This window comes from Sminthopsis crassicaudata, chromosome 2, assembly GCF_048593235.1.
Source record: "Sminthopsis crassicaudata isolate SCR6 chromosome 2, ASM4859323v1, whole genome shotgun sequence".
Classification (NCBI taxonomy): Eukaryota; Metazoa; Chordata; class Mammalia; order Dasyuromorphia; family Dasyuridae; genus Sminthopsis; species Sminthopsis crassicaudata.
This window is the reverse complement of record NC_133618.1, coordinates 432,832,496-432,904,584: the sequence shown is the minus strand read 5'-3', so window position 1 is coordinate 432,904,584 and position 72,089 is coordinate 432,832,496. Positions and strand designations below refer to the sequence as shown.

At 35.3% G+C, this 72,089-nt stretch overlaps 1 protein-coding gene across 1 annotated transcript; it reads right to left on the bottom strand.

The window, feature by feature from the left end:
• Window positions 1–26,309: 26,309 nt before the first annotated feature.
• Window positions 26,310–41,886, bottom strand: SPINK1 (serine peptidase inhibitor Kazal type 1). Its single transcript, XM_074292159.1, has 4 exons — window positions 41,649–41,886; window positions 32,912–32,940; window positions 30,599–30,705; window positions 26,310–26,489 (listed from the first exon to the last, which is right to left on the bottom strand). The coding sequence occupies exons 1-4, from the start codon at window positions 41,707–41,709 to the stop codon at window positions 26,444–26,446; spliced, it is 243 nt and encodes an 80-aa protein (XP_074148260.1). The 5' UTR covers window positions 41,710–41,886; the 3' UTR covers window positions 26,310–26,443.
• Window positions 41,887–72,089: the final 30,203 nt, after the last annotated feature.

Below are 72,089 nucleotides of genomic sequence, written 5' to 3'. Positions count from 1 at the left end.
TGATTAATTCACTTCAATAGACACACTAATAGAATGTGGAGCTGTGAACCAGTCCAACCATTATACTAAAAAAATATAAAAGAATTATGTGAGAAAAGTCACTTATCTACTTATACCCTTACACTCAATGATTTTATGACTGAACCTATATTCCAAAGAAACAGAATGGTCACAAATAAAATAAAATATTCACAACAGCATTCTTTGTGATAATGAAAGGACCAAGTTCGTGCCCTTTCTTTTGAGGGAATGAACAAAATGTAGTATATGAATGTAATGAAATATTACTGTGGCTTAAAAAGTGAGACATATGGAGAATTCAAAGAAATGTGGAAATATATGGGAACTGATGCAGCATGAAGAAAACAGAATCAAAGGAAGCATATAAACAAAATGAACTATAAAAGTCTAAGTGAAAACACTACTCAAAGGCATCTAAATTAAGAGGAATGCAATTAACAATTTTGGTTCTAGAACACACCTCTCTTCTCAAGAGAGAAATGAAAAACAGCATGTGTGTGTATGTGTCTCTGTGTGTGTGTGTGTGTGTGTGTGTGTGTGTGTTTGTGTGACATATACTATTAAGACTTGATTGCTTTGTTAATTTGTTTTGTTTTTCTTCATTTAAAGAAGGATTCAGTGATGGTAGTGGGGAAGGTACACTGCAAAATGTTTGTGATCTTGAAAAAAGAAAAGGCACACAAAAATAAAGAAAAGTTATCAGATCTCAGATTGGGAGACCTGGATTTGAATCTCACTTGCTTGCTGTGTAACTTAGGGAAAACTCCCTGAGCCTCAGTTTACTCATCTATAATATGGAGATACCCAGGAATAATGTGAGGAAAATGCTTAGTAAATATTAAAGTGCTGTAGAATTGGGAGCTATTATAGTACTACATACATGTGTCATTTTTATGTAGCATATTTCTATAACTATGATGCTAAATAACTATGGATTATTATTATTGCATGCTACATTTTAATAACGACTCTTTAAAGTAGATAGTATAAGTATTATTCCCATTTTACAGATGTGCAATATTCTCAGAGAGGTGAAGTGACTTGCCTAATATCACACAACTAAGAAAGATGTGGCAGAACTAGGACTCAAAATTAGGTATCCTCAATCCCATCCAGGGTGCCTTTCTGCTTTACATATTTCTGGAAGAAACAGGACCAGAATATGATAGGGTCTCACATAATTAGAGTAAAAAACAGGATATCCAAAGGATGTAAGCTAGAGAAACAGAATGAATATCAAAGCTGATGTGTGTAAAAAGTAGATGTTAGAATAAAATTTAGGGAAATTGAGTTGAAAGAGATCTTAGAATTTAGAACATCAAAATCTCTTTCATGAAAGAATTGATTTTTCTGTTCCCCCAAAGGCCCTCAGAAAAATATGGAAAATTAATTTCCAATCCTTTTGCATGGACATAACAAGGAGACAGTCACTTTGTGCTGGTCCTTGCTGCTCTTGAGACTATTGTTTGGGGAAAATATTGAGGGCCCAGGCCTAACAGGAACAGCAAGTCTGGAAAAACAACTCCAGTGTCCAGCTGATAAAACTTGACAAACATTGTCACAGTTTGTGCTGAAAAGTAAGGACAGGTTGCCCTTGAGTTAGCTTGTTCCTCTCTTTCTCCCTGTATCTCTTGCTCTCTCTGTACTTCTTTGTGCCAGCTTCATAAAAAATTCTTATGCTGAGTTTGAACTCTGGAAGGAGTCAGAAGTCCTTGTGCCAGCAGCCATTGGTAGGTATCTAGAACAGGAAAGACAAACATTTGGTGGGCTCAGCCTGATTCTTATAAACAGGGCTCTAGTCCAGATGACAGAAGAGCTAAGTTTGTATCCTATTTCTTCACCAAAGAGCTATGGCTTTTCTCAAGTCAGAGACAGATAAACGTGTTAGAGCTGGGGGGGACTTCACAACATGGAACATGTCGTGGCAGGGACCACAGAACTCAGCACTGGAATGGGCTTTAAACAGAATGTAAAATATCAGAACTCATAAAGGACTTTGGAATAGTGAGGACAGACTAATAGAACTGGAAAGGACCTTAGAACATAGGACATAGAACATTATAGCTGGAAGGACCTTAGAACACGGATTATAGAGTGTTGAAAGAAATTTTAGGACATAGAGTGTATATTGCTGCAGCTGGAAGGGACCTTAAGACATATAAAATCAGTCCGAGACATCACAACATAGAATATAGAATGTTAGAACTGGAAAGGACAATAGAATATTGGAGATTGACTAACAGAGCTGAGAGGGACCATAGAACACAGAACATAGAATGCTTGATCTTAGAGCATGAATTATAGAATGTTGGATCTGGAAGGAATCTTAAATCATAGAACATAGTATACTGAAGCTGAAAAGGGACCTTCAGATATAGAAAATCAGTGGAGAAAGGCAATCTCAATAAACTTTGGATAGAAAATGCCATCTGCATCCAGAAAGAGAAGTATAGAATTTGAATGTAAATCAATACTTTCTATGTTCACTTTTTTCTTATTTTTTTTCTCTCCCATGGTTTTTCCCTTTGTTCTGATTTTTTCTCAACATGGTTCATAAAAATGTATATTAGAAAAAGTTAACATGCATGTATAAGCAGAAAAAATAAGACAACAAAGAAACAAAAAGAAGATCAGTGGAAAGACCTGAGAACATAGATTATAAAATGCCAGAACTAGAATTTAGAATGTGAAAGAAAGACTATCAGAACTAAAAGAGGCCTTAAAGCATAAATCTCATTCTGCTTTTGCCTTTATATCCTCAGAACACTGTAAGTGAGTTTGTAGTGTGCACTGGCCAGCTCTTACTCCAATCCTCAAAAAGACTCAATATTTAATTAGGTGAAATCAGGAAAACAAAATTGAAGAAAATAAAAGGTAAAAACAAAGTAATAAAATAGAAGAAGTGGGGGAGGAGGTTAAAAAAACCAAGGTCACGAAGTAGGGGAAAGTAGAAAACACAACAGTGGATATGTACATATATTCTGATAATTATCTGAGTGACCCACAAGCTTACAAAATATCCAGCTTTGGGGTACAAAATAAATGGGAGAGAATAGAGGGCAGGGAAAGCCAGGGAAAAGATCTCTAGACTGTGAGTATTATTAGGTCTAATTTTGTATCATGTTACCTTGATCCTGAATTTGACTACTACATTTTCATAAGCTAAATTTGTGGACAGTCATTTATGCCACCCTGATTTAAACTTGACTTGCAATGATAATTTTAAATAATAATAGTTAATATTTACAGCACTTTAAGATTTGCAGATTATTATTATATTAGTTATTTCACTTGATCTTCAAAACAACCCATGAGATGGAGATGCTGTTATTATTATTTTTTTTAGATGAGTAAATTGAGATTGGGAGAAGTTCAAAAGGTTTTTCTGGGATCATACAGCAATAAGTAAGTGGGATTTGAACTTAGGTATTCCTGAGTAGAAATCCAAAGCTCTATCCACTGTACTACTTAAGCTAAGTCATAAGTGCTTCAGAAATGTTTGTTAAATTGCTCTTTTAAATTAAAAAAAATTTTAATTTAATCTAATTTTTTATCATAAGGCTGGAGAAATTAGAAAATAAATGGCATTATGCTTTTGTTGGCATGCTAATTGGAGTAAAATTGACTGATTTCAGTTCCCAGTTTGAAGGTCTAACATTCTATGTTCTAACATTTTAAGAGTCCTTCAAAACAATTCAACAAAATAATTGAAAAATTACATTAAAGTTTTAGCTGTCATATGAGTAATTAAATCAATGTAGAACATAAAATGTTAGAATTAGAAGGCACATATAGAACATATAGAACACATAGAATGTTAGTTGTTAAAGAGACCTTAGAACATAGAACACCAAATGTCAAGCTTGTAAGGGATCTTAGAGTCTAGAATCTAAAATGTTAAAGCTAGACAGGAGATTAGAGGCCATCTAATTCAAATACTTCAAATTTTTTAAGAGGGAGAAACTAAGTTTAGGAAGGGGAATTGTTAAATGAATCAATGATACATATTCATCTAAGGGGAATCACCTTTATTTACTGGAAACATTTTATTTTACTCTAATGACATACTTTTGTCAAGTGCAAATTGGAATAAGAATTAGCAAAACGTCTGCAGGGAATAAACTGTTTCATCACACAGAGATTATATAAATACAAGAGAAGACTGTACAAACAGCTAAGTAAACAGGTTTAATGAAGATACCCAAAATAATATGATCAATCATATCACACATTGGATCCAGAGACATGAGCAAAAAGTCATATAAAAACTGAAAAGGAAAAAAGAAATCTGCCATCAATTTTGTAAGTAATTTTCCTTCTCTAGACCACATTTTTCCTATCTGTGAAATGAGGGAGTTGGTCTCTTAAATTCTCTTTTAGTTCTGTCATTTTATTTTCTAAGTTATGAGGTCTATTTCAAGTCTAACCTACTTTTTCTGCTTTATTGTACATTACTGACAATCACATGCTATTATCGTCAATTCAGACTGTCATACATTCTGTCATACATACATTCTCACCTCCTTTGAATTTTTGTTTCCTTCAAGTTTGAACTGGAGCATCATTTTATATATGCAGACTTTCCTGTCTTCAGCTTTCAGTTATCCCCATTTCCTAGCATAGAGTGTGTACTCAGTTGATTGTTTATTGATTAATAACATTAGATGTTTTATTTAATAATTATTTGAGGAAAGAGAAGAAAAACCCAAGCATTTCTAACAAATACTCATTGTCAAACAAGACAAATTCCCATATGGGTCATAATGTAACATGTGTATAATTCTGCATATTTAATATTTAAGGATCCTTTCAGAGCTCAGACTTGAGGAGTCTAAAGAGTCATGACCAAACTGGTAACTGTAGTTAGCTTCATCTTCCAGAAAACAACTTAAGCTCAGAAAGGAGAATTTGATTTAACTGTGGTCACAGAGTGAGTCAGTGGTAGACACAGAATTAGAGTTTCCACTCCCTTTTCTTCATGATGAGAGTTTTTCACCTAATACCATCTTCATTTGATTTGGTTAATTTCCTTGACTTTGGGGATAAATGAATTGGAGTTTTCTCTATGCCCCTATGGTGGTGGGTGCTTGACCCTGGAGGTCACTAAGTTTTTATTTCTAGAAAACACATAATTGCTTTTTGTATTTACAAATCTAGGAACTTAAGCTTTATTATGGGAAATGGTTTGTCTAGGAAAAGAATAAATCATTAAATGAAGGAAATTCTGGGAGGGAAGAGGGAAGAAGTAATTATCTCAATGAAAAATGCCATATTAGAAGTTTATTGATATAATGAATTACTCTTTACATGATACACAAAGTTTAGCAGCTTATAAAAACAGTTGGTGGTACAGTGGATAGAGTGTTAGACATGAAGTTAGGAAAAACTAAGTTAAAATTCTGTTTCAGACATTAGCTATGTGATTCTGAGCAAGTTATTTAGCCTCTATTTTGTCTCAGTTTTCTCCTATGTAAAATCAGAATAAGAATGTCACCCATCTTTTAGAGTTATTTTGAGAATAAAATGAGAAATTGTAATACTAAATATTATCACAACCACTACTTCCATCACCACTAAGATATAAACTGCTATGACTACAACAGCAGCATTAACAACAACAACAACTACTACTACTACTACTACTACTACTACTACTACTACTACTACTACTACTACTACTACTGCTGCTGCTGCTGCTGCTGCTGCTGCTGCTGCTGCTGCTGCTGCTGCTGCTGCTGCTGCTGCTACTACTACTACTATTACTACTGATGAGGTCTTCAATGTTAACTGTGGTTAGTAGAGGAATTGTTTAAAATTAAGTTCTGAGGCAGACAGAGAGAAGACACTGATAGAGATCTGAAAGAAGACCAATATCCTTGGAGCACAGAACATACTGAGAGGAGTAAAGTTTAATTTTAGTTTAAAATAAAGTTTATTGACTGAAGACAATAGGGAGCCATGGGAATTTTGATTGGATGAGTGATTAGATCAGGCCTAAGTTTTGCTAAGATCAATAATTAGATCAATACTGATTCATAATTAAAGCATTCATATCTTTAATCTGTTTCAGAGATATTCATGGCCTGTCCAGTTTGGACATTTGCATTGAAGCATTTTCTAGCAGGTGGGATAATAATAGTCTCATCATTCTGTGATTCTAAAGAACCACAGGGCCCCTGGAAATTTCTTTTTTTTCCCCTTTTATCAACTCAAATCCCATCTTTTGTTTATTTTTTATTATAGCTTTTTATTTTCAAAACATATGCAACATTCACCCTGGCAAAACCTTGTGTTTCAAATTTTTCCCCTTATTTCTTCCCACCTTCCCCTAGATGGCAATTAATCCAATTATGTTAAACACATGGAATATTTCCACAATTATCGTGCAGCACAAGAAAAATCTGGTAAAAAAGGAAAAAAAAAGTGAGAAAGAAAACAAAATGTAAGAAAACAATAATAAAATTGAAAATACTATATTGTGATCCATGCTAATTCCCACAGCCCTCTTTCTGGGTATGTAGAACTCTCTTCATCACAAGATCATTAGAATTGACCTGAATCACCTCATATACAATGATCTCCTAGTTCTGCTCATTTCACTCAGCATCAGTTCATGTAAGTCTCTCCAGGCCTTTCTGAAATCATCCTGCTGGTCATTTCTTACAGAACAATAATATTCCATAACATTCACTTATCATAATTTATTCAGACATTCTCCAATTGATGAGCATCCACTCAGTTTCCACTTTCTATCCACTACAAAGAGGGCTGCCACAAACATTTTGCACATGTGAGTCCCTTTCCCTCCTTTATGATCTCTTTGGGACATAGTCCTAGTAGAGATATTGCTAAATCAAAGAGCATGCAAGTTTGGTAATTCTTTGGGCATAGTTCCAAATTGGAAAAGAATGGTTGAATCAGTTCACAACTCCACCAACAATGTATCAGTGTCCCAGTTTTGCCACATGCCTTCCAAAATTCTTCATTATCTTTTCTTGTCATTTTAGCCAATCTGAGAGTGTGAGGTGATACCTCAGAATGGTCTTAATTTGCATTTCTCTTATCAATAGTGATTTATAATATTTTTCATATGACTAGAAATAATTTAACTTTCTTCATCTGAAAAATATTTGTTCATATTTTGCCATTTATCAACTGGGGAATGTCCTGAATTCTCATAAGTTTGAATTCTCTATATATTTTAAAAATGAGACCTTTATCAGAACCCTTGAATGTAAAAATTTCCTCCCAGTTTATTGCTCCCCTTCTACTACTCTACATTGGTTTTGTTGGTACAAAATTTTTTTTAACTTGACATAATAAAAAATTACCCATTTTGCATTCCATAATGTACTCTAGTTCTTCTTTGGGCACAAATTCCTTTCTCCTCCACAGATTTGAGATTAGACTATCCTTTGTTCTTCTAATTTGCTTATAGTATCATTCTTTATATCTAAATCATAAACCTATTTTGACTTTATCTTAGAATAGGATATAAGGTGTGGGTCAATGCCTACTTTCTGTCATACTAATTTCCAATTTTCTTGCAATTTTTATCAAATAGTGAGTTTTTATCCCAGAAACTGGGGTCCTTGGGTATATCAACCACTAGATTACGATAGTTATTGATCACTGTGTCTTGTGAACCTAACCTATTCCACTGATACACTACTCTATTTCTTAGCCATTACCAATGGTTTGGATGACTGCAGCTTTATAATATATTTTTAGGTCTGGTACAGCTAGGTCACTCTCATTTGCATTTTTTTTTCATTAATTCCCTTGAAATTCTTGACCTTTTGTTTCCCCTGGAAAATTCTTAAAGAATATGTATATGTGGTGAATGTAAGGCCAGGAGGGCAAAATATTAGAAACAGTCAGTCTACTGACATGGAACAAATTCCCACAGTGCTCTGCTTCCAAGAGTATTTTATTTGGAGTCAGAAAACATAGGATCAAGTCTTGATCTGAAACCTAAAAGCTTTAAGATCTCAGGCAAGTCCCTCCATTTCCTTGAGTTCAGTTTTTTCAATTGTTACATTAGGAATATTAATCCTTGAGCTCCATCCTTCCATCATGGTTTAATGGGGAAATAAAATTTTTAAACTAAAAAATTATAGAAAAGTAAGTTCACATTATTGTGTGAATAACAGCAATTCGAGAAGGAATAATCATAACAGAGAGCTGGTAAAGCACATAAGGCTATCTTTTGGGGAAAGTCTATATATTTCAGGGAAAGAAGACAACCAAAAGGAAGGAACCCTGGTTTCTTGTTCTAGTTTTGCAGCAACTATATCACTTTAGATAAATCCTATCTCCTTCATCAGGCTCAATTTCTTCATCTGTAAAATGATAGTTAAAGTCCTCCTACCTAGATTATGTACTGGAGACAGCTGGAGTGGGTTCAAGTGAGCTGCTTGTTAAGTTTTCAGTTTGAACATTTGTTGTTGCTTAGTTATTTTTCAATTGTATCTAATTCTCTGCAACCTCTTTTGGGATGTGGACAGCAAAGATACTGATAGTTGTCATTTCCTTCTCCAGATCATTTTACACATGAGGAAGCTGAGGCACACAGGGTTAAGTGATTTGCCCAAGTTCACACAGCTAGTTACTATCTGAAATTGTATAGAACTCAGATCTTTCTGACTCCAAGACCTGCTACTGTATCCACTGCACCTGTTGGCTTCCATTCACAAAATGGGCAAATATTACAATACAGGTCTTGATTTATTATTTTATTTATTTTCTATTCTTAAGAAAGTGATGGAGAAAGGAGAAAATGTTAAGTTGATGCCACAGATCTTGCCTAGGGTATCTGGGCACTGGAAGGGAGCTTGTGAATTGAAAAATGAATGTCTCTAAGAAAAATTAATGATGGTAGAGGTATAAGTAAACTATAAAAATGCTAGCTATTATTATTATCATGATTATTGTTATTATTAATTAGTCTTCTAATGAATAGGCAATAGTCTTTGCCTATAATATATCCTCTCCTCCAATGTGGTCGTCTAGTCTCCACTTGAAGATTTATAATTTGGGGTGAATTCATTCCTCTCTGGGACAACCCATTTCACTGAGGGACAGCTCTGGCTAGTGGGCAGTTTGCCTTTATATTGACCCTAAATCTGCTTTTCTACAGATCTGGAGTCCATTTGTATTCTGCATCCTAAGCCTGTGATGGAGGAGCATGTCCTGAATTTAATACCCCACATATTTCTTAGGCAGCTGTGTGTGGGTCAGGGAAGAGGTTTCCATTTTTAAAAGGGTGTCATAGAGAATGTCACAGATGAATTTTTGAGCAAATTTCTTTCCAGTTCACAAGGACTCCATTATGAAATACATTTAGGTATTCCTTAGGAATGAATGCTATTTCAGAGGTAGATTCTTCTTTTATAGAGAAAGAAAATCGGACTGAGAGAGGAAATAAACATGTCCAAGGTCACACAGTCAGCTAGTATCAGGAATATATCTCCAAATTTAACCTTTAGCTCTCTCTGACTGCCTTTTCATATCACTACCCTGGTGAAGGCATTTGCTCAAGGTCAAGAGCCCCAAGGATCCAGGCAAGCCCCAAACAAAACCCCATGACCCAGAGCTAAGATTCCTGACTCCCAGCCTGTGAAAGGTAGACCAGACTCAAAGTCAAGAGAGAACTCAGTTGATATTCCAGGTCTTATTACCTATGGTTTTGAAACCCCAAGTCTTAGTCTTACTAGATATGTAGTCTTGGGCAAGTGACTTCATCTAATTAAGATTCAGTTTCCCCATATGTGAAATGGGGATAATAATACATGTCACATCAGTCTTTTAGGTTCACTAAAATCTGAACAAATCTTTGTAGCTACAGAAATGAGAACTGTTTTATATATATATATATATATATATATATATATATATATATATATATATATATATATATATATATATATATATATATATATATAGAGAGAGAGAGAGAGAGAGAGAGAGAGAGAGAGAGAGAGAGATGCCCCAGTGAGATAGCCTGGTCTCCTTTATCTATTTTCCAGATAAATTGTTTTCCTAATTATAGTTCATATTTTCTTCAATTTTTTTACTTGGCTTTATTTTATTGTTTCTTGATATTTCATAGTTTCCACTTAATTCAATTCTTAAGGAATTTTTTCAGTGAATTTTTGTGTTTTTTTCATCTGTCCAATTTTGTTTTTTTAAAGATGCTATTTTCTTCAGTATATTTTTTGAGTATGTATCTCCTTTACTATGCTGTTGACTTTTTCCGCTTGATTTTCTTGCATCGATCTCATTCCTTCCTTAATTTTTACTTTGCTTCTTTTATTTAATTTTAAAAATCATTTTTGAGCTCTTCTAGGAATTCTTTTTTGGACCTGAGATCAATTCACATTTTCTTTGGGGGGCTTAGTTTATATTTTGACTTTGTTTTCTTCTAAGTTTATGTCTTGGTCTCTCCTTCCAACTAATGAATCACTTTTTTATAGTCAAATACTTTGTAATAGTTGTTGCTCACTTTTTCAGCCTGCTTTTTTAATTTGAATTTTGTGTTAATGTGGGTTTCTGGTCAGAGGCACTCTTAAGTGTCAGACTTTTTAATGTTGCCATTTTCAGTACTAGTTCTGGGGAATCTGCAAGTTTTTGGTACTTCCAAGGTAGTGGGAGCCTGGAAGAAGTATGACCATTGTTCTCCTGATTTGCGGTATAGTATTTCTGTGGGATAAATCTCTCTTTATCTGTAGCTAGAAGCTCTAGCATTCTCTCTTTGCTCTGGAACTGTGACCAGGGCTCCTATTCCCTTGTGAACAACCCTCAGCACTCCTTTCCAAACTGATACTGTGACTAATTAGTGCAAGTGGGTGATAGAGCTGGCAGTCAGCGTCAGCTGTATACAAATGCCAGCAAAGGGTTCCCTGTAATGTCTTTCTGACCACTTGTCCTACTGTTTTACTGTTTCTGGGTTGAGAGCTATTGAAGCTATTGATTTAGCAATTGTTGCTGCTACCAATTGTGTGGGCCTAGGTTCCTCCTTCCCCTCCTCCCCTCCCACTGTGTCAAACTTTTGCTGTCCTCTAACTTTTCTTAAGTCCTGAAAACTAAGTTTTCTTAGTCCTGAAAAATGACTCACTCTAACTTTTTGTTGGCTTTGATACTTCAAAATCAGATTTGATGAATTATTTTAAGATTGTTTGGAGAGGAATGTTGAGAAAGTTCAGCTGCATTGCCTCTAATTCCCCATCTTTTGGGCTGATACCTTTTCAAATTTCCACTTTACCTTGAAACAGTGTGCTATGCTTTGTGGGGAGATAATTGAAGATTCCTGCCCAAAGCTTCTTTATTTTATGTGTATTGCATTCCAATTTTGCTGATAATTTTTCTTGTTCTTGTGAGAAGTCTGCTTTGATTTGGATTTATTACTCCTTAGTGGATCATTTCTGTCACCTGGCATCTTGAGATAATTTTTCTCATTCTTTGTAATGTTGGATTTTAAAAATAATATATTTTAGGAATATTAAATCTTTCAATTTTTTCTTTTGGATCCTCCAGATTCTTTATATTTGTGTATTATAATTTGTTTCTGCTAGACCAAGTATGCTTTCTTTGCTTTTTAACTCTTTGGTTTTTATAAAATTTCTGAGAGATCAGAAATTCTGAAATTAATGCATTCAAACTCATTTATTTCTCTGTTTTCTAATTCTTGGTATGATTCAGTAATTTTTTTTAGCACTTTTATCTTTCTCCAGTTGATCTGTTTTGTCTGGAAATCTATTTACTGCTATCATAAGATGATATATCATTGGTTAGGTATTTTTTTTAAGTGTTTTTAATTCTTGTTTCTTTTTATTCATGATTTCTTCCATATTTAAAATATCTTTTATACCTAGCTTGATTTTCTTATGTAATTTTCTTTTTTGCTGTCTTCAATATAATTTTAAAAAATTTTTCTTAACTGTATTAATTTTCTTTTTTGCTGAGGCAAGTGGGGTTAAGTGACTTGCCCATGGTCACATAGCTAGGAAGTGTTAAGTGTCTGAGATCAAATTTAAAGTCAGGTCCTCCTGACTTCAGGGCTGGTTCTCAATCTATTGTACCACTCAGCTGCCCACTTGTATTAATTCTTACTTAATATCACTTGATAATGTATATATTTTTTCCATCTGTATTTCTTCTGGTACTCTAAGACAATGAGTTGTGACTGGAACATTTAGGAACAAGTACTCACAGTTGAGCTGGTGCCTTGCATCATCCTGCTCAGTGACAGCACCCTTTCCCATGGGAACACATTTCCTCATATTTTCTTCATGTTAGCAGTATCTAGTCTATCTAGAAACCTTTGCAGTGATATTAACCTAGGAAATCCTGGGGCTTTCACAGGACCCACTACAAAGTGGGTCCACTATCTCAATTAACTTGGAATTCGATGGATGTACACTGATCCTTTAATACTTTTTTTTTCCCCCAGAGACAATTAGAATTAAATGACTTTCTTAGGTCATTCAACTAGGAAGTGTCTGAGGTTGGATTTGAACTCAGGTCCCCCTGATTCCAAGGCTCCACCCACTGTGCCATCTAACTGCATCCTTTTATGCTATTTTGATTGTTATAAATGGCACTCCTAATACCTACTATTGCCAATACTCTCTATCCTCACATATGACATAGGAGACTGGCATAGGACTGCCTAACATCAGAGAAGGTACTGTGCTCATGAGCAAAGCAGAATTCAGTTAGCCCCAAAGAAACATGAGATGCACAAAATTAGAGAATCCATCCCCAAAGTTCATAGGGACTATTTGTGTCCAATCTGTGGCAGAGCATTCGAGCTCATACTGATCTGATCAGCCTCAGTCAGGTACACTGAAACTCGACTCTAATGTTGTGATGTCATTTTGATCCTCATTGAGAACAAAGGACAAAAACCAACCAACTAATCCTCCTGCTGCCTTTGTCACCCCCTTCTCTCTCCTGATCAGAAGATCTTGCCTAATATTTCACTAGATAGATTGAGACTCTGCCAATAACTTTCATTCTCTCTTCTCCAATTTCTTTTACTGAACATAAAGTATTCATCTCCTTGCTAATGGCAACTCTTCTTGGTAACAAATATTTGTTAGTTAACAAGTTTTTTTTTTTTTCCTGAGGCAATTAGGGTTAAGTGTTAAGTGTCTGAGACTAGATTTGAACTCAGGTTCTCCTGACTTCAGGGCTGATGCTCTATCAGCTGTACCACCTAGTTGCCCCTGTCAACTAAAATAATCAACACTTTTTTATTTTTCAATTGTTGGTACTGGAGCCTGGAAGTCTCCAATCCAATCTTAGACACTTACTAACCTTGTGATCTTGGGAAAATCATTTAATCTCTGTTTGCCTTAATCTTTTGGAGAAGGAGATGGCAAACCAGTCCAGTATCTTTACCAAGAAAACCCTATGAACAATAGTGATGGCTGTGGCCCATGGGGTCGTGAAGAGTCAGGTAGGATTGATAACTGAACAACAAATATTCCAAGCACTGCTCTAAGCACTAGAGATACGAAAAAGGTGGAAATACTACTCCCTCAAAAATCTTATAGTTTAGTGAGGGAAACAATTTATAAAATGATTGGCTCTATGCAAGATATATACACAGTAGTTGGAAGGTAAGAGAAGGGGACCCACTGGTAGCCAGGGGAAGGGGAATGACCAGGAAACACCTCTTAAAAAGTTGGGACTCAAATTGAGTTGTAAAGGAAGCTAGACACATCAAGAGGCAGCAGTGGGGAGACAATATTCTGGTCATGGGATGGTACAATATGAATGGGGGAAATAAAGTGTCATTTTGAGGAAGGATAAGTATAGTGGATTATGGAATGTGTGATAGGAAGTAAGGGCTAAAGGAAAGATATAAAGGAGGCTGATTGTTACTATTCAGACATTTTCAGTTATAACTCCATTTAGGGTTTTCTTGGCATAAATACTGGAGTAGTTTGCCATTTCTTTCTCTAGCTTATTTTATAGATGAAGAAACTGAGGCAAATAGGGTTAAGTGACTTGCCCAGTTTCCCTAAGTGTCAGAGGTCAAATTTAAAGTCAGGAAGGTGAATCTTCCTGACTCCAGGCCCTGTGTCCTCCTCCCTGCATTATCTAGTTGTTTCTAAGAAAGGCCCTGGTTAGGAAGAAATTTTAATTGAAACAGAAGAATTTATATTTGATCCTGAGACTGATAGAAACACATTGAGGCTCATCAAGCTCTATTTGTTCTCTTAATCCTATCCCCTTCTTTCTTTTCTGAGTTTGTTTTTTTCATCATACTTATTTCTTTCCCTAATTTTCAGCCTCCATCGACTGGTTTTTCCCTATTTCATATATACATTTTAAAATGATTTTATATTTTCACTTAATAAATTTGATCGAATGGATTTGGCTCTTTTTAATAATAAGGCGATTCAAGGCAATTCTAATACATTTGTGATGGAAAATGTCATCCACATCCAGAGAGAGAACTATGGAGACTGAATGTAGATCAAAACATAGTATTTTCACCTTTGTTGTTTTATTTGCTTGTTTTTTCTCTTTCTTCTGTTTTTTTTCACTTTCAATATGATTTTTCTTGCACAGTATGATGAATGTGGAAACATATTTAGAAGAACTGCACATGTTTAACCTATATAGGATTGCTTGCAGTCTTGGGAAGGGAAAAAGGGAAAGAAAGTGAGAAAAATTAGGAACATAAAGTTTTGCAAAGCTGAATGTTGAAAACTATCTTTGCATGTATTTAAAAAATAAATATTATAATAAAAATAAATTTTTACATTTAAAAAGTGAACTAAAATCTAGCCTGCTCTTTTAAGCTGGCAATATTTTAATTTTTTTTCAAGTTTTTTCATTCAACCTCTTCTGTGATGTAATAAATTAATGATCATGAAATGATTTAATACATGTAAAATAACATTGCAAGCATATTGTTATATATATTGTTAAACATCTCTGATTCCTTTTAGTCCCTGTCTCCGTGGCTTCTATGGAACCATTTAGAAAAGCCTGTTAGGTTTTTAGCTATCTTTGTTTCCTGATACTAAATACATAGATATCCCTTTTTATTTCCATTTGGGAGAAAGGATCAGACTCAATCTGTCCCAAATTGAGGAGTCTAATTCCCTTAAGAAAGGCATGTCTTTTTGTGGGCACTTGTATTATTGATGAACACTTTAACATAGTTTAACTATAAAAATAAAATAGTCATGAAATGTTTTTGTTGTTGTTATTAGGTGCATATTCCCATGCTAGATGTCAGAAAGAATTTTCTAGCCCATATTCACTCCTTAAAATCAGATCTAGGACATTAATGCCCAAATGAATGAGGGCACTGAATCAATCATCTGGCTCATTCAGACCCTATTTTCAACATTTTAAATGATTTCTAGGGGGCAGATACAGTTCATCAGTGAAGGATGTGAAAAATGTGCTTGAAAAGGTAATTACTTTGCTGAGTTATAGGAATGGGATAGGGAATAGGATGAGCTTCCAATTACATTCGTTTGAGACTTATTCAATACATATATCCATGGAATCTCAGAGCTGAAAGGGACTGAGAAAGTTATCCAATTAGACCCACATTAAATAAGAAACCCTTCTGTGACATTCCTGAAAAGCACTCATGCAGTATTCCTTTGAAATTTTCCAGGGACAGAGATTTTATAGTATTATGGAATAGAACTATTTCTCCTTTGGAATAGCTTTGTTAGGAAGATTTTCCTTTTATCAAACTAACATATACATTTTTTTTTTTGCAATTCTCACTCAGTTTCTTCCATGGATCTTCCTGTGGTATGACTTAACTACTCTTCACTTACATTGGTAGTTTCCAAACTTTATGTAGTACTACTCTTTTTTAACCAAAAATTGCACTCCTCACTTTTAGTAAAACAATCTATACAAATATTTTTCTTAATTCATGTTTTCTTCACATGAAACTGATACTTCAGTATATTTTATTACACTATAGATCTTAAATATACAATTAAATATTGTATATCAATGTAAATAATCACTGTACTGAATTCACTATCAAATGATCATAGATTTAGAATTGGAAATCCAAACTTTCACATTTTATAAGAATTGAGACTTGGAGAAGTTAATTGAATTTCTCAAGATTATAGGGATGGGTGAATAGGCAAAACCAGGATCTGAAATCAGGTCATTTGACCTCACGTCTCATGATCTTTCCACTAAACTCTATACTATCTCAGAAAGGCAAAGTAGAAAATACAAAGATGTCAGGAAGTCCCCTGACTGCCAAATTTTTGTGGACAAGGAACATGAGTCTAGGATTTGAAGAAAGTTGTTGAGATATTTGCTTATTCTCAAATAATGGGTACCCATCCTCCTGATTGTTCCAGAGAACCTAATAAATCTATGAGTTAATAAGAGATTTGAACTAACACTAAGTGGATCAGTAAGGTAATGTCACCCTGGCACTTCTATAGGTACCCTGTCCAAAGGTAATAGAATAACTCCAGTCTTGTCTACTACTGGGTGGAGATGGGAGAAGGATATCAAATTCCTTTATGTATACACCACTGCTCTGTGTCCAGACTGATCTTCCAGTAAATGGATCTAGTTTTTTTTCCTACCTGCTGTTAATGTCTTTGCCTAAAGCAGGAAGAGAATATCGGTGCCCAGGAGATAGGTATCAGTGAGGGAATGTCAGAGATTCATCTTTCTATTGACCATAACCTGATGGTGGCTCTCCTCTGTTCTGCCATCTTCCCATCAGTTGGAGCAAATTCACCATTTTAATGTTGCTTTTGTTGACTTTGATTTGAACTTTGTTTACATTTTTAAACAGTGGGTACCTTTGCCTAGGAATTATATTAAAAATATCCCATAACCTTGGCCATTGATTAGTTTTTACACCTTTACTTCCTTAACCATCTCCACTGCAAACCCAGTGGATGCCGGTCCATACGTTGTAAAGTTTGTACTTACTGTTTTTCCTCAATTACTCTTTTTCATCAGAGTGACATCAAAAACTAATTGGGGTTCAATTGGGGTATGACAAAGTCTGTTGCTCTCATTATAATTATATTAAGCTGTTGGTAGCTTTTGTCAACTCAACAAATTATTTACTAAGTGCCTGCTCTAACTAAAACATAATTCTGGGGAAAATGAAAAATTTCCATGAGGCATAATGATCATTTGTCAATTATTCCTCAGGCATTCAAATGCCCCCAAATTCTGGCTAAGACCATAGAATTTCAGAATGTTTGATTTGGAAGAGACCTCAATAACCATCTAACTCTAAGGCTACTTCAATAAAGATTCTTCACTATAATATACTTGACAAATAGCTAGTCTTTCCTCAAAGATCTCAATAAGAGATAAACCGCTATCTCCTCAAGAAACCCATTCCATTTGTGAACAGTTCTGATTTTAGGATATCAAGCCTAAATTAGCATCTTTATAGCTTCTACTCTTGGATCTGTTCTTGGAATCAAATATATCAAGTCTGATCACTCTTCCTCATGATATATTAAAAAAAAAAAAAAACTTAAGGGCTTTCCTAGTCTAAACATCTTCTGTTTCTTCAACCTATCTGTGTATATAACATAGTCTCAAGACCTGACAAGCATCCTGGTTGTCCTTCTCTGGATACTCTCCAACTTATCAATGTGTTTCATAGATCATGGCACCCAGGACTGTTCACGATATTCCACAAGTGATCTGACTAGGGCAGAAATAGTTCAAGTGAGTGCTTATGATGTCCTAAACTAAGGTAGAGGTGGAATCAGAAAGATGTGACATCTTATTGGATAGAAGGAACATGGGAGAATGAGGAATCAGGGATGACTTTGAGGTTTCACACTTGAGTAACTGAAGTTATCTTGATGTCCAAGAGAAGAGAAGTGTGTGTGGTAGAGAGTGCTGGAAAGATAATGATTTCTGTTTTGGATATGTTAAAATTGAACTGTCTCTATGTTTTTTTAAATACATCTATTTATGGACATGTTTTCCTATTAGAATGTAAATTCCTTTTGGGCAGAGATAGTTTTTTTTCCCCTTTTCCTTATAACCTAGTACATTGCCTAATACATCGTAAGTACTTAATCAATGCTTTTTGATTAACTGACATGCATATGTGGTAATCATTTGTATAGAGATGAATATTGGACTTATGAGAATTGATGTGATTTACAGAAAGCATTTAGAGAAAGAAGAAAAGTTGGGGTCCAGGAAAGAGTTTTGGAATACAACTTTGTTTAGATGGTGGTTCAAGAATGATGATCCTGCATATGAAGCTGAGGAGGCAGCCAAATAAGTAGAGTTAAAAGAAGTTAATATCACAAAAATCTAAATAAGAATTTCCAAGGGGAGAAAGTAGTTTGCATCATTAGATACTGCAGAGTTCCAAAAAGATGAATGTCTGACAGGACTATACCTTTCTCAGCCATCTCTAAAATGGGTGTCTCAAAAGTCAGTGCAGCTTTAAATTATTAAAGTTTCAAATTGTACTAAGACTTTTAGGACACCTTGCACCACCTAAATTTGGCTGACTTCCTTTTCCCTGATTATGCCCCAATGCTTTCCTTCTGTGACTTCCCTCTTCCTTCTGTGGCTTCTTCTCTAGCACAAGTGTGAGAATTAGCAAAAACAGAGCCATTCAAAGGAATGGATCTTGGACATAAAAATGGGATAGAGCATAAGGTTCTGCTTGTAGCCAGGCCTGCAACAGGTTCATTTTATGATTCTTGCAATGACAAACTCTTCCCTCCACACAATGGTTTCATGGGATTGTTTCTCCTTCCTGAACTGACCTTGTGATATCTAAACTCTCAGTTTCCACCTTATGAAGAGCTTTGAATGCTAGGGTGAAAGACTAGCACAGCCAGAGAATCATTAAATAGTTTTTAAATAGGGAAGTGCAATAGGCTTGCCATGTTGGATGAAATTCTTTTGGGACAGAAGCATGGACCTGAGTCCATACTCCATAGGGAGTACCTGATGGGTGCTGTATTTCCTGGCTTGTGGAATCTTACCTTTCATTTGTCCTGAATCATAGTCAAAAAACTGGCTGAGAGACCTTGGTACTGCTTTTTCATCCAATTCTGCCTTGATTGAGTCATGGAGCAGTCAGATTACAGCCATGCAGTCTCCCACTGCCTACATTCCTGCCTTGTCCAAGTGTTTGTCACCTAAACCAGAAACTGTGACCTGTGGCTTTTTTTTATTCTTTTATCTCTGAAGCTTTGGCTCCAGTGCAGTGGTCTGTCCCAATTGTGGTAAGATCATCACTGCAAATAAACAAGATATAGGAATGAGGAGACATAAAAAATGGACCTTTCAAGGACTCTGTCCCAGTGATCCTGTCCCGAGTTTTCCCTCCTTCTGAAGGAAACTAAGTTAAAGCTTAGTTTTTGTTGTTTTTCCCCCAAATAACTAAATTGCAAATGCTAAGCTTCACCAAGAACATAACCATCCATCTTTTAGTTCTGAATTTTATTTATCTATTTATTTATTTATTGACTATCTTATGGGCCTCCGCATTTCAGACTGGCCATAAAGAGATGTAATCTCCCAAACTGCTCACCTACCAGATCTGGAAGCACAATCAAATTAATTCTGCTATTGTTTTTGGAAAGGATATACCAAGCCACTTTCCTATAGACATTCTTGTACCTTGCCAGACCACAGTATCCTTCCCTGGTCACCATTCTCCTATTTGTTTTAGTCTCTCTCTCTCTCTCTCTCTCTCTCTCTCTCTCTCTCTCTCTCTCTCTCTCTCTCTCTTCTCTCTCTCTCTCTACCCGTCTTTCTCTTTCTGTCTATTTTTCTCTTCAGTCTTTTTCTTTTTCCCCTTTTCTTCTGCCTTCTCTCCTTTCCATTTGGAAAAGTTAAGTGTTAGTCAGGCAACAGTTTATAGGGTGGTTTGGAGATGGATAGATTAAAGGCAAGCAGAGTAGTGAGGTGCAATAGAAGGAATATGGGGTTTGCAACCAGGGGATCTGAGTTTGAATTTGGACTTTGCTAATACATATAGAATATTCTTCAAGTCACTTCACTCTATATCTCATTTTTTTATCTATAAAATGAAGTTGTTCTAATTCTAAATCAATATTCTATCATCTATCCTGTATGTTCTGTATTCCTGAGACTCCTCCCAGCTAAGATATTCCATTCTTTGTGGTCCTTCCCACTGTTACAATTCGTGTTCTTTGTCCTGAGATCCACTGAGCTCTGGCATACTATATTCTGTGCATTAAGATCTGACATTTAATGTTTTTTTCAAGTGTTTTGATTTTTCTTCCAATTTGGACATTGCATGACTTGGCAGATCTAATTTTAACCACATGCTCATGCAGTATTTGGGTACATCCCTCCCTGGCAACCATGATACCTTATGCCTACTTCAGATCTGGGTGCAGCTAGCTAAACTTGGTGAGTAGGGAAGGTCAGAAAATGGAACCACATCACCCCCCAGTGGACACATTAAAATCTCAGGACCATTTTGTTCCCATGGCATTTCAAGATCTCCCTCCAATCATTATTTGGGAAACATAAGCAAGGTGGTAGAGAGGGAAAGGATTTTTAATCAATGATCTTTATTCAGAGAATTTAACTGGTTCACACATCACCCAGCACGAAAGATATAAATGGAAAAGGCTAAGCCAAATCAGAGCAAAAACTACGCCCAAATTTTCTGGGTTCCCCCTAGAGGACCTGACTAGATTATGATACCCAGAACTGAGTTGAACTTAAATGTACTTGAACTTAAATGGACATTCCCCAAACTCCCCAGCAGGTGATTCTATAATTTATGTTTAAAGATTTCCAGGAATGGTTACCTACTACATACATTTCAACGTCTTCTTTTGGACAGATCTTAATATTAGGAGGCTTTTCTTTATAATCTTCCTAAATGTACCTTCCAATGACTGACCCATGCTCTTGTTTCTATACCTTGTGGCCAGCAGATCAAATTATTTTCCACAACAATTCCTCAGATACTGGAGAATAACTATTTATTATATCTCATACAAGTATTCTCTTGATCAGAGTTCTATGAACTGTTAGAAATGACATAGTTTCTTGGGCTCTCATTGCTCTGATTTTTGTTCTTTGCCTTACTCCTGTTGTTACTAATTTCACTCTAGAATTGAACACAAGTTTTTTCTACTATATTTGACTGTTCTGCCTGCCTTCCAGTCTGAAGATATGTTTGACCACAACAGACTGCAGCAGGATTAGTTACTTCTTTATTTGAGATATATTATTTCTCTTAATGTAATCTAAGATTGCCTCTCACAACTAAACTACAACTCAATCTCTGGAATTCCCTCTCTTCCTGATCAATAGCCTTCCCAACCCTGAAAAATCTCCTCTCTGAGATTCTTTCCCTCCACTTTCCAGCTCCCTTTTAGTTATTATCTGGCTGCATTAGACTATAAGCTCCTTTAAGGTATTGTTGTCAAGTTAGCTTATATGCATATGTGTTTCTAGTGCTTTGCAAAATGTTTAGCAATAGTAAGCACTTAATAAATGCTTTATATCTATCTTAGCTTTTTATATGCCATGTTTTACTAGAGACATATATTGAGCTTGTAGTACATTAAAAGTTCCAGTTTTTTTCTTCCACAGAATTATTTTCTACCTTTGATTCCTGTACCTTGAACTGACACAGTTGATTTCTGAACCCAAGTGGAGGACCTTAAAGCAATCTCTATAAAAATCATTTCACTGACTTTGGTCTATTGGTATTGTCATCCAATTAATTAACTATCCTTAGATTTTCATCACCTGCTAATCTGATAAGCATGCCATCTATGACTTCAAATAATTGGTTTTTTTTTAAATGATTTATTGTACTGGTGTATCAAGCTCACCATACATAAGGATCTTTGCAGCTTCATAGTAACTTAAAAAGGATATCACCTCTGTTCTATTGTGCTTTTACTTATTTTGTTAAATGTTCCAAAACGATATTTTAATTTGGCCCTTGCTCCTAAGTATTTGGCTCCTCTGGCATACTGCATAGACTGAGATCTAGGGCATTTCACCTGAAACCTCCCTACTTTTTGGCACTGACTTCATTTGAGTTCATTCAACGCTTACTGAGTTCAGCTAAATGTATTTTCTTCTAGCTCTCAACTCTTTTTCTTGCCTACATGTATGGAATAAAATGTTTTGCTAAAATCCAAATGCCCTATATCTGTGGCATTCCCATGATCTACCAGTCTAGTAACCTTGTCATAAAAACAGAACAGTTAAGTATGTTGTTGTTCAGTCATTTCAGTCCTGTCCAATTCTTTGTGATCCCTTTTGAGGATTTCTCGGCAAAGATACTGGAGTGGTTTGCCATTTCCTTTTCCAGGTCATGCTTCAGGTGGGGAAACTGAGGCAAATAGGGTTAAATGATTTGCCCATAGTCTCATAGCTAGTAAGTGTCTGAGGCCAGATTTGAACTGAGGAAAATGAACATTCCTGACTGCATGGCTAGCCCTTTTGTCTACTGCATCACCTAGCTGCCCCATTACATTCTAATAAGGGAAGACAACACATAAAAAGGAGCAGAAGAAGATAATCCTGGGAAGGAGAGGGAATTCACCTAGGGGAGCAACCGACTGCAGAGATAGAGAGATGTCCTGGAGTGAGAAATTAGCCATGTATGGAATGTGTGCCCTGACTTCATCACCAGTCAGAAAGCAAGTAGCACATTCCATCATTGGTCCTCTGGAATCATGGTAGGTCATTGTATTGATTGAAAATCTGAAGACTTTAAAAATTATTCAATTTTAATATGATATTCTAGTAGTAGCAATTAGGTGATATCATAGCGTACAAAATACTGAATCAGGAGTGAGGAAAACCCGAGTCCAAATGTGATCTCAAAGCCTTACTAGTTATGTGAACCTGGGTAAGTTGCTGAATTGATGTTGGTCTCAGTTTTCTCAACTGGAAAATGGGCATAATAATAGCATTTACCTCTAAAGGTTGTTATGAGGAAAAGATGAAATAGTTTTTGTAACAGGTATTTAGCATAGGATGTATAAAAACATTTCTTTCCTTTCCTTCTTCCCATTTCTTACGCATAACAATATTCCATTATATTTACATACCATAATTTGTTCACCGATCCCTAATTAATGGGTACCTCCTCAATTTCCATTTCTTTGCCACTCACAAAGCTTTGCTAAGGTTTTAAGTTAAGCTTATTAGCCTATAGCTTGAAAATTTAAAACTCCTCCTCTCCCCATGCCTTTTTCTTTTTTAAACTTCAGGAAATTAGCCCACTACAAATATACAGTTTTTCACCCACTTTGAGATATCACTGACAGCACCTCAGCTACTCCATCTGCCAAGTTCTTTTTACTAAAGTAGAGATTACTTATCTAGGCAGTGATATGTACTCAGTGAGGGGAGCTAGGTCCTATTTTACCATTCCCTCCATGATCCTGTTACTTATTTTTTTCCAACCCTCAGTTCTGAGATAATTTTTAATAGGAAAAGAGGAGCAAAATAACAGTTGAGAAGATACAGCTCCTTTCCATTATCCTTGTCCCTTTCTCTCCAGCAGGAGCCTTGTTATTTCTTAGATCTTTTTTTCGATCCTAGCTAGTTAAAAAACCAACAACTCCAAAACCCCAAACCCAAAACCAACCACTCCTCTTTTTGGCTATCTTTGTCACCCTTCCTCAGCGTCAGCTTATTCTGAATTTTAGGGATCCTAGTATTCTTCTTATTATAAAACTGTAATTTTTATATTGATCTTAAATAGTGCACTTGCTTCTGTCTTTTGCACCTATCTAGCTGTGTGACCTTGTATAAGGCATTTTTACCTCTGTTTGTCTCAGTTCCCTCACATAAAGTAGAGATCATAATAGTATCTTCTTCTGAAAGTTGTTTTGAAGATTAAATGAAAAACTATTTGGAAAATACTTAGTACAAAACCTCGCAGAGAATGGAGCTCATCATTGCTAACTAGCATTATTATTATTAATATTATGTCTTTTAAAGTTTTAAAAAATTTGAATTGTTCAATAAGTTCTTTAACCACTTACACTATTTTAAATACTATATACTTTAATTACACAATCTTAAGCAGTCACATTATTCTCTTTAAACAACTATTTCCTTTTCTTCTTCATTAGAATAGATGGGGTTTGTCTTTAGAATTGGAGTCTTGAAAACTTTCCATCCATCTCCCTTACGGTAACTTCTCACACAGAATTTTAGGCCATAGAAATCTACATATTCTTTCTCTGACTCCTCTAAAATCTTTATTGTTGTTGTTGCTGAATCATTTTTATTTTGTCAGACTCTTTGTGACCCATTTGGTGTTTTCTTGTTAGAGATACTAGAATGGTTTGCCATTCCCTTTTCAAGCTCATTTTATAAATTAGGAAACTGAAGCAAACAGGGGTAAGTGACTTATTAGAGTCATACAGCTAGTAAGTAACTGGGGCCAAATTTGAACTCTGAGGCAACTGACATCTGCTATCCCTAATACTAGAGTATGCATCAAATTATATTCATATTCTCTCTCCTCAATCACAAATTCTATGATGGAGCCATAACTTACTCCGAAGGTTTCTATTTTTTCACCTTCAGTAATTGATGTCTCCATACTTCAGTACCAGGCCTAGGATGGATATTCCTTTCATTGCTTCTTCCTCTGAGCCAGTTTAGTCACATTTGGTCCTTCTTCCCAGGAGAAGAGGAGGAGAACTGGTTGATCAAAACAGCCAGAATCACTGTGGATAAAGTGTTAGTAGTAAGCCCTGAAGACATTAGATCTACTTCTGTGTGCCCTTTTGCTGATAACTTCTCATTCTGATTGTTAAGATTTGTAATGATAGTTTTTGCATATTAGTAGATTTGTAAAATGCCTCTGAATAGTTTCATTGGTGGCAAGACATCAGACAGCAACTACTTGTGGGCAGTTAGCTATCAATAAGTCCTGACTAAGCTAGCCAGCTCCTGGCTAAACTTCATGTCTGTTATTACAACACGGCAGAATGAGGAGATAGGCCTGGATTTGGGAGGCTTCACAAGAGACTGGCATGTGCCTTGCATTATGGTCTTTGTTTATGTTCTTAATTAACTTCAGTGAAGCAAGTTCCTATCATCGTGAGCTGAATTTTTCTCTGCTTGAGCTTAGAAATGGGGCTTTGAGAGAATGAAATAATTATTAAAGGCAAATCAGGAATGTATCAGGTGTTCTGATGTGGGCTAAAAAGGAGCTCCTGGGGGCACTCAGAAAATCCAATGAAGCCTTCATTTAGCATTATAGTATATGTCCATGCTATATTTGGGTTTTGTTTCCTTTTATTATCTTCTGGCCATGTTTCCTTTGATTCATCCATGGCATTGTCTCATTTGTGTGTGTGTGTGTGTGTGTGTGTGTGTGTGTGTGTGTGTTTCCTTCATTACCTCCATCATATTTTCTCTCTTTTGTGCCTGGATTTCCTCTGATTATTATTATTATTTTTTAATATGCAATGCAACTTTCATGGGAGAAATAGAGGAGAAATCATCTATTTCCTTTAATCATAGTGTCTTTATTGACAGGATGGCATAATGAAAACATCAATGGATTTGGAGACAGATAAGCAGGATTTGAATCTCATCTCTATTTACTAGGTGTGTAATCTTGGGCAAATCATTGAATCTGTCTCATCTTCCAATTATAAAATGGTCAGTTAACATAAAATGAGAAGATTTGAATAAATGGTCTATAAGGTTTCTTTCAATTCTAAGCTACTAGGATCCTGTGATCTTCCCATCCTGTAGGCCATGATGGCTTTGAGAGAGAACATAATGAAATATAAAGAGCCTTGGACTGGCAATCACAAGAACTGTATTCTAATCCTGAATCTCTCATTACCTGGATGTAGGATTCTGAGAAAGTCCCTTCTCCTTTTTGACCCTTAGAATTCCTAAAATATAGGCTGATATATTTATGGGAATTTTCTATTATGTAGAGGGTTGCAGTGAGCACTGAAAGGCATAAAATACTGCAAATGTCTATATAATTATAAAGCCCTATAAAATATAAATAATTACATTGATCCTAGCTCTTGTTCCTAACCATTCCTCCAGAACTTCTTCATTCTTTTTTTTTCCTTCTTTAAATCAGAGCTATGTATTTTATCATTATACATAACTTCTGGTGAGTAGCTCTCTTTCCTATAGCAAGTAATCACTCTCTGTATTTTATAATAGAGAATTGTCTGGAGGGAGCCACAAAGGTCAGGGGAAGGATTTGAACCCACACTGCCAGTAGGGGTCAGGGCAGGGCTTGAAATGACACAGAGACCAGCCTATTCACAATGCCACAGTTGATTTTATTCAACACGATTTTCTTAAGGAATCATATAAACAGCAAGAGTCAGTCTCATTCATTTATCAAAGAATCAGGCTGACCAATCATGGTCCTGCTCCAGGATGTTTTGATTCCTTAGCATCTCCCCTGTTTTTTAATCTGGATAAAAACATTTCTTTTCCTATAGAAGAAATAAAAAGAGCACTGTGAGTGACCATCATTACAAAAATCGAGACCTTGAGGCAGGAAAGAAAACTCTTCCTGGAAAGTCATTAGAACAAGGACAAAATAGGATATTAGAGTAGGGAGTATCCTTAAAATACAGAATGTAAAATTTGGAATGAACCTTAGATAAAAGGTATCATAATGTCAGCTAATTCATAGATGGCCATATCTTTTTTGGTCAAAAACTTCTTGTTTTGAACCAAAATTTGAGGCTTGGCAATTTCTGCTCATTGCTTCCTGTTTCTTCCTTTTGGAACTAAGCAAAACAAAGCATATTCTTACTAACTCAACAATCCTTCTCATATTTAAAGTCAATGATTAATATCTCCTCCCCTAAGGTTTTCTCTTCACCTCTTTCATTTTCTGTTCCCTGAGTTAAACACAACCAGAGCTTTCAAACAGCATCATAATTGGTTGATCTTTTTCCTCTGAATAAAATTAAATATAGCTTGGAATTACAATAGATAAGAAGGAGGAACCTGGGATTTGAAAGACCCTGAATTCAAGTCCAATTTCAGACACTCACTAGCTATATGACCTTACACAAGTCACTTAATCTGTTCACCTCAGTTTCCTCATCTTCAAAATGAATAATCATAGCATCTTTCTCCCAAGGTTGTTGTATCATATGAAGTAATAATTGTAAAGTGCTTAGCACATTACTTGACACATTGAAGGTGCTATATAAATGTAGGCTACTATTAGTTTTAAGTGTCTCAGAGTCCAGCCATTCTTCCTGTTTTATCTTCCCCCAGAACTCCTAATTCCCATATGAATGAAATCCACTGCTATGCTAGGAATCTTGGCTTCTTCAGTTTAATTACCTTAATTATTGCTTCTGCTATATATTATCAACTCTATTTTTTACACAAAGAAAAATGGTACATTTTACACTTAACATTGAATATCAATACAACCAAATTTGTTCAAGGACTATAAATTACTTACTTTTAATGCATAACAAATCATCACATTTCCATGACCCTGAATTTGGACAATCAGACTAATCAGGAAAAGTCTAGCAAAGAATTCTTAACTTGGAAGTCTGTGAACTTTTTTTCTTCATGTTTTGTTGACTATTTCCATTTCCTTTGTAATCCTATATTTTTTGTTTTATGCCTTTAAAAACGTGATTCTGGGAAAGTGCCACCAGATTGCCAAAGGGATTTATTACACAAAAGAAATTAAGAACCCTTGATTTAAAACTTTATTCAAAGCTTCTCTAGAAGTTCTGGTCAATTGGAAAACATATATTTAAGATAGAGGCACATTTTAAACTCTGCATTCTAAGGGCATTTACAGCTCTGACATTTTATGTTCTGAATTGCTGATTTTTACCTTGGAACCTGGTGTATTTCTAAAATTCAAGGTCATCTCATTTTTGTTTGTTCCTCCCTACTGCTGATAAAGATGTAAGTTTGTTTCAACAACTTAGCCAGACCGTGGGAAAATTACCAAATGATTCAAAATTCACCTTAGCAAGATATGTAAATTGAAATAATACACTTGGAACAGTTTAAGATACCAAGTCAGGCCCAGGAAATTGGAATTCTTCCTAATCCTTCACGTTGAGGAACACAAGTCTGGGATTAGCACAATATTAAATTTAGATAGTTCCAAAATCTCCCCAGTCCCCAAGAAGGAGCTGATATGGGACAAAACTAGGGTACAGTTTTAGGATAATTTGGAAATGTGTCCTATTCAAGGAAATATTTAAATCTTAATTCTCAACTTCATTCTTAGACCTCAGCTTCAATAGTTTCACTAAACACAGCCCTCCCTTTCATTAAATTGTTCCTTTGGTATAGAAGATCTTCCCCTTTCCTCAAGTTGGTCCAAACTGTATTCATCCTTCAAGTCTCACTTTTTCCATCCCCTCTTCTTCCTTTACAACTCACTGATATCTCCTTCCTTTGAACTCCTTTGTTGCTATTGTCCTTTAGTTATTTCTGTCACATCTAATTTTTCATGATCCCATTTTCCTGGCAAATATACTGGTCTTCTTAGAGAATGAAGGATGAATGACAATTGGAGGGATGTGCCATTTCCTTCTCCAGCTCATTTTATTGATCATAAAACTGAAGTAAAGAGGATTAAATGACTTAGGCAGAAATACATAGCTAGTAAGTGGTCAAGGGTAGTTTTGGTAGCCTTTAGAAAAGAGCAGTAAACAACAAATCTGATTTGCATTATAGTTCTTTTGTTCATGATCTGTGTGATCTTGAGCAAATAAATTATATTCCCCTGAATTTAGTTTCTTCTTTTTAAAAACTACAGTAGTTGTTCTGCATATTCCATAAAATCTCTTTCAGAGCTGAAGATTCTTTTTGAAGAGACTTTTCAGATTTGATTTAATTCAATTCAATAAGCATGTATTATACTTTTCCTATGTGCTGGATAAAAAAGATACAGATAAAAGAGAACCCCAGAATAAAACAACCCTTGTCTTAAAGGAGTTTAATCTTTGAACAAAATACAAAATGTATATTCAGCAAACCCAAAATAATTGGTTGAGGGAACAGGGAGAATGGTTCAACCACTCAGAGGATTGGGAAAAATCACTTACTTCGTGCAATAAGTGATAATTGAAAAAAAGCCTTGATGGAACTAGGTGTCCAAGAAGTAGACCTATGGAGGGATGGATGGCATTCTAGGCTTAGGGTATATCCCATGGAAAGCCACAAAGGGAGAAGATGGAGTTTCAAGTAATAATGAATCTATGAGTATACATTTTTTTAACCCTCCTGATTCTTTTATGTATATGTGTCTAGTGCCTCCAGCTAGAATGTTGAGAATCCTTAAGGAAAAAGAATATACCAAATCTTGGCCAGCTACTTATAGAGGTCCTGGTCTATATCTAGCCACTATGGCTCTGGATGGCTCTGGAGGAGAAATGAGGCTGGTGACTTTGCACAGTCCTGCCTCACTTAAATCCAATTCACTTGCATATCATGGCATCATCTCCCTGATGTCTTGATCTTCTTTGAGAGGGCAAACAACAGAGAGGAATCAGAGTTTAAAACCATGACTTAAAGGCCATGCTTAATCCTTATGCTCTTAACCTGAGCATAAATGCAACATTTATTGAGCTATTGATGAAAGATTACAGTACACAAAACTTTAGCTCTAGATAGGAATTCTAGAAAGAGCACTTAAAGACCCTCTAGTCTACACCCTCCATTTGACAGAAGAGAAAACTTAAGTTTATAGAAGGAAAGTAATCTACTCAAAATCATGAAGCAAGTTGGAAACTGAGTTAGTACTAAATCCCAAGTTTCTTGACTCTAAGTCAAGGGTTGTTCCCCTTCCCTGCCATGTTGTACATGTGGAACTCTTATGAAACCTCCTCATTGTTCACTGTATTTTTCCTTGACATCACTGTAGTGGTAATCCAATTGATATAATTTCTTAGTGTCCATTTGTCCCAGCTAATTGTGTGGAGTTTGTTCATGTCTGGACAGATATTAGTAATTAGAGGCATCATTGTATAGTAGAAAGAACACTGGATTATGTGCTAGCAAACATGGGGTTAAATCCTATTTCTGTACCTTATTATCTGGGAGGCCTTGGCAAATCAGCACTTCCTCCCTCATGGTCCCTGTCACATGAAAATTTTGAAATAGATCAAGGTTTTGTTTTGTCTTGTTTTAAAATTGTGTGTGTGTGTGTGTGTGTGTGTGTGTGTGTGCATGAAAGAGAGAAACAGAGAGAGAGAGAGAGAGAGAGAGAGAGAGAGAGAGAGAGAGAGAGAGAGAGAGAGAGAAAGTTTGATGAAGCCTGTGGACTCCTTTTCATTTTGTTGCCTACTTTTATAATTGAATGAAATAAGAAATTTCTGTTTGAGGTTAGTAAAAATAAAGACATTTTTTCCCCATCCAAACTTATGATCCTTACACAGTCTTCTCAACTGACCCATTATTGGGGACCAACTTGGAGACCCAAGGTTAAGAATTACTGTACTAGATGATCTTGAAGGTCTTCTCAAGTCCCCATGTCTAGGAAATAAACACATTGAGCTTTTAAAGGTTAAAGGTTAAACCTAAAGAAAGTCACAGTAGTACTTACTTCATTTCTGCACACAGCACACATTCATTGTTATAAGTTTGTCCATCAGTGCCACAGACAGGATCATAGTGTCTGGGACATCCAACAATTGGGTAATTGCATTCAGCCTAGAAGAGCAATAAAACAGTTTGATTCTCCTATGCTATCACAGAAACCCAACTAGAGCTGGAAAACACCCAAAAACAGTCACAAAGAGTTGGACATGACTAAAAATGAAGATAAATTAGAAATAATCAATAGAGAGAAGGCACTAGAATTAGGGGGGACTGGAAGAGGCTTCCTGTAGAAATGGGGTTTTAGCTGGAATAAGGACTTAGTAGGGATTCCCCTCTACAATATACCTGATAAAAATTCATCTAGCCTTGTCTTTACCTTTATTATGCTACAAGACTGCCATGACTTAAGTTTATGTTTCACTATGATCCTGTGATCTTGGACAAGTCACTTGTCAGAATGATGAAAGGTGTTGCTACAAAGAATGTTAAGCCATAAATGTCATCTGAGATGGTAAATGGTACTTCATAGTATTCTATGGCTTGAAGGGTTATGAAATATAGATCCAAGACAATAGGGCTTGAATCATTTATTTGTGCTTTCCCGCAATAAGACTGTGGTGGGCTCATGTGATAGAGATGCCTGATAAAATAATTTCTATTGATGGGGAGCTCTCTACCTACCAAGGCAAACAATTTCATTTCATTTCATTTTATTTTATTGAGTCACTTGGGGTTAAGTGACTTGCCCAGGATCCACACAGTTAGGAAGTGTCTGAGACCATATTTGGACTAAGGTCCTTCTGAACACAGAGTCAACACTCTTATCTACTGTGCCATCTAGCTTCCCCAATGATTTCATTTTAGGATAATTCTAATTATTAATTCCCCTCCTTAGATAGAGCCAAAATATCCCTCTTTGAAGGTATCCTTCATTTATCTTATTTCTATTTTCTAGGGCTAAGCAAAACCAGATGGATCACTCTCTATATGACAACCATTTGGCAGTCACATGTCTTTTAAATCTATTCTTCCTCAGGCTAATTTTCATAATGTCTTTAAATTAACTTCCTATGGCATAATCTTCTGTTCCCTCATTAGTCTTCCTCATTTTTTCCTTGTTTGCTGCAATTTGCAATGTCCTTCCTAATGTATGTTGCTTATAATGGAATATAAGAAATGCTGTAGATGGGGTATAATCAGAGCAGAGTCTAGTGGACTATTACTTCTCTTATTCTTGACATGATATCTCTCTTAATGTAACTTAGAATTGCATTTGTATAACCTTTGCCTTTAGTTCCCCATCTATAAATGAAGAGGTTGAACTAAATGGATTCTCATGTCTTTTCCATTTAATATTAAAAAACTTCCTATTTGTACCTCACTTCCTCTTCAGCAAAATGAAGGAAATAATCCTACCTTTCACCTCATTGGAAGACTTTTGTGAGGTTTAAATGAGAGCATATACATCAACCAAATTGGAGAGTATAAAGCACTACAGAAATGGGCACTTTAAATGGAAGGTATCCAGCGATCAATCTGAAATTAGGTTGGTAGAAAAAAAATCTAGCTTGTTACTCACAGTTGATACAGAGAAATACACTCTGGGGAATGCTCTGGGTTCCATAATTTGGGAGCTATTAGCTCTTTCAGAGAATCTTTCCTATCTCTTTCATTTTGTTTAATTTTTGTTCTTTTTAATCAACAAGCAGATTTTCACAATCACAAAAGACACTGAAATGATCATTGTTAAGAGAAAGAAAGCAATCACTAAAGTTTGCCTCATTACATACAATGCCATTAAGTTTTACAATAGGAAAACTAGGAGAAATCTTAGAACAAATAAAGTAGACCACTCAGAGCAGCAAGGGAATTCAGAACAAAGAACACAGAATGTTAGAGCTAGACCTCTGCTTAGAATATAGAATGCGAAGTTGGAAGAGACCTTAGAACATAGCATATAGAATGTCAAAGCACAGAACACAGTGGATCAGAGGTGGAAGGGAAAATATAGAACACAGAATGTCAAGCACAGAACACAAAATGTCAGAGCTTGAAGGGACATACAAAATGTCAGAGCTAGAAGAGGCCTCAGAACACAGAAAACAGAATATATACTGAAACTGTAGATAGATCTAGAAGGGATCCTAGAACATAAGATATGGAATGTCAGAGCACAGACCACAAAATGTCAGAGGGATCTCAGAACACAGAAAACAGGATGTTGGAACATAGAACAAGCAGACAGAGCTGGAATCAATGATCCCTTCACCATGGCATGGGAAATGTACTAAAATAAAAAAGCAGAAAATCTTCTTACATCTCGTACTCGTAGAGCTTGTGCAGTATCTAGGAAACAAATTATAAAAAAGTTAGATTTGCCTTGTGTATAACTGATACTTTGGGGGTGGGAAGGGAGAATAAGGGAGTCAAAGTAGTCCAGATTACAGTCTCAGCCTCCCCACTCACCACTCTATACATATCTCTGCAACCTCCCTGCTCCCATTGCAATGATCTTCCCACAAATCCCAATCCCAGCAAATGTAGCAGAATTATACAAAAGTCAATCACCTAAACAAAGACATAAGTATTTTTTTTTCATTATTTCACTTACAAATCTTTGGCTCTGGGAAACAGGACATCTGGGGCTTTGTCATTACTGTGCTAATCAATCACTATGCAACCTTGAACAAATTTCTTTCTGTAGTTGTATTTCACTTTCAGTTAAACTAGATAATCTAAGGGGTTCTTCTTCTAGTTCCAACATTTGTTGTTTAATGTTCAAAGCTCACTTTCAGATCTAACAGTCGATGTTTTACATTTTATGTTTTATGTCTTATGTTCTATATTCTATTTTCTTTTTTAATTTAATCAAGGTTTGTTGAGATTCTATAATATTGGGGAAATGAGTGGGATAAAAAATAAGGCAAGAGACCTTCCCATGAGAAAAGATTCAAATATATATAAATATAATGCAATGCAAAATCTAATAAGTACTATGGGAAAAACCATAGAGGAATATGGTTTTGGAACAGATATTTTGACAGACAGATGTAGGAAAGCAGGTATTTTAAACAAAGGAGCAGTCATGGAAATGAGAGAATTGCTGGTGTGTTTAGGTAATCACCACTTTCTCAAAGGTTATTAATAATCTCCTAATTGCTAAATTTAATGTTCTTTTCTCACTATTCATCTTGATTTCTTTCTGAAATTTTCAACATGCTGATCATTCCAATATCCCAGGCATTTTCTGTTTCTGGATTTCCATGGTACTGCTCTCTCCTGGTTTTTCTCCTTCTTGGTTAGCACACCACAATCTGCTTTGTTGCCCTCTAATCCATACCCTGAATACTTTGTATAGGCCTATACCAGACTTTGTTATGGACTTTCCTGCTCTTTTCCAACATTCCTGATTTTAATGACTTGAGCAGTTCCTATAGAGTCAATGTTATTTCTTTGCAGAAAGCTATATTGTCAGCCTTCATGTCTTTCCTGAGTACTAATCCTACATCATACATTGTCCACTGGATACCTCATCCTGGATGTCCCATAAGAATTTTCAATCTAAACATGTCCAAAACAAAAACTCATCACATTTTCCTGTAAACCTACTCTTCTTCTTACTGTCTCTATTTCTATCTCTGGCACTGCTATACCTTCGAGCCAGTTAGAGTTACAATTTGAGAGTCATCTTAGACTTTTTTAAACCATTAATTTGATATATATAATTACAGTCTTCTTTCTTTGCCTGGTCATAAATATTCATAATTAAGCCAGTAGTTATAGCCTTAGGGAGTAACTGGAGCAAGTCTTTCCCACACAAAAATGTGAAGTAATGTCACTTTTTACTGTCTCTTTTTTGGGCCATTTTCAGTTTTATTGATAAAATGACCTCATCTGAATGTGCAACACACCATGTCACATATGTAGCATTCCCCCCTTTACTTTTCTATTGAAAAATAAATAGAAATCCAATTTCTTTCTTTGCGTCTCATAATTCAGAAAAAAATTTAAAATTTAATAAATATGCATGGTCAAGCTAAACAAATTCCCTAAATTACTATAATATATATGTATATTATATATACATATATATTATAGTAATTTAGGGAACTGTAATATATATGCACATATATATATATATTACAGTAATTTAGGGAATTTGTTTAGTTTGACCATGCATATTTATTAAATATATATATATATATATATATATATATATTCCATACCCAAAATCCATCAACTCTTTGTAACAGATAACACATTTCATTATTTCAAGGGTTCATCTACTTCTGACATTCTTTAAATCTATTTTCAAATGAGTAAAATAAATTCTAAAAGCCTGTTTTCCTCCCCTTTTTCTAGATGACTTATGAAATAAGTTACATACTAATCAGATTCATTGTGTGCTTTCATATCTTGGTCTCCTACCCTCAAATTTGAGAAAGATTACTGCATTTTGAGCTCAAAGAACAGGATTTCAGTCTCAACTCCGCCCATTATTTTTTTTTGTGGGAGATTAGAAGACTAGTTATTTCTCTTCTATAGCAGTTTCCTAATTTATACAATAGTAATAATTATAGTTATGCTGCCTGCCTTGAAAATATGTTATAAATAAAATGCTTTGCAAAGAAAAATTGACATAGAATTAAAAAGGATCTCAGAATCATCTAGACCAACCCACTGATTTTGCAAATGAGGAAAATGGGACCCAAGATTACATACATAATAAATGGAAGATTTAAACTCCTATCCTCTTATTTAAATCTAAATTATTATTGTTGGCTGTCTTTGCTTAAAACCTTCTTCTGTTGACTCACTGAGGCATGAAAGAATTGAAGTTCTTAAAAGTCTATGTTAAGAGAACACATGCTTTGGAAAATCCTTTTAAAGCTAATAATCCTTCCTGCATAATCTTGGAAGGTGGTCTGAAAAATCAGTTTATCTAATTGTGATATGCTTATTTTTAAAAGGATGATTCCTAAAGGATGCATATTTTAGCCATAGTAACTCTTGAAAAAGTGTAGTAAGATGTTAGTTGATTGGTGGGGGGTGGAGGTGGGAAGAAGAAGGAGGCAGCAAATATGCTCTGGAGGAAGGAGAATTCACATGAAAGAAACCTAAGATCTCTGGAAATTTTAAAGTAAGTATCTCCTGAATTCTGCTGACAGCTGTTTTTCATTGCAAAGGAATCACCTTTGCATTTGGCTTTATCGCGTTTCTTAGCGGTTTGAGAAGGATTTCCAAAAAAAGGTAGTTGAACTGGAAGAAAAATAACCCTAATTCCAGAACACATTAGGAGTAATTCATAACCCTTGTCATTCCCTATCCACCAGAAGTAGAATTTGAACACTTTAAAGACAGAATATTTAATGAAAAAGATAAGAAGCTTCAATCATAGCTCTGCCCTCAGCATTATGATCTGGGATCACTGTCTCCTCCTTCTATACTTGAGCTTTCATATTCACAAAATGGATATGATATAGCAAACTTTGTTCTATATAATTTGAAGGGGTTGTGATAGGGCACAACTTAGATAATAGGTCCAAAAGTGCCAGAAAAAGTATAAAGCACTGGATGAATATAAAATATGCTTATCACTTAATAAGAATTTCTTCTGCTGTACTTTTTTCAAGTGTTCATCACTTGAAAGGCATATTAGAATAGCTGAAACAGATTAGAACTAAAATTAAGAAAACTATGGTTGAAGTTTGGCTCTGAAGCTGATTAGTCATTTGATCTTTAACAGATCACTTTCCCTTCTCCTAAGACTCAGTTTCCTCTTGAGAAAAATAACTATTTCATAGGGTTGATCAATCAATCAATATTAATTAGATGCTTATTGTATGATAGGAACAGTTTCAAGTACTGCAGACATAAAGACAAGCTGTTTCTGTTCTCAAAGAACTTATGTACAAATGGGAGATACAATTTAATCAAAAGAGGTATACAAATGACTTGTAACAGAAAGTGTGTATCCTTGCATGGGAAAGAGCTATTTGGTGGAGAGATCAGGAAATAATTTAGCAGAAGGTGACTAAGTCTTGAAGGAATCCAGAGATCCTAAGAAAGAGAGAAGTAAGAGAGAGAGCATTTCAGACACAGTGAACACCCAATGCAATGAAAATGGAAAAGGAAGTGAATGATGTTAGAAAAAGCAAATAGTCCAATATGGCTGGATTGTGGAGCATGTGGGGGAGAGCAATGTAGAGACCAGAGGAGCAAGGAGGGATCAACATGAGAAGAGTTGTAAATAGTAAGCAAAATTTTTATATTTGACTATAAAGATAGCAGAAAGCCACTGGACCTTTGAAATTACTTTTATAAGAGAATGGCATTAGTTAAGCCTGTGCTTTAGAGAAATCAGAGATTGATGGTATGGGATGGACAGGGGAGATGAGAGAGTAAAGACCAGTAAGAGGATCAAATATTGCAATAATTAAGGTTGAAAGGGAATAAGGGTCCAAATGAAGGTGGTCAATGTATAAGTGCAAAGTAGAAGGCATAAGAGTAGAGAAAATAGCTTCATTTGAGTGATTAGGTCAGAAGTCAGATTAAGAGGGTTTAACAGAGAGTGAGAAAAAAGTGAAAGTAGCAATTGGAAATAGCTTTTTCATGGAGTTTGGCTGAGAAAGAGAAGAGAAAAGAGAATAACAATAAGTGGGAATGTGGTAAGAGTTTTTTTTTTCCTTTTAAGAGTATAGAGATTTTTAGTTGTCTTTGTAGTCAGAGAATCCCATATTTTGAAAATTTAAAGGAGTCAGCTGACATTCAGTCTAACTCATACAATAATACCTATATTAACATACATGATAAATAGTCATCTAATTACTGCTTGAAGACCTCCAAAGAGGTAAACCAACTACATTTTGAGGCAGGTCATTCCACTATTGAACAGCTCTCATTATTAGGAAATTTTTCCTTTCATCAAGCTTAAATTTGCCTCTTTTAAATTTCTCCTGTTGTGCTGTAAGATTTGGAGATAGATAAAGATCAGATAGCCATGATGATTCTAAGAAACTGCTTTGTTGAATATTAAAATACTAAAGTTGGGCTTCTAATCAATCTTAGAATTATGAGAAGGAATCTGGAAGCCAGGCTATAAGAGGATCAAAGAAACTGACAATGTTTATACTGGAGAAGAAAAGATATTTTAGCAATGAAATCAAAGGATCTTTACCTTGGAAGAGGCCTCAGGAGTCATCCTATCTAATGTACACTTAACAGGAGAATAAACCCCAGAAAATACTTACCAATTAGTCTTCTGTCTTTATTTGAACATCTTCAATGAGTGGGTGAAGTGTTTAAGGCAGTTTACTAATTTTTAGTAAATTAATTTGGCAGGATATCAGTGAATGGAAAGGGCTACTTCCAGCAGCAGTCAATATTTCACTGTTATATAACTGTCTTAGGGAATTTTCCCCAATGTCAAGTATTTGCCTTTTTTGTAACTTCTCCCCACTCTTCCTAAGTCTGCCTTCTTGGACCAAGCAGGAGAAGTCTATTCCTTATACCTGATAACCTTTTGAATATTTGAAGACAGTTATCATGTCCCTTCTAAATCTTTTCATCCTCACTTCAATTCAATAATTCTCATATTTAATAACCCAGAGGCCCTTCACTATCATGGTTTACCTTCTTTGTACTTTTCCCAGCTTATTATTGTTTCTTCTTAAATGTGGCATCTAGTACTGAAAACTGTCTGACCAGGGCAAGGTATAATGGAATTATAACTTTTGTAGATTGAACAAACTCTTCTTTGAATAAAGCCTAAGGAAGCATTAACTTTTTTTAAAAATATCAAATAGTTAAATCCATATTGAGTTATTCCCTAGCAGTACCTTTATATCTTTTAAAGATGATCTACACTAGGATAGTCATACTCTCATCTTGTACTTATGAGACTGATTTTTTTGAACCTAAGAGTAAGATTTTCCTTATATAACTGTCAAAATTTTATCTCATTTTATTTAACCTAATATTCTAATTTGTCAAGATCTTTTTGAATCTAGTGTGTGCTTGTTCTCCTTCTCAGCTTTTTTATCATCTGCAAATTTGACAAGTATACCATCTTGGTCTTTATCAAAGTCATTGATAAAACTATCAACCAGTGAAGGTAAAATACAGTTACCTAGATAACTAAAGCATGAATGATTGGAGTGGTACAATGCAATGGGAAGAATGATGGATTTAAAGTCAAGGGATCAATTTTCAAATTTTGCTCTACCATTTGCTATTTTTGTGATTGGTAGGTCATTTAGACTGTCTAGCCATGTTCCTTGCCTTTTCTCACCTGAAAAATGAAGTGATTGAACTGACACCTCCAAGGTCTCTTCCAGGTCTTAAATCTATCATTCTGTGACTTCTCTTAGATGCTATCCATTAAAATAGCTCTGAAGCTACTGCCTCCTATTCTCATGTCTTGTTTGCAAGAATAACATGATATCCTCTGTAAAATATTTTCCTATAATTGAAGGAAGTCTGTATTTGCAGTAGTTTCTTAACCTCACCAGGTTAATTACCCAGTTGAAAAAGATGTGGTTTGTCCTGGTTTTTTTTCTTCAAAATTAAAAAAAAAAGTTTTATTTTCCCCAATTACATGTAAAATAATTTTTTTTACATTAGGTTTTAGAATTTTGAGTTCCAGATTCTCCCCTTTTCTTCTTCACACTCCCAATTGTGAAGGTCCATGTGAAGATGTGTGAAACATTCCCATAAAAGTAATGTTGTAAAAGAAAATATAGCTCCCCCCTCACCAAAAAAAAAAAAACAAAACAAAAAACAAAACAAAACCTTAAGAAAAAAAGGAAGTAGAAAAAAGTATGCTTCAGTCTGTATTCTGATACAATCAGTTCTTTCTCTTGGTATGGATTGCGTTTTTCATCATAAGTCCTTCAGAGTAGCCTTGGATCATTGTATTGCTGAGAATATCAACGTCATTCATAGCTTGCTAATACTATATGTACATTTCACTTTGACCTCTTGGAGAACTTTCCAAGTTTTTCTGATAGCATCTTGTTAATCATTTCTTATAGAGCAATAATATTTCTTCATAATCTCATACCACAATTTATTCAGTCATTCCCCAACTGATGAGCGTCCCCTCAATTTCTAGTTCTTTTTTCTGAGAAACAATCTGCCATAAATATTTTCATACATATAGGTTCTTTTCATTTTTTTAAAAATCTCTTTAGGGATTCAGGGCATGTCCTGATCTTGATGAAACTCTGTTAGTTCTTTGAAATCATATGCAATCATGTCAATAGAGTATTAAACTTGTTTGATTTGGCCCTAGACAGTAAAACGGGGTAGGAAAAGAGGCATAGGGTAATTGTTTGTGCTGGTTATAAAAGCTTTCTAATAAGGAAATCTGCCCCCCAAAATCAAATGGATGATCCTGGGAAGCAGTGAGTTTCTTGCCATAGACATTTTTCAAACAGAGGTTGGATAATTCCCTCCTGGGATATCCACAGAAAAGATTCTTGGTCTGGGGGGAGGGGAGGATGGACCCAATATCCTCAGAAGTCCTAACTGAATCTGAGATTCTATATTTCTATTAATTTGTTTTAAGGGAGGGTTTAGACTTATGATTCCATCTGTGTAGGGAGCTCTCACTAAGTATACTCCTTCAAAGCATACATACCCTTAACTGCTCTGAAACTTGTAGTGCTAGAGAGTAAACTTGCATTCTAATAGTCAAGAAGATCTAGATTCAAATCCTGCCTCAGATACTTATTCCCTGGGTAAGTCACATAATCTCCTTATGCCTCATTTTTCTCATCTCTCTCATAAGGAAAATAGGACTTGATGATTTCTAACATCTTGTCATTCTGTGCTTCTATTAACATCCTGTGTATGTTAGCATTCTGTTCGAATCCTTGTTAGAAGCTGACAATTAAGATGGCATTTTAGTATGTATGGAAGTCCTTTCCACACAACAATATCATTAGATAAATAGGCCAAGGATTATTATCCCAAGTTATAGATCAGGAAACTGAGTCTCAGAGAGATGAATTAACTTGCCTATTGTCTCAAAACTAATACTCAAAGATTCTAAGACAGGTATCCCGATATTAAGTTGAGATCCCTTTTCACTACATCTCAGCTATTTATTGATTCTGTCCTCAAACAACACAAGTAACAGATTATAGATGCAAGAGTATTAGTTTGGAGATGAGGAGATCTGAGTCCACAGCCTGATCCAGTCACTACCTGTATGACTCTGAGCATTCGTTTAATGCCACTTTTCTCAGTATAAAAGTAAATGAACAACTGTGTATAAGACCAAATTTGTAGCGTTGTTAGGATCAAATAAATCATGAAAATAATAACTACAATAACGTTGCTAACATTTAAGTAGTATTTTAAAGTTTTCAAAGTTCTTTACATGTTTATCTCATTATATTTTCATGACATTCTTGTGAGTTGGGTGACATTATTATCTTTCTTTTACTGATGAAGAAATTTGTTGAGACATTAAGTGACTTAAGTGAGATCACAGAGCTAAAAAGTAGGATTTGAATTCAGGTGTCCCTGAATCCAAAAGTGCCACCTACTTGTCTCTTTGTGTTTCTGTCTGTCTGCCTGTCTCTGTCTCTCTGTTTCTGTCTCACTTTCTTGTTCCATAAATATAAGTAAATATTCTCATCCAACGTCCCATCTAGAATCTTGTTTATGATACCCCTTTCAGTGTTTTTTCTAAATCCTCAGAGGTGCAGTCTGTATTCTGGGTTTTATATCCAGAAAATCGAGGTTTAGATGTGTGGTCTTCTACTCACTAATTGAATAGCCAGTTTCCCTGCTTGATATCTGTTTTCTCCTCTGTAAAAGAAGACTAATAAAACTCCTATTTCCTCCCATACAGCAAAATTGTGGAGAAAGCTTCTAGCCTCCAAAGCTTCTTTCATGCAACTATTTCACCAGTGTTTAGTTTGTATACATTAACTTTTAAAAACTCCCATTAGGGTGCAGCTAGAGTCAAACTGGGCTCTGGATGAAGGGCTGTCTGTAGGCTACTGGCCCCACTGTGAGGGTGATGTGCCCAAGGAGAAACTTACCCAAGAAGCAGCACAGAGTCAGGGAAAGCAGCAGGACTATGCCAAGAAGTCTCATGATCATATAGCTTTACCTCTAGCTGAAGCTGAAACTGAAAGATTTTAAGACGGAGCAGCTGTCCTGAGTTCTCAGGAGCCTGGGAGGCTGCCTTATATAGGGGCCATTGGCACCATCTGTTGAATGACATCATACCCTGTGGGTTGATCTCCTGCCACAGCCAGCTCTCACCTGATGTTCTTCTTCTTGTCTCCTTGCTTATAGATGGACATTGGATTTGCCTGCCAATTTCACCTGTTTGGCCCCTCCCCATCTAATTCCCAACTTCTGTTCTGGCTTTGTGTACCCAGTGCAGTGGTGAGTGACTTACCCCCTCTTCCCTCACTGTCATGGTCTAGTGAATAAAAATGTTTATGTCCTCACCCTCAGGCCCTAACCTTTCCCTCTTCAGCCTTGTATATCCCCTTCTCCCAGACTCTCTCTTGTGTTTATGCTCCTGCTCTTTCCTGTTGGATTTTGTCTCTATTCAGTCTTCCTTCTTCAGGTGTTTGTGTGTGTTCTTAGAATCTCACCTGTAGGCTTCTATCCTTTGTGGGTATGTATCTAAATGTTCTCTATTTTTTCAAGAGATCCTCAGGGAGCATGGCCTTTAATCTTCCCAGCATCTTGAATGTCTTACTTTGCATGTACTTCAAATCTGTCAAAATCTGCTTATAACATGTTGACCCAGCAGAACAAGGAACAGCAGTACTATTATTATTCTCATTCTGGAGCCCAGAGCTCCATTAATGCTACTTAAGGATATAATGGCACTTTGGATGTGAAGAGAATTTGGGAATTCAAGTTGCCATCAGACTATGACTTATTCCCCTAAATTCCAAGAACCCGAGTTTACTTCACTAAATTGAAGTTATCTGAAATTGGAGAGAGATTAGAGAAGAGTGGTAGTGGTATGGAAGCAGGTTGTTCATCTGGAGGATGAAAAAGAAGGAATCTGGAGAAGCTGATTGCCCTGGCCCTCCTCCCTACATCATGTGCCTTGGAAAGGAGGCCTTGAACATTAGAGATTCATTTTTTTCCACCCCCAACTTAATAATTTAGATCATTCTACAGAAAGTTATCAGCTTTCCATGGAAGGAAGGAAGGAAGGAAGGAAACAAGGAAACAAGGAAAAAAGGAAAGAAAAAAGAAAGGAAGGAAGGAAAGAAAGAGGTCAAAGAAGAAGGTAAGGAGGGAGAGAGGAAAGGAAGGAAGAATACAAGTATTAATTTAGTGCCTCTTAAAATGGGTACTATGCTAAGTGCTTTACAAATATTACTGCATTTGATCCTCACAACAACCCCAAGAGGAAAGTGCAATTCTTTTATATTTTGTGAAATTGGGTTAAACAAGAATGAAGTTATTTGAATCCCACAGTTGCTAATTGTCTCAGTATGGATCTGAATTTAGGTTTTCCTGACTCTAGACTCTAGACCCAATTCTATATCCTCTTTACCACTAACAGAGAACTGCTGCTGCATAAATGAAAGATCTTTTAGCATAAAATGTCAGACCCATACACACTAGATTAGAGATAACATAATGTTATAAATGGAATACTATTCCATTCAGCTGCCAAAATCATTTTCCTGAAGCTCAGGTCTGACTATGTCACTCTCCTACTCAATAAACTTTAGTAGCTCCCTATCACTTTCAGGATCACATAGAAATGTTTTATTTGGAACCCAAAACCCTTTATAACCGAGTCTCCTTCTACATTTCAAGTCTTTCTGATGCATATTCTGTCAGTGACATTAGTCTCTTGGCTCTTCCACAAACAAGATCCTCCATCTTTTGGTTCTGGACATTTTCTCTGGCTATCTCCCATGCCCAGAACACTCTCTTATTCCTCTCCATCATTTGGGCTTTCCTAATTTTCTTTAAAACCCAATTTTATAGAAGCCTTTCCTAACCCCCTTAATTCTACTGCCTTCCTGCTTTTAACTATTTCTTTTTTATCCTGTGTATAGCTTGTTTATATATATTTATTTGCTTATTATTCCCTCTATTAGATTGTAAGTTTTTTGAAGGCAACAGCTCTCTTTCCTCTTTTTTGTATCCCTGGTGTTAAACACAGTGCCTGGCTAGGAACTTAATAATTGCTTATGAGCTAATTTAAGTGACTTTAGAGCCTATAACGTTAGAACTGTAAGGGATTTTACAACATAGAACCCAAGATTGAAAAACTGGAAGTAAACTTGAGAATATCTAATCCAAACAGCTGTTATACAGAGGTTCTGAAAAGTTAAGAGGTAAACAAGGTGTGTTTGTGAGTTGAGACCAACATGGTTGTCCTGGTCAGTAAGAGTTAGAAAGGCAACTAGCCTTTATGTAAATCACTTCTTTTTCCATTTGTAAAATGGAGAGTTTGAATATCATCCTATGGAATCTGACTATAGAAACTGTCACAATACAGGACTCTTTATAGGAATTGGGATTGTGGCACTTTATAGCTGCTACTGAAAGAAGACAAAGTATGGAACTAGTAACCCCAGAAACACTAGTGTAGGTGGTTTAAACAGGTTAACCTTCACATCCACAAGTTTTCTTACTTTCTTAGGATTTGATTTTACATTCCCCAATTCTCTCCTCCTTTTCTTTATGCATGAGGGAAAGACAAGGAAAGAGATTAATGAGATTAATTCATTTCTCATTTCCAGTCTGGGGCATTACGGTCCCCAAATCCATTTGGTTTCCTTCTCTTTGGCTTTCAGGAGTTTAATTTAGATGAAAAGTTCTGAGTTTGGGGGGCAGTTGGGTGGCGCAGTGGATAGAGGACCAGCCTTGAATTCAGGAGGACCCGAGTTCAAATCTGGTTTCAGACACTTAATACTTCCTAGCTGTGTGATCCTGGGCAAGTCACTTAATCCCAGCCTCAGGGGAGAAAAAAAAAAAAAAAAAGGAAAGAAAAGTTCTGAGTTTAACCATAAGCTCTTCAACCTCTAGTTAAAAAAAAATTCCTAATATTTGGGTGTAAGTTGAGTTCTAGGTAATTCAAATGGAGAGAGCAGCAAACATGGAATCAGGAAGACCTGAATTCAAATCTAGCCTCAGATACTTCTTATCTGTGTGACCTTGGACAAATCGCTTAACCTTGTTTGTCTCAGTTTTCTTATATGTAAAATGAGTTGAAGGAAATGACAAACCACTTCAGTGTCTTTGCCAAGGAAACATGCTAGGGATTGCAAAGAATCAGACAGGATTGCAAAATGACTAAATAACAAATTAATTTATGACTTTTTATGGTTGAAACAAAATGAAATCTACTGGAAACATTTGAGCAATAAACATCAGATTATGTTGGCGTGTCTGTTGATAGTCAGGCATTGGAAGGAGAAGTTAGGAAAAGAACTGACTTTTTCTTGTGATCTGTCTTATTTCTCTATGATGCCTAGGCCTATAGACTCAGGGATCTTTCTTGGATCTCCTTTCTCTACCACAGCTCAATCCTCCCTTTTCTCCATGATTGTTTTCAAATCTCATCCTTTAGAATCTCTCCTTCCCCATTTTAAGAAACCTCCAATTTACAAGAAAGGGATGATTTTGATTATCCAGGTTGGTGTACAGGACCTTATCACATCAATTGAATCAATCATAAGAAGTCTCATTTTAGCAAATGGACATACTAGAGTCAAATGGCATGATTTTTGACTCCATCTTTACAAAGGCAGCATAGATCTAGAGGTGGAAAGACTTTTAGAGATAATCTAATTTTTTATATTATGTAATGTTTTATTTTCAAAACTCTTTGAAAGTATAAACCTAGTTGAGTTTGTTTTAATTGAAATTGTGGAGCAAATACCTCTTAAATATGGTACTATCCTTAGATTATTACATATCAAGTACCATAGACAAGTTAGCCAATGAATTATAATCTGGAATTAAGCTCTTCAAATAATAACAAGGGAAATGATAGTAGAGAAACACATGATCTAAATCATCCTTAATATATGAGAAGGCCCACTCTTAAAATAAATGATTGAGTTAATTTAGAAAAATGACCTTTTATACAAAATATAGTATTCTGCTGGAATATCCAGTCTCCAAGTGGATTAATTCATTCAATGATTGAACAACCCCAATGCTTTGTGATCAAAAAGCCATCACATGACTTTGATGATCCATGGGTTCCTGGCATATAGAGTCACAGCTGCCAGGAACTAGAGGCCATTTAACCTTGAACTCCTTTCTTAGGTAAAAAGGGTAATCCTATTGAGGCACCATGTTCATTTCTAGTTTTACCCATCTGGCACAGATGGGTGCCCTTTTCTTGCTCTTGCTCCTCTCCCCATCACATTCCTTTTCTCTGCATCCCAAAGCCTCCTGTTTCTGGGGCAATTGAGCCCAGCTATTCTAAAACACTGCTCAGGGCCTCAACCTGAAGCCTGAAATTAATTGAACTCAATCTAACCTTTGTTAACTTTACGTGAGAAAATCAATAGCTTCTTTTTCTTAAATGTTCCAGTTAGATTCTAGATTTATGTGTAGGGGAGTTTATTACGGAGCTCTCCCTTCTCTCTCAACTTAACAAGGTTCTGGTTAAGTGGGTCTTTGCTTTTCTGTGAAGGATATGGACTATTTGTTCACTTCCCTGGGAGGAATTGGTTAGTTTGGGATGGATTATATCAGAGCTACTCGTTTATGCTGTGTCTATTAAAATGGGGATCAGGCACAAAGTTATCTCCTATATAAATAAATTTTAAGAGTGTTGAATAGTGGTCATAGGAATTGGGTAATTTAACTTTCCCCTTCCTCCTTCCTATTTTCTCTTCTCTACCTTAATATCTCCTACCTTTACCCCTTAGTACCACTATTATTAGTCTCAGGACAGAGGCATATAACAATTGGTATTATATCTTTTTTAAATGGGGAAATGGAGGTGGGAAGGAGAGAAAATAAATGCTTGTGACAAAAAAACAAAAAACAAAAAACAAAATAACAAGAAAAATAAGAGAAGCTGTGGCCCATTTCATCAGGAGAAAGAGCAGCTGGGGTGCTGTTCACTAAACTACTCTTAATTTTCTTAGAATCACTTGAAAAATGATGGGTGATTGTAAGACTGATTCTTTTGTTGTTGTTTTTTTAAACAGGGTACCTCCTTGTTCAACCAACTTCAAAAAAAGAGAGATTCAGCTCCATCACCCTGTTGTCCAAAGGACATCACAAGTTCTGAGATCACAGGGATCTCGTTTTTATGAGGAATATATCCAGTGGGCTTAGATCTTTCTCACTCAGTCTTTGCCTCCATCTTGGAGAACAAGTCTAGTGAAATCTCTAAAACAAAGTTTGGCTATGGCTTCTGTCAAATAAATTAAATGATCCTTTCTAGAAAAGATACTTAATGTAATATATACATATACATATGTGTATATATCTATATCTATCTATCTATCTATCTATCTATCTATATCATGTGTAGAACAGTAATTTATTTTTTCTACCATAGAAACTACACAAGGTTCAAAGGACTCAAAGGCATATGTGGAACAAAATTACTCAGGTAAAAACTATTTTTGTGAGACTGCTGGAAATTTTGTATTAACCTTAGATATATACTGTTTGAGAAATTCATGAAATCCTGATCTCTTAGCCAACCTGGATATAGCTTTTTTAGTCCTTCAGCTAAAAGTTGGTTCTGGCAGTGATCATTTCCTTTGAAAAGTATTAAGAAAAATTCTCCTCTCTCTGATCAGTTGAAATTCAAAGTCTGCCCTCAGGGACTTTTTAGCCATGAAATAATTACTCAAGTCAGAAATATCAGTTTTTAAAAATTACTGGCTACTGATATGTGCTTAAGAAAAGAAACCCTAAGGTTAAAAAAATGCGGTAAGGAATTCAAGATGCAGTCTCAGGCCTGCCACATAAGCAAGCCTGCACAGACATGCTGCAAGCCATCATTGCTTCTGGGAGAGAATGGGGAGATGTCAGCAAGAGGAGAACAGTTTTCTCTCAGATTCTTAATCTACAATCATCTTTGGGGCAACTCTAGTCATTACAGACCAATTATTAATTCCTTGTGTCATCTTAGGAAGTTGCATACATCTTAGCAAAGATTCAGAGTATCATGTCAAACTGAAAGTGAATGACCAAAGAAACACAGAGGGTATGCACTGACTGTTTATTCTGAAAAATAAAATAATAAACCAAAGAGCCACAGAGGTAATTATATCTACTGTAAACTCTGACTGAAAAACCACAGAGGATATAGCAAAACTTTACACTAGCTCTTAAGTGTGAAAAATAAAGTAAAATAACCCAAAATTTTTAAAAAAAGAGCTCACGGAGGACATAGGCAAGAAGCCTTCTTTATTCCATAAAAGGAAGAAAACTAGAAATGCTTCACCTAGAAGGAGATCTAAGACAGTGATGATAAGTCTTGATACATATAGATGTGGCTTCACAAAGTGCCAGGCAGTGAGGGGTAATGACAACAATGGGGAAAGTTTGCCTAGTAAAAATAAATGCCTATTCATAGCAGGATTTCATGACCGTGATGTGGTTCCTGCAGGTGCTTGGCTAAGCTCAGGGATCATGGGCTTAAACCCAGATTTGTGATTTAGCTGCAGCAGAATTCAACCAGAGGTGAGTGCAATGGATTCTTCATATACAAATGGCTCACTTGGTCTTAGCTTTGGAAAACAGGGTGACTACTAATAGTAAAAAGAGAAAAGTAAAAAGGAAATAGTGACTTTGGCCTGGGGATCCTGACAAATGAATCAAAGTTTTCTGATTATCTCTCTTATACTTACAAGGAACTTATCTGATTATAATTTATTGATATCAAAACAGTTGAAAATGTTGGACAATATATGTAGAATTAAAAGGAAACCTAAACTCTCTCATTTACACATGAAGAAATTGAGGCACAGAAAACTTTTTATTTTCCAAACATATGCATAAATAATTTTCAACATTCACCCTTGAAAAAACTTGTTTCAATTTTTTTCTCCTTCCTGTCCCCTCATGCCCTCCCCTAGTTGTCAAGTAATCCAGTAGATGTTAACCATGTACAATTCTTCTATAAATATTTCCACAATTATCTTACTGCACAAGAAAAATCAGATAAAAAAGGAAAAATAATGAGAAAGAAAACAAAACACAAGCAAACCATAACATAAAGAGTGAAAATACTATGTTGTGATCCACACTCAACTCCTACAGTCCTTTCTTTGGGTGCAAATGGTTCTCTCCTTCACAAGACCATTGGAACTGGCCTGAATCATCTCATTCTTTAAAAAAACCATGTCCATCAGAATTGGTGATCACATAATCTTGTTATTGCTATGTACAATGTTCTCTTGGTTCTACTCACTTCACTCAACATCAGTTCATGTAATTCTCTCTAGGCTTTTCTGAAATCATTCTGCTGTTACTTCTTATAGAACAATAATGTTTCATTATATTCATAGACCATAACTTATTCAGTCATTCTCCAATTAATGGACATCCACTCAGTTTCCAGTTCCATGCCACTACAAAAAGCATTCCTTTCACTATCATAAGCAAAGATAATATATGTGTTTCCTTTGAACTCTATCATTAATATGGATCATAACAAAAGGGCAAGAATTTCAAGAGAATTAATGAAAAATGCAAATGAAAGTGGTCTAGCTGTACCAGTCATAAAACTACATTATGAAGCAAAAATAATCAAAACTATTTTGTACTAGGCAGCTAAGTGGTGCAGTGATTAGGGCACCAGCCCTGAAGTCAGGAGGACCTGAGTTCAAATCTGACCTCAGGCATTTAACACTTCCTACTTGTGTGACCCTAGGCAAGTCACTTAACCCAAATTGCTTTACAAAAACAAATCATTTGATACTGGCTAAGAAATCATTGATCAGTAGAATAGGTTAAGTTCACAAGATACAATATTCAATAACTATAGTAATCTAGTGTTTGATAAACCCAAAGACTCCAGTTTCTGGGATAAGAACTCACTTGGAAATTAGTATGGGAAAAACTAGGCATTAGCTAAAACCCAACACCATATAAAGTTGCAAAAGGTCCAAAACCTTTACCAAGGAAGAAACTCACTATACCAAGATAAGGTTGAAATAAATTCATGATTTAGACATAAAGAGTGATAATATAAACAAATTAGAAGAATAATAGTCAACCCCTCAGATCTGTGGAGAAGGAAGGAATTTGCGGCCAAAGAACTAGAGAACATTATGAAATGCAAAATGGGTAATTTTGAATATATTAAGTTAAAAAGTTTTTGCTTAACAAATCAATGAAACCAAGATTATAAAGGAAACAGAAAACTGGAAAAAATGTTTTTTTACATCCAATGATTCTGATAAAGGACTCATTTCTAAAATATACAGAAAATTGACTCAAATTTATAAGAATACAAGCCATTCCCCAATTGGTAAATGATCAAAGGATAAGAACAATTTTCAGATGAAGAAATTAAAACCATTTCTAGTCATGAAAAAAATGCTCAAACCATTATTGATCAGAGAAATGCAAATTACGACAACTCTGAAGTCCCCTTTCACACCACTCAGATTAGCTAACATGACAGGAAAAGATAATGATGAGTGTTGGAGGTGATATGGGAAAACTGGGACGCTAAAATATTGTTGGTGGAATTGCCAATGGATCCAAACTCTTCTGGAAAGTTGATAAGAATTGCACATTTTAAACATATATTGGATTACTTGCTATCTAAGGGACAGGATAGAGGGAAGAGAAGGATAAAAAATGTGGAACACAAGGTTTTTCACAGGTTAGTTTGAAAACTATCTTTGCATATATTTTGAAAATAAAAAGCTATTATTAAAAACATGGGTCATAGAGGGAATATAATTAGATGGAAGGCTTGGAAATGATACTGTTGTATCTTGATTTCCTTAAAAATGGAAAGATAAAGGGAAGTAAATATACTGGGGGGGGGGGAGAAAGGAAGATTTAGGGGAAATAATTGTGTGGTGTAAGTAGATATCTATACAAACAAGATAGAAGTAGGGGAGCAGCTGATACTTGAAACTTACTCTTATATGAACTGGTCAAAAGGGAGAATACATACACACATACACAGCTAGCTAAAGAAGTATTTTCACTCAACAGGGAAATAGGAAGGAAAGCAGTGAGAAGGAGAAGGGAAATCAGAGGTAAGGCAGTAAAGAGAGGATTAGTCCTAAGGAAATATCTGATGAGAGTAAGATTCATACGTGTTCATCACCCTCTTTTCTTTCCCTCAATTACAATAGGTTCTTTTTGTATCTTCATGAGATATAATTTCCCTCATTTAACCTCCATTTTCCTCTTTTTTCAGTACAATCTCCTTTTCACCTTTAACTTCTTTTTTATATTTTTACAGTAAAATAAAATTATACCTGCACTCTTTAGTATATCCATAACAGAGATATAGTTCCCAAGTTCTTTCCTATTTACCTTTTTAGGCTTATCTTGAGTTTTGTATTTGGAGGTCAAATTTTTTATTCAGCTCTGGTCTTTTCATCAGAAATAAATGAAATTCACCTTTATCATTAAATGTCCATCTTCTTCCCTGAAAGATAACACTTAATTTAGCTGGATAGTTTATTCTTGACTGCATTCTAAATTCCTTTGCCTCTCAGTATATCAGATTCCAGGCCCTTTGAACCTTTAAGATGGAAGCTGCTGGGTTCTGGGTTATCCTGATTGTGGCTCTCCGATATTTGAATTGTTTCTTTCTAGCTCCTTGAAAAATTTTTGGATTGGTCTCATAGTTCTGAAATTTAGCTATGACATTCCTTGGAATTTTCATTTTGGGGTCTCTTTTAGGAGGTGATTCGTGGATTTTTGGAATGGCTATTTTACCTTCTGATTCTAGGACATCAGGGCAGTTTTCTTTGATGATTTCCTGAAATATAATGTCTAGGCTCTTTTTTTTCATCATGGTTTTAAGGAAGTTCAATAATCCTTAGGTTGTATCTACTAGATCTATTTTTTGAATCAGTTGTTTTTCCAATGAGGTATTTTACATTTTCTTCTATTTTTAAATTTTTTTTTAATTTTTTTTTTTTTGGTTTTGCTTTGCTTGATTCTTGATGTCTCATTGAATCATTCATTTCCATTTATTCAGTTCCAATTTTTAGTAAATTATTTTCTTCAGTTACTTTTTTAGTTCCTTTTGTATTTGGCCATTTGAATTTTTAAATGAGTTGTTTTGTTCTATGGATTTTTTTCCTCCATTTCACAAATTCTTTTTTTCAGTGAGTTGTTTTCTTTTTCTATTTCACAAATTCTGTTTTTTATGGAATTGTTTTCTTTTTCCATTTTCTCAAATTTATTTTGTAAGGAGTTATATGCTTTTTCCATTTCACTAAATCTATTTTTTAAGGAGTTTTCTTCAGATATTTTCTGTTTTCTTTTCTTTAACTGGAGAAGGTCTGTTTTTAGTGTCCTCAGAGTTTGAAATCTGTTCTTTTCTTTTTCCATAAAAACTATCTATGATCAGAATTCATTTTGCTTATTTTTAAAAATTGAGGTCTGCTTTTAGGGCAAAAGGAAGATTGTCCAAGTTTTCTGTATAGGTGACTGTGGCTGCGCTTGGGTCAGTGTTAACTTCTGGTGTTGGATGGGCATGGCCAGGTCCTGTGATATTTTGGAGTTTAGGGACTCACTATTTGCCTTTTGTATTTGTGTTGGATGCTTTACAGTTAACCTGCTGATCTACTGGCTTGCAACCAAGACAGAGTAGCCAACACTGTTGTAGATTCCTCTTCTTAGATTCTCCAGTGCATGGAGCCTACACCATCCTGGGTCTGTGCACTGCCTGCACTCTGCCAGTTTCATTCTGTGCCTGATTGAAAAAGGCAGGGTATTTCTCATTTTTGTCTTTGTGTGTAGCACAGAGTCTTGAACATAATAGTAATAATAACATTTTGTTGAATTAAAAATGTATGTGGCTTTCTGGAAAGAGCACTAAACTATGAGTTAGGAGACCTGGTTTTGCCTTCCAAATCTACTAGATGTGTATGTTGGGCAAATCTTTTGACTTCCAAAGTCCACTTTCCTCCTTTGTGACATAAAAGGTGTGCCATATACCACTTCTAAGTATTTCCTCTACTCTGATAGTCCAAGATCTTTTTGTGTTGTAACAATTTAAAAAACTGTGACACACAGTTTTTTTTTGTACTAGGATGTCATAACTTGTTTAAGCTCACAGAGGGAGTCAGTAGCAGAACGATGGTTTAGATTCAGGCTTCTTAACTCCCAGACCAGGGGTCTTGAACCTGCTTCTTCCTTCCAGTTTTATTTAGTTAAAGGAAAGAAATACTTTCAGAATCCTATGGATAACTCATCATTGATGACTTTTGGACTTCTGTTGGATAGAATTATAACCAGGAGGAGGAAGAATAGTCAGGGGAGATATCAAGCCTTCAACATATATCTCTCTCCCACCTCTGATGGCTAATGTCAGGTGAAGGACTTTAGTTACTTCTCAGATCAATTCATAGAATTTTCACCTCTGAAACATTCTTCTCTATAGTTCTGCTTACAAATGGAAGACAGAAACACTCACAAGTCCACTCTACCCTCCTATTGATACCTGATTCTATAGGCCTATATATGACTCAGGCAATGTAGTATACTGTTAAGAATATTTTATCATCAGTCTGGCAATATGGAATCCCTTTTATGCTACTTACAATCTGTGTGACCCTGAGGGACCAATTAGGATAGTAGTGTAGGACCTCAGAGAACATTAAGTCCATTCTCCTTACTTACAGATGAGAAACTGAAAGTCAGAGTAGTTAAGTAATTTATCTAAAACAACACAGAAGGTAGTAAAGTGGGAAACCAAATCTCATTCCTGACTCCTAATTTCCATCACCCCTTCTACCACGATGCTTCCCAATATATCTTTTGGGGCATGTTATAAATAAGTTTGAGTAAATGACTACTGAGATATCTTCTAGTTCTTGAATTCTATTATTGAGTTACATTCTAATTGGACCTTAATTTTTTCTCATTTGCAAAAATTAAGATCTTGTATTAGATCACTTACAAAGTCCTTTACATTTCTAGATCTATGATTTTATATAGTATTATCGATGTGATCCTAAAAATTTGATCTCTTAGGACCTCAGTTTCCTCATCTTTAAAATGAGGAGATATGTGGATAGTTTCTAAAATATTTCTCATTATCCTCATGAAAAAACTTTTGAGCTATAGGGTATTAGATCACCCTAAGGCCTTTGCTCCCTAATAAAAAATAAAATATTAAATCATTTCTTTTCTTCAGTACATAAGTCAGTTCTTTATCTAATCTACATTAGAAACTCATACAGTCTTTCTTTAACTATTGATTCTAAAACAATGTCCTTGATCAACATTTCCCCCTCCCCCCCATTCTTACTGAAAAACTAATGAGCAGGTGAGTGGTATGGTGGATAGAACACTGAGCTTGGCATCAGGAAGGCTTATCTTGATGAGTTCAAATCTGACCTTAGACTTTTACTAGGTGTGTAACTCAGGGCAAGTCACTTAACACTGTTTGCCTTAGTTTTCTCATCTGCAAAATGATATGGAAAAAAAATGGAAAATCACTCCTGTATATTTGTCAAGAAAACCCTAAGATGGGATTATGGAGAGTCAAACAAGACTGAAATGACAGAATAACAACAGAAATTGAAGGATAGTTCAAGCTAGGAAGAATTCCAACTTGAAGTAATTAGGGCATCAAAACTAAGTTAGTGAAGAAATCTTTGATTAATTCAAGCAATTTTTAGTTAATCTTTTACCAGGATGAAAAGATAATATGTAGAGGTAGTTATTAAAGAGAGATTGAATAGTTTTATGAAAATATATCTCCAGGGTAGACAGACATTTTTAATTATAATTGTTTTGCTTGATAAAATTTGCTTAATCTTGACAAAGGAATATTCTCTTTGTTTCTAAATACTCTGAAATTTATAAAGATTTTACTAGGGAATGAAAAGTTTTCCTTCCTCCCTCCCTCCCTCCCTTCCTCCCTCCCTCCCTCCCTCCCTCCCTCCCTCCCTCCCTTCCTTCCTTCCTTCCTTCCTTCCTTCCTTCCTTCCTTCCTTCCTTCCTTCCTTCCTTCCTTCCTTCCTTCCTTCCTTCCTTCCTTCCTTCCTTCCTTCCTTCCTTCCTTCCTTCCTTCTTTCCTTCCTCCCTTCCTCCCTTCCTTCTTTCCTTGTTTTCCTATCTTAGCAAAATTGAAAGTTCAATAGGCCCTCATGAGCTTGAGCCAATTTCTGATTTTTGACCTACTTTATTTCCAATCTGGGTCAATTCAATCTATCCTAGGTGTCCTTCCTGGAGACTTAACATATTGGTACTGGACTTGATGTACATACTCAATTAGCTTTAATTCTTTGTCTACTCAGAGCTTTTGAGCTCAAGTGACCCATCAGCTTCGGGCCTTCTGGGGAATAGAGATTACTGTGCCCAAATAAATCCAGTGTTTTTCCTTTTTGTCAGGTTGCTAGCCAACAATGCAGATCCTACCCTCAGATTTCCCTTTATGCTAGTGATCTTACTGGGAAGTTTGTATTCAGAGGAATTGAGAACTGCTCCTATCTCAGTTTTGTTTTGGTATATTTGTAGGGCCAGCTGTGCTGTTCTTCCTGTTTGGCTGGGTGCCCTTCTGGAAATGATGATTCACTCAGATCCAGGAAGAGTACACAGAAGCATTCAGATTTAAGAAAAAGAAAATATTAATTTGGAAAAAAAGAAAGATGCAATGGGGATATGTGTATGGCAGAGAAAAGTGTGTTAGAGGAAAGATAACTCAGTAAGTAACATGTTATCTTATGAAGAGGATTAATATAGTGGAAAGAAAATTGGATTATTCTTAGAACTCCTGGCTTCTAGTTTTGACTGCCATGTAACCTTGTTCAGTTCACACCTCTAAGGAAATTGAGCTAGGTCAAGGATTATGAACTTTAAATTTGTGAACTTTTAAAAAAATTAATAATGGTATTTCAGTGTAATTGGTGTAATCCTACAGATTATTTTTCACATTTAAGAACATTATTCTGAGAGGGGATCCATAGGTTTCATCAGCTTGCCAAACAGATAAAAGGTTAAAAATCCCTACTGTAGATTTCCTCTAAACTTCTTTCTAGGTTTAAATTATTTTATAGATTTGATATTTCCCCCATTTTCTACATACTATTATAGTTCTGTTATTCTGTGTTTCATTTTTCCAAGTTCTCCATTATTTTTAACATAATGTGTTTCCTGATTGTCAGTGTCCTTCCTGACTAGAGTCATAGAGGTTATGCAACTGCTATTAACTCTGAAAAGTACCAAAGATTTGACTTTAAAATAATATCCCAATCATTAACTCTGAAAAACCAAACCAAATAAAAAAAATCAAAGAATTAGCACTAGTTATAAGGAAAATGCATTCTTTATTCTGTTGTTGGAGGGAAACTGAACAGGCATTCCAAGTCTTCTCTGAAACTCAGGAGATCCACTGCAGTGAGGCTGATCCTTGATATTTATATATTCCTTGAGATATACATGCATATAAGTGGATTTCTTCAACATAGAGAAGAGCTAATCCAATTCCAATTGATTAATGATGGACAGAACCAGCTACATCCAGAAAAGGAACACTGGGAAATGAATTGTAAACTGTTATTTTTACCTTCTGAATCCAATTCTTCCTGTGCAACAAAAAAATTCGGTTCTACACACATATATTGTATCTAAATTATACTGTAATATATTTAACATATATAAGACTGCTTGCCATCTGGGGGAGGGGGTTGGGGGAGGAAGGGAAAAAATCTGAATAGAAGTAAGTGCAAGGGATAATGTGGTAAAAAATTACTCATGCATATGTACTGTTAAAAAATGTTATAATTATAAAATAAAATAAAATTTAAAAAAAAAATAAAAAATAAAAAAAAAAGAGATATACATGCATATATACAGACACACATACACGCAAACATACACTAGTGACTACATACTGATCTGTAGTCATGGCAATGAAGCATAACAACATCAATGAGGCAAGTCTGATTCCTAATAGGGCTGCATGATGTGAAATGACCATGGTCCAGACAAACAGGTGCTGATTTAAGCCAGGGACAACCCAGGGCTGATGGGAAACAATTCTGGGATTTTCTTGCAGCAGAGCTCATCCAGAGAGTGGAGGGCAAAGGATCCTTGTTTTGCCAAGCCCAGGGTAGTTTGCTTGGTAGGCTTTAGTTCTAGAAAACAAGGTATCTTCTAACAGTAAAAAAAAAAAAAGAGTGAAAAGAGAGGGGAGGTCTTAGCATGGGCATCCTGACAGGGTTGTTGTCCAATTCTGTCATTTTATATATAGTATTATAATCTCAAGACCATCCAAACTTCGACTTTCCAAGATCCTTCTTAAAGGTACCTATATAGCTAATGTTCTATTTTTTATTTTATAAATTCTCTTTTTATGGAAAGGGGAACTGGGTAACAAATAGAAAATGAACAACTGGTTAAGAATATGGTATCTCAGCATGGAATTTGGATTTCTGGACCCCTTCTTTAAAATATGTCTAGTTTTGAGAAATTTCTAGGGGAACTGTGCAACTACCTTTTCTACTTAAAGATCCTTCTGCTACGGATTCAGGAAAGAATCTGATGCTGATTTGGCCCTTGGTATGTAGTTGGTCTGTAATACCATTCTCATTAGAGAAGAGGAACTCATTCTTGGGTGAAAATGATGAGAATCTTAGGGGGAAATGATCTTATGTAAGGGTCTAATTAGGAGTCTTATCAAGCTGATATGGTTATAAGAATATGAATCATTATTTGGGATTTTAATTATAGCTCTCTATGCAGGGCATATTGCTCAGTCATTTAATCATTTTGGACTCTTTGTAATCCAGTTATACTGTCCAGGGAGTTTTTTTGGCAAAAGTACTGGATTGACTTGCCATTTCCTTCTTTAGTAGAAGCAACCAGAGGTTGAGTGATATGCCCATGGTCACACAGGTAGTATCTCAGAATTTTAATTTGTATTTCTCCAATCAATAATGATTTACACCATTTTTATATGGCTATAGATTGCTTTGATTACCTCCTCTGAAAACTGTCCTTATTTTTTGATTTTTTTTATCAATTGGCGAATGGCTCTTATTTTATTAAATTTGGTTCAATATGTTTGAGAAAAGAGGTTGCTTCAAGTCTCTCCCCTACAATTAGCACCCCCTTTTCTTATCCTCTTCCCCTCCTACTTTTTCTAGGGTAAGACAGATTTCTATGCCCAACTGACTGTGTATGTTATTTCCACTTTTAGCCAATTCTGATCAGAATAAGGTTTACTTGCTCCCTATTCTTGTACCCTCTCTTTCCCTCTCCTATAAAAATTCTTTCTTGCCTCTTTTATGTGAGATAATTTACTTCATTCTACCTCTCTCTTTCCCCTTTCTTGTTTGCTTTTTTTATCCTTCTCTTGAGTCTTGTAGTTGCAAATCAAATTTTCTGTTCGCCTCTGGTTTTTTCATCAGGAATGTTTGAAAGTCCTTTATTTCACTAAATATTCATTTCCCCCCAAATGATTATACTCAGTTTTTGTGGGTAGGTGATTCTTGGTTGTTTTTTTAAATAATAATAATTTAAAAATTTTTTAAAATATATGCAAAGATAGTTTTCAACTTGTATTTCAATTTTTTCTCCCTCCCTCCCATGGACAGAAAGCAATCCAGTATAAATTAAACATGAAATTCTCCTAAACATGTTTCCACATGTATCATGCTACACAAGAAAAATCACATCAAAAGGGGAAAAACATGAATGAAAAAAATATAAGCAAACAAATAACAACAAAAAAGATAAAACTACTATGCTATGACCCACAGTCTCCATGGTCATCTCTCTGAATGTGGATGGTTCTTTCCATCACAAGTCTGTTGTTATTATTTTGAAGGTAAATCTTGACTGTAATCCTAAACTCCTTTGCTCTTCAGAATATCACATTACAAACCCTCTAATACTTTAATGTAAAAGCTATTAAATCTCGTGTTAGTCTATTTGTGACTCCATGATACTTGAATTGTTTCTTTATGACTTCTTTTTCTACTTGACCTAGGAGCTCTGGAATTTAACTATAATATTGCTTGGAGTTTTCATTTTGGTATCTCTGAGGTGATCAGTGGATTCTTTCAATTTCTATTTTAGCCTCAGATTCTATAATCTCAAGAAAGTTTTCCTTGACAATTAAAAAAAATGATGTGTAGCCTTTTTTTTGATCATAGCTTTTAGGTGTTCAATAATTTTTAAATGAACTCTCCTGGATGTATTTTCTAGGTCAGTTGTTTATTCAATAAGATATTTTACACTATCTCCTATTTTTCAATTTTTGACTTTGCTTTATTATTTCTTGATTTTTCATAAAGTCATTAGATTCCATTTCTTCAGTTTCCATTTTTAAGGAAATAGAAATATTTTCAGGGTGGGGCCAAGATGATAGAGAGAAGCCAGAAAGTTTCCTGAACTCTCCCCAGTTTTCCTTTATAAACAACATTAAATCAAGCCTCTAAATGGATTCTGGAGTAAAACAAAAAGATGAAGTGAAGCAATTTTCCAGCATAAAACAACTTAGAAGGACTTCAGGAGAGGTCTGTTTCATTTGGGTAAAAGGGGAGTGCAGGCAATCTAGCACAATCTAGCACAAATAAGCAACTGAGGGCACTTGGTCCTGGTGCAGCAGGCCAGTGGCATAGCAGGTCACCTTTGAGGTCTCCAGCCCAGTGCAGAAGGCAAATTGCGAGTTTTGGAATCCTGGCATAAAAGGTGAGACTAAGTTCAGCCACCCCAGCACAGTGGGCAAGTCACCAGCACTTCAGGTCCCAGTATAGAATAGCAATGACCAGGCACTTGTCTTCAAGCACAAGCAGCCTGGGATAGTGATCTTTGTATCCTGGTAGCAAATCTCAGCTTTAAAAATAAACAAGGAGAGGGGGATTCTGGTAAGGTGGCAGAGTAAGGTGGTTAAGTAATAGCAAGGCAAGTTAAGGAGCAGAATTAAAGGAGAAGAGTTAGTAGGGATAGGAAAGAAGAGACATAAAATACTAACATTACATCAAGGATTAAAAGTAGAATTTATCAGAAAAGTAGAACTAGTAATCATCTATCTTAGACAAAATCAAAATTAAAGATTCAATCAACAGAAAAATCTATATTATATGTCAGCCATACAAATATTGTTTTAGATGCATGTTTACATGTGGGTAAATATGTGTGTTTCTGAGTAGATGTAGGCATATATGCATGTATCTCTATGATGTGTGTGTATATATATATATATATGTATATGTGTGTGTGTGTGTAGGTTTCTGTGTGGATGTGAATGTATATTATTTACATATGCATATACATATGTGTATATGTATATATCTATCTATATATTAATATATCTGTGCTTAAGTGTAGTCTGCTTGGGAAAGGTGGGGGGAGATGAAAGGGGAAAAAAGAATAAAGTAAAAATGTCCACAGTAGAGAACAAAAGAATAATATTACAAGGAAGAAAAGAAAAGATGGATACTCATGAATATAATTTCTTCTACTATTACATATGCTTTCTTGAAATACAAATTTATTGTTATATATTTTGAATCCTCCCTGATGTTCTGCTAGGAATATAACAATGTTCTCTTTTATTTTGTTTAATTTTCATTTTCTGCCTTTATTCTATTCTGTTTATCTTCTTATTTTATATCTAGTTCAATAAATAAATTTTAAACAATAAAAGAGTGAGCAAAAAAGAAAAAAAGAATCTTAATTATATAAGGGGAAGATAAAAATACAGACTCTGAAGAGGACAACAATGGAAGAATGCCTTCAGGTAAAGCCTCAAAGAGGAATATAAATAGGTCTCAAGTGCAAAAAGGCTTCTTTGAAGAGCTTTGAAAATATTTTAAACATTAAGAGAGGTAGAAGAAAAACTAGGAAAAAATGAAAGTTATGCAGAAGAATTATGAAAAAAGATTCAACAGTTGGAAAGGGAAGCACACAAATTGATTGAAGAAAGCAACTCCTTAAAAATAGAGTTGGCCGTATTGAGAAAAAATCCATTGAAGAAAAATAAACTTATTTAAAAGTAGAATTAGACAAATGGAAATGGATTTACAAAAGCCAACTGAAGAAAATATTTCCTTAAAAATTAGTATTGGGCAAGTGGAAACTAATGATTTTATGAGATATGAAGAATCAAACAAAATCAAAATATTTTAAAAATAGAGGTGAAAATACCTCATTAGAAAAACAGCTGTCCTAGAAAATAGATCTAGGAAAGAAAATTTAAGAATTATTGTATGACCTGAAAGCCATGATCAAAAAAAGAACTTGGACAGCATCATTCAAGAAATTAGCAAGAAAAAGTGTATTGATATCCTAGAATCAGAGGGTAAAACAATAATTGAAAGAATCCACTGATCACCTCCTGAAAGAAACCTCAAAATAAAAGTTCCAAGAAATATTGTAGCCAAATTCCAGATACCAGGTCAAGGAGAAAATACTGTAGTCAATCATAAGAAACAATTCCAATACCAAGGAGTTACAGTCAGTATTACACAGTACTTGGCAGCTTCTACATTAAAGGATAAGAAAGCTTGGAATATGATATCTTAGACATCAAAGGAACTTGGATTACAATCATACAAATTAAGCATAATATTTTAGGATAAAAGCTAATGAAAAGACTGAAGCTGAACAGAAAATTTAATTTTCAAATACTATGCTCATGAGAAGCACATAAAGATAAATGAAAAAGGAAAAAAAAACCCTACCAAATTATTCAATAAGATTAAACTGTTTACACTACTATAAAGACAATGATATATGTAATTCTTGAGAACTGTATCTCTATTATGGCAGTTAGAAGGAGTATACATAGAAGAAGGTATGAGTAAAGGTTGGCTTTGATGTCATGATAAAAAATTTTATTGGGAGAAGAGGAAAGAGGAAAGCAGAATAAGGAAATTATATCCCATTAAGAGATACAAAAGAACTATTAGAGTAGATAAAAAAGGGAAGATGAGCAATATTTGAATATAGATCTTATCAATTTGACTCAGAGAGAAATTCATCTTTTTTTATTTAAAGCTTTTCTTTTCTTTTTTTTCCCCTTGCCCCCCCCCTACCCCAGCTCCCTTTCCCAATATTAAACTTATGGGCCCCATTTGTGTCATGCATCTCTCCCTCTTTAGGATTCCTCCCTCCTCCCTTTAAACCCCTTCTCCTTTCTTGTACCCTTTCCTTATTACTCTTTTCCTTTTCCCTTTTCCTCTCCCATTTTTTAATAGGGTGAGAGAAGTTTATCTGTAAATCCAATATGTCAATTATTTTCTCTTTGAGCCAATTCTAATGAGAGTAAGATTCACACAATGTTCCTCCCCTCTCTAAATTCCCTCAGATATGATAGGTTTTCTTTGCCTCTTCATGGGGTGTAATTTCTCTCTTTTTATTTCCCCTTTTCCCTTTTTCTAACATTATCCCCTTTCCATTTTTACTCCCCTTTTTATGTCATATCAGTAAAATCAAATTATACATGTGGTCTTTATGTAAATCCATAACAGAAATACAATTCTCAAGAGCTCCTTTTACCTTTTTCTGATTCTCTTGAGTCCTGTGGTTGGAGATCAAATTTTTTGTTTAGATCTGTTTTTTTCCTTAGAAACAAATGGAATTCATCTGTTTCATTAAATGTCCATCTTCTTCCATGGAAGAAAATGCTCAGTTTATCTGAATAGTTTATTCTTGGCTTCATTCCAAGTTCTTTTGCCTTTTGGAATATCAGATTCCAGGCCTTTCAGTCCTTTAATGTGGAGGCAGCCAGATCTTGAGTGAGCCTTATTGTGTCACCTCGGTATTTGAATTCTTTTTCCTGGCTGTTTGTAATATTTTTTCTTAGTCTGATAGTTCTGTAATTTGGCCACAATATTCCGTGGAGTTTTTTTTTAGGGTTCTTTTCAGAAGGTGTTCGATGAATTCTTTCAATGCCTATTTTACCTTCTGGTTTTTTTTACCTCTGGGCAGTTCTCTTTGATGATTTCCTGTAAAATAGTATCTAGGCTCTTTTTTTCTTCATAATTTTTGAGAAGTCCAATAATCCTCAGATTATCTCTCCTAGATCTCTTTTCCAGGTCTGTTGTTTTTCCAAGTAGATATTTAATGTTTCTTTCTAATTTTTCTTTCTTTCTTTCTTTCTTTCTTTCTTTCTTTCTTTCTTTCTTTCTTTCTTTCTTTCTTTCTTTCTTTCTTTCTTTCTTTCTTTCTTTCTTTCTTTCTTTCTTTCTTTCTTTCTTTCTTTCTTTCTTTCTTTCTTTCTTTCTTTCTTTCTTTCTTTCTTTTTTTCTCTTTTTTTTTGTTTTGCTTGACTGATTCTTGGTATCTCAATGAATCATTCATTTCTGTTTGTTCAGTTCTGATTTTTAATGAGTTATTTTCTTAATTAACTTTTTTAAACTTCTTTTTGTATATGTCCAATTAAGTTTTTAAATGAGTTATTTTGTTCTATGGAATTTTTTTTTCCATTTCACTAATTTTTTTTAAATGAGTTATTTTCTTTTTCCAATTCACAAATCTTACTTTCCTGGGAGTTCTTTACCTTTTCCAATTCACAAATTCTGTTTCCTTGCACTTATGGGAGGTTGTTTTTTTTTTTTTTTTTTTTTTTTTTTTTTTTACTTTTTCCAATTCTTATTTCAGGAAGTTGTTTAACCTTTTCCAATTCACATTTCAGGACATTGTTACTCTCTTGCATAGCTTCTCTTTCCGTTCCCTATTTTTCTTCTAGTTCTCTTTTAAGATTTTTAATAGTCTCTTCTAGGAGAGCCTTTTGTGTTGGGGACCAACAATTGTCTGGAGACTGTCTGCTATTAGTCTCCTTGGGGTTGAAACCTGCTCTCTTTCTTTATAGAACTATCAATCGTCCTTTTGATTTTTTTTTTAACTCATTTTTTAAAGTTTGTAGGGTCTGACTTTAGGACCAGGAGGTTCCAGCTTCCTCTGCACAATAGGGATAGGTGTATGGACAGCCTGCCAACCAGCTACAAAGAGTGACCAGGTCAGGAGTGCCCTGGGGAATAGTTCCCCAATGGAAGTGACTCAAGCCTGCATGGCTGAGCTGTGGAGGTGCCCTGTGAAGAACCCTGCTTTGTGTATTAACAACTGTCCTGAGGCAAGAGGCTGAGCAGTGAAAGTCACTATCCCAAGCCAAAGCCCACTGTAAGGTGTGAGTATTAGCAGTTGCCCAGCAAATAATCCCCCAAGGCACTGGAAGTGGCTTTGCCCAGTGAAGCACAGTAGCAGCTGGGGAAGTTCTATTGCCCCAGGCCAAGCCCCCACCATGCAAACTAGAGGCTGCCCTGGGCTGCACCCCTCTGTGGTATAGATTTGTAACTGTCCTGGCCTGCTGCAGAATGCAGCTGCACAGTTGTGCTGGCCTATGCTGAGTCACTTCCGGTTTTGGGTGGGTACAGCCAGATCCTGTTAGGTTCTGAAGTTTTTAAAGTACCCTATACCTCTGACTCTAATCTCTTTGCTGGTCCACTGCCTTGCAATCAAGGCAAAGCAGTCAGCTTATGGCAGAGTCATCTACATTACTTTTCTAGCCAGAGAGGCTATCCCTGTCTCTGGTCTGCTCAGAATGTCAATCTTTCCTATCTCTCTTCCTGCATTGGTCTGTTCCTGTCCCTCAAGACAAACCTGCTCTGGAGATCCTCCAGATTATCTTTGGCTGGTAAGTCGTTGTACCTTTAATCTTTGTGAATTTCACCAGTCAAGCACTATTTTTGAAGCTGAATTCAAAGATTGGTCATGAGGGCATGAGAGGAGCTTAGAAAGTCATGTGTGCCTTCTCTCCCATCTGGGCTCTGCCCCCCCCCCCAAAGCTTTTATTTTCAAAACATATGTATATGTAGTTTTTAACATTCAACTTTGCAAAAATTCGTGTACCCAATTTTTCCTCCTTTCCCACCACTTTTTCCCTAGATAGCAAGTAATATATGTTCTTCTATGTATGCTCCCACAATTATCATGCTGCATAAGAAATATCAGGTCAAAAAAGAAAAAAATGAGAAAGAAAACAAAATGCAAGCAAACAAAAGCAAAAAAGTGAAAATGCTATGTTGTGATCCACACTCAGTACCCACAGTTCTCTCTCTGGGTGCAGATGGCTCTCTCCATCACAAGACCATTGGAACTGGCCTGAATCACCTTACTGTCGAAAAGATACACATCCATCAGAATTGATCATCATATAATCTTGTTGCTATATACAATGTTTTGCTATATACAATGTTCTCTTGGTTCTATTCACTTCATTTAACATCAGTTCATTCATGTAAGTCTCTCCAAACCTCTCTGAAATCATCCTGCCAGTCATTAGAAATTATCTTACCCAAAGGGAAGTAGGAAGGGAAAAGGAAAAGAAAAGGGGAAAGTGGAGAAGGAAAGAAGGGAGGGCAGGGATATAAGGGGAAAGAGAAAAGGGGGAGTTGATGTAAGGGAGAATAAATTGAGCAAATGTGGGTCCGAAGCAAAACATTGGTGATGAGGGATAGGGTAGAAGAGAGAGAAATGTACACATGTGGAAAACCAGGGTGGAGGGAAATACACAATTAGTAATCATAATTGTGATCATGAACTGGATGAACCCTCCCATAAAATTGAGGTGAATAATAATGTAGATTAAAAACCAGATTCCTAAAATATATTGTTTATAAGAAACATATTTGAAGCAGAGATTTACACACAGGCTGCAGCAGACTATATTATGCTTCTACTTAAGTAAAATAAAACCAAACAGGATAGCAACCATGATCTCTGATGAAGGAAAAGCAAAAAATAGATCTAATTTAAAAAAGATAAGAAAGGAAACAGCATCTAACTTAAAGGTACCATAAATAATGAATTAATATCAACACTAAACATATATGTATATGTATAACACTAGATATAATAATATATTCTATTATATATTATATATAAATATAATATAATACTAAACACTAAGAAATAATAGATCCAAATTCCTAGAGGAAAAGTTAAATGGGTTCGGAAGAAAGACAGCAAAACCATACTTGTGAAGGTCCACAATTTTTCCTTCTCAGAACTAGATAAATCTAACCACAAAATAAACAAAAGTCAAGTAGGTGAATAGAGTTTTAGAAAAGTTAGGCATGATATATCTCTGGAGAAAATTGAATGGGGATAGAAAGGAATATATATTTTTTTCAATGGCATATGGCATCTACAGAAAAAATGACCATATATCAGGACATGAATAATTCACAATCAAATGTAGAAAGGCAGAAATATTAAATGTATCCTTTTCAGCTTATGATGAAATAAAAATTATATATAATTAAAGGTCATGGAAAGAGAAACTAAAAGTTAATTAGAAACCAAATAATTCAACCCTAAAGAATGAGTGGGTCAAACAATAAATTAGAGGAATAATTGATAATTTAATCAAAGAGAAATAGCAAGACAAAATATCAAAACTTATGGGATGCAACCATAGCAATTCTGAGAGGAAATTTGATATCTCTAAATACTTACCTGAATGAAATAGAGAAATAGGAGATTAATGAGTTGAGCATGAAACTAAAATAACTAGAAAAAGAATAAATTGAAAATCCCCAATCAAATGCCAAATTAGAAACTCTGAAAATTAAAGGAGAGATTAATAGAATTGAAAGTAAGAAAACTATTGAAATAATAAATACAACTAAGAGTTGATTTTATGAAACCACCAATGAAATAGATAAACTTTTGGTTAATTTTATTAGAAAAAGAAAAGTTACCAGTAATAAAAATGAAAAAGCTTAATTTGCCATCAATGAAGAGGAAATTAAAGCAATAATTATGAGCTATTTTGTCCAACTGTATGCCAACAAATCTAGCAATCTAAATAAAATGGATGAATTTTAAAATTCTATAAAATGGAGAATAAGGAATAGTTTACTCATCAGATCTTTGGAGAAAAGAGGAAATTATGACCAAAGGACAAATAGAAACATTATAAAATAAATAATATTAATTACATTTAATTATTTACATGAACAAAACCAAATGCAATCAACATTAGGAGGGCAGAAAGCTGGCGGACAATCTTTACAGCCAATGTTTCTAATAACAGTCTCCTTTATGAAATGCTGAGAAAATAGAGTCAAATTTATAAGAATACAAATTATTTCTCAATTAATAAATGTGCAAAGGATATGAATAGGCAGTTTTCACATGAAATTAAAGTTATCTATAGTCATATAAAAATGCTCAAAATCAGTATTGATTAGAGAATTGCAAATTACAACAACTCTGAGGCTCCACCTCACAATTATCAGATTGGCTAATATGACAAAAAGAAAATGATAAATATTGCAGGGAGGAGGGAAAGATGTGGGAAAACTGAGGTATTAATGCATTGTTAGTAGAGTTGTGGACTAATCAAACCATTTTGAAGGGCAATTTGAAATTGTGACCAAGGACTAGAAAATTGTGCATACTCCCAAGTCAGCAACATTATTCCTGGGTATCTACCATAAAGAGATAATTAAAAAACAAAAAGGACCCACATGTACAAAAATATTTATAACAACTCTTTTTGTGGTGGTAAAGAATTGCTTGCTTATTTTTCCATCCTATTTCTTGACTTTTTATTAAAGTAGGGCACACTGTCTCAAGCTTCAAGGACTTTCATGAAGCTGATTTCAGAGATATTTCTAATTGTAAATTTTCAATTCTTTCTTAAGTGGTATGATTTAAGGAGAGGTGCACTTAATATTCTCTTGGTCAATGCTGTGGTGTGACCACAAGCATTCTTTCTTGCCCTAGAACTGTGACCAGGGTCCCTGTTCCACTCTAGTCTCATGCTCTGGTATACTAGTATTTTATTTGTCTTTTGTCTTGGGACTGCCACCCGGACTGTAACTCTGATCCAGGTATGAACAAAGCAATAGAATCCTGTCCCAGTTTTAGAAAGAGAATGCCATAATATCTCTTTGACCAGTCATTTGACTCCCACTTACCATCTGTGGGCTAAAAGGTCTGGAAGCCATTACTGCTGTTGTTGCTGATTCAGTGATTCCTAAAACCTTCTCCTGGTTTGCTGCGGCTATGCTGGTGTTCCCTGTGTTGGACTAAGCTCCAGTCTCACCCAGACTCAACAGATTTTTCCTGCCAACCTTCTAAGTGCTCTTTGGATAGAAAATAATTTTACTCTATCGGGTTGTAGGTTTTCCTGCTCAAGGTATTGTTCTATGGCATTATTTAAAAGTATTTGGAGGACTTTTTGGGAGAGCTCAGACAGACTCTGAGTTAAAATACCAACTCTAATTTTGCAATGGAACTCCTTCCTATTATGACTCCAGTCTATTTTTCCATATTCGTTTCATATACTCCCCTTACACATTTTCTTTTCCAGCCATATTGACATAATTTGGTGTTTTCCTAATTTAGCATTCTGAGTGTGTGTGTATGCATGTGTGTTCTTTCACTAGCGCTTGAATACTAAGAACATACACTTCCTCTTGCCTCAGTTCCAGCTCCACTCCGGTGCTGCTATCCAAGGATAAACCTTTTTTTTTTTTTTCCCCTGCTACCCTAATTATTATTTTCTTCTTCCTTACACTATGTTGTAATTGTCATTTATAAAAATCAGTAGCTCTTGAAGGTATTTTGTCCCTAGTGTAGTATCCTTTGTTGTGAGGAATCGGACACACTAGGGTACAATTAGGAAATGTACCCCCAGTTAGTCCCTATTCTCATGTGACCGTTAGAGTAAGTTTCCATAAAATTATCTACAATGCTTTGAGAACCACAGATTAAAATGTGTCTACTAAAAAGAATCCATTCATCTAGTAGAGGTGATCAGAGAATTGCTTTGTGAGGGTGAGGAATGGTTTTCCCCCTTTTTGTGGTGTTGGATATTCCTGGCATAGAGCATAATACTTTATATATAGTAGGCATGCTTTTTGAGTTGAATTCCAGTTTACATAATGATTGTTTATATATGAGTGATTATTACTTTCATATTTGAAAGATCTAAGGATTTAGCTACAGATTCCTTGTCTTTGGATGTAGATCCTAGCCTATCCATAAATAATACCTTAATAAACCGCTGAAATAAACAAAATACATTACAATTTCCTTCTTCCTTCTTTGTCAAACTTTCCCACTCCTATACCACCATGCCCTATTTTCTGGTAATGAGTATCTTCTCACTTAACTATGATGGTTCTTGGATCACAGATGCCCAGTGTATCACTGGGCTCATTCTTGAAGTGGGCTCATTCTTGAAGTGTCTGCAGCTTGATAAGATAATCAGAGCCTGCCCTCTGCTGGACTTTGAGCAGTAAAATCAGTTCCACATCATCTTGAGGAAGATTTCAATAGAAGAATTATTTTTATTTTTAACTCCATCAAAAAATATATATTTTTTTAACTCCAAATCTTTTGGACATCTTCATTTTTATTAAAATCCTGTTCTTTTAGTTTTTGGAATCTTTGGACAGAATACCAGAAACTAAGTTGTGATTAAGAGGATAAAAGAAATCTATGTAGTAAGGGACTTTCCTTACTCTAGCGTTCCTTTATCCATAACATGATCCACAGAGTCTCAGAGTAGTAAGGGACTTCAGGTCTCTTTCATGCAGCTTATATATCAGAATTAGAATCCCCTTTACACTATTCTGATATTTCTATGTCTCTTAGATTTCAGAAGAATTCTCTTTCTGTAATGTTATCTTCTGGGGAATTTATCTGATTATAATTTCTTGACTTAAAAAATAGGCTGCAGGGTTGCCTAGAATGACAGGGAGAGATGATGCTCAATGTTGGAGGGGATATGGGGAAACAGGGACACTGATACATTGTTGGTGGAATTGTGAATACATCCAGCCATTCTGGAGAATGAAACTCAAAAAGTTATCAAACTGTGCATACCCTTTGATCCAGCAGTGCTACTACTGGGCTTATATCCCAAAGAGATTTTAAAGAAGGGAAAGGGGCCTGTCTGTGCAAGAATGTTTCTGGCAGCCTGCTGGAACTCTGTCTTCCCAGGAATCAGCTGGAGTCAGGATCACTAAACGTCTTTATTCTTGATCTTTTACAGTCAGGTTCAGGGGGTTAGGCCTAGCAATCTCACACACACCTTCCTCCCTCAAACGCCAGGAGAGACTGAGTCAGCTTCTGCGTCTTAATTCCTCTTCCTCCTCCTACTTCTCCCACACAAGTCACTTCCCCCTCTTTGTCCCACCAATCAAGTCAGCACAGAACAGCTGGGGAGGGTCAACCTTCAAACAAGTTAATAGGGAACTGTCCAATTGGCAATTAGTCTCACATGCTTCATTATCCAAGTGCATTGCTCAGTTCTAGCCCTTTACAGCAGCCCTCTTTGTAGTGGCCAGAAACTGAAAACTGAGTGGATGCCCATCAATTGGAGAATGGCTGAATAAATTGTGATATATGAATGTTATGGAATATTATTGTTCTGCAAGAAATGACCAACAGGATGATTTCAGAAAGAGAAACTTACATGAATTGTTAATGAGTGAAATGATCAGGACCAGGAGATAATTATATACTTCAACAATACTATATGATGATCTATTCTGATGGACGTGGCCATCTTTAACATGAGATGAAACAAATCAGTTCCGATAGAACAGTAATGAACTGAACCAGCTACACCCAGCAAAAGAACTCTGGGAGATGGCTATGAACCACTACCTAGAATTCCCAATACCTCTAATTTTGTTCACCTGCATTTTTGATTTCCTTCAAAGGCTAATTGTACACGATTTCAAAGTCTGATTCTTTTTGTACAGCAAAAAAACTGCTTAGACATGTATACATATATTGTATTTAATTTATACTTTAACATATGTAACATATATTGGTCAACCTGCCATCTGGGGAAGGGGTGTAGGGGGAAGGAGGGGAAAATTAGAACAAAAGACTTGGCAATTGTCAATACTGTAAAATTACCCATGCATATATCTTGTAAGTAAAAAGCTATAATTAAAAAAAGAAAAGAAAAAGAAAAAAATAGGCTGCAGTAATAACAGAATGAGTAGGTCACTTTTGTCCTGATTATAGCACATGCCATACTTGAAGTCCAGTTGGGGACTGGCTAACCATGTTCAGCCATACTTGAAGTCCAGTTGGGGACTGGCTAACCATGTTCATGCAGGAAAAAAAATCTGTTATTATTGATGAGGTTAGGGTAGCAATTCCTAATTTGAAATAATCATGTGACAAATTCACAATGGCCATTCTTTTTGCCAAAAGGTAGGTTTATTTAGGAGAAGAGTTTACAGATGAGGTAAAATAGGCACTAGGAGAGGAAATTTGAACTCTATTTGGGAGATCAATAAGGTTACCAAGGAAAGGAGTTTGGAAGAATTAATTAAAGGAATATAACTGTGTATAGGTTAAATCCATAAAGAAGTTTAACAGCCTATCTAAAGATGATAATCAATATCTCAAACAATATCTTGTTTAAAAGATGCAGAGAGGTTTGAGGAATAGAAATGGAGGTTGTTAAAAAGTTCCATAATTACAATTATTCCATACAAACATGATAGTCTGCGGTTTGGTTATGCTTGATAATGGAAGGTTGCTCTTCTTGACAAGAGAAAAGAGTAAACTCAAAATCCACATCATTATCAGATTAACATTTAAATTTTGCTGGAAGATTTTTAATAATGGGAGGAGAGAGGGAAGGAAGAGAAAGGAATAAGCATTTATATGACCTCATCAGTCGTGTTTTACACTTTACAAATATTATTTCATTTAAATTTCACAACCACAATGCAAAGTAGATGCTTTTATTTTTCACATTTGATATTTGAGGAAACTAAGGCAAACAAAAGCTAAGGGATTTTTTCAGAATAATACAAGTCCCACAACCTCTAGTATAGCTCATTACACATTTGGACAGTTCTAGTTGCTGGAGAGTTTCCCTTAGATTAAAGTGAAATTTTCCTCATTTCAACTAGATTTTATCAATTGCTTCATGGGTAAAACCAGCAAGGGCAGAAGATGTCCAATCAATCTTCCACGTGATAGCCTTTCAAATGCTTAAGGGTAACCATCGTATCCCTGCAAGTCTTCTCTTTTCCACACTATATCTCCTTGGTTATTTCATTTGATAGTAATATGACAAAGTTTCCTAGTTTCCTAGTATTACTTTTTTATATGGTTGTTGATCTCTAACAGAAGGGGCATACATACCCCATTGTATGCTGCATTGGACCTCTTTAGTTTGGAAGGGACTAAAACAAGAGATTGTGAAATACAAAGGAAACACAATACTGGGGAAAGATCTACGGCTTGAATATTTCAACAGCATATTAAAAATACCAATGGAATTCAACACATACTGTCTCCAAACTTTATTGAATAAAAAACAGCAGGAAATGAAGAATAATTGTACTAATCACCAT

Coding starts and splice junctions, on each gene's coding strand:
- SPINK1 (XM_074292159.1), bottom strand. CDS start 41,709: ATGATCATGAGACTTCTTGGCATAGTCCTGCTGCTTTCCCTGACTCTG. Junction 32,941..41,648: donor GACTCTGTGCTGCTTCTTGG/GTAAGTTTCTCC, acceptor TTTGTTTCCTAG/ATACTGCACAAGCTCTACGA. Junction 26,490..30,598: donor GTGCTGTGTGCAGAAATGAA/GTAAGTACTACT, acceptor TTTCTTCTATAG/GAAAAGAAATGTTTTTATCC.